The sequence below is a fragment of the Paramisgurnus dabryanus genome, chromosome 1 (genome assembly GCF_030506205.2).
Source record: "Paramisgurnus dabryanus chromosome 1, PD_genome_1.1, whole genome shotgun sequence".
In the NCBI taxonomy this organism is placed as follows: Eukaryota; Metazoa; Chordata; class Actinopteri; order Cypriniformes; family Cobitidae; genus Paramisgurnus; species Paramisgurnus dabryanus.
Window position 1 is genome coordinate 43,450,887 of NC_133337.1, and position 72,089 is coordinate 43,522,975.

Here is a 72,089-nt window from a genome sequence, read left to right on the forward strand (position 1 = left end):
ATCCACTTTTGCTAATTTAACGACGGGAAAAATGGTTTGTGCTCCGAGCGCATGGTCGAAAAGGGTTGGTCCTTCTTTTTTAATGAGTAATGGGAGTATTTTGGGCGTAATGTGCAATAAACCAATGAGAGGCTCAGCGCTCATCCCCTTTAAAAGCAAGTTGCGCTGGCGCTTTGTATAATCTCTATTTAGATGACGGACTTTGTAAACCGAAAAACTAAGCGGAGGAAGAAGATGCCCAGTTAAGGATTAATGTTAAATAATTGTGTTGTTTTTGACGTGCATTGAAATTGTTATTTTTTATTAAAACCTTTAAAACCCGTTTTCTTTTAGTCATGGAAGTAAAAAAGCAGGCTTTTAATTGCTTTAAATGTATGGCTATCCAATATCATAAAAAAATAATTTACAAGTATGTAAGAAAAGGTTTGTACTCTAAAAATACTTTATTTGTAACAAACAGGAGATAAAGAATTTACAAACGGCTCTCTGCACGTTTCAGCACTTGGACAGCGTCAGTTTTTTTTAAGCATTACTTAAAAATGTTTCTCATCTCACCATATCCACAGGTACAGAGTCTTCCATAAATCCGTGAGGTAGCATTAAAGAAAAAACATTTTTTTAAAGCAAAGCATGTATTTACTTACCAGGCTACAGGTGAAGCAGCTCTTTGCGCCTTCTAACGTCTCATAATTAGTCCTCATTTATGTCCAAGAGACTCAATAATAATCTTTTACATTCAATCTTTTAATCTTTCATATTTAAAAGCGTTTTTGTGCTGCTGCGCATTCATATATGTGATAAGCAAACCCATGTTGTCGTCCCATTTATAGGCGCATATTAATACTGCGCTCTTTAAATAACAAAAAACATATTGCAGCATTGACTTAAGACTTTAGACCAGGTTTTTGTTGGTCAATGGCGTAGTCTATTTTAGCCTCAAAATAGCAACGCGCCAACAATGCGCCTGAACACACCTCGTTTTTAGACCAGAAACAACGTGGCGCAAAACGTGAAAATTATAATTGCGCGGGGTGGAAACTAGCAAAAGACACTTGCGTCACGCATTGCGCTGCATTGCGCTGCATTGCGCCGCATTGCGCCGGGTGTAAGATAGAGTCCCATAAATTTAATTTTCAAAACAAAACTGTGGAAATTGTTTGTCACGGCAAAAGTGTACTGTATGATATTAGGCATATGAGCTGCACATTATAAGAAGACAAAGAGGCGGTGCCTCAGGTTACTGTAACCACACCCCACCTGCACATTCGTGACGATAACAGTTACGGTGGGACATCGTCCTAGCTGATGTGATTCAGAATGGTGTTGAATTATGCCTTCTGAATTGTACATGTCTTGTTCTCAGACGTCTGTATGGTCCGTTTTTTTCATTCGACGCGATACTGAATGAAGATTTATTGACAGATGTCGTGGACTCTTGGTGTGTTACTTTGGTTTCAGAATACAAAGTAGTCTGAGTAATTCTGAATCAATTCAAGATAATCTGAATGATTAAAGCGGGATCTGCTATTGTTTTTTTGTTTTTTTTGCAAAGTTTTATTTTTTACCTTATTTTCAGGTAGGGGACAGTGAGCAGGGACATGCACATGCTGTCTCTTGTTTTGTTGCTTTACTTTTCTATACAATGAATACAGGACACATGGTTTGGTAAAAAAAATCTGTTTTAACGATAAACATATACACGCATGTAAATATAAAATACACACATTGTCTAATTTATATCTAATTTTGAAACCCAACCACATTTGGTCATGAGCTTATTGACATTCAGACACCAGGTTTAAATCCTGATGCAACACATCAAGTCATCCTCATTCACGACATCATTTCTTCCATTAGATTCTGTGTCATATGCTGCTGACAAGTGATTTGTTTGCCAAGGACAAAACGGTACCTGGACAAGCAGAGCATCTCTAGAGATCCTTAAACTCTTGCTTAGTTTTAAAAGTTCTGTACTTCTTATTATGATTTGGCTGGTTTGCCGATTCAATTTATACCTCATCCTCACCAGGGACCTTCAGTTAAGTGTCACCTCAGTCCTGACACGGCAACAATGGAGCTGAGCGGTAAGCCAAATGTTCCCGCTACAACAATGCAAGTCGATGGGGAAAATTACTTTTCGCACAAAGCATTTGGCGGAGAAGGCACACAAAAATATTCTCTCTGGTAACGGCGGGACTCTGCCAATTGCTCACTTTCACAGGGAGCCTGACTCTCGGCCAGTCAATTATGTATTGATGAACTGTTCTCTACCTCTGTACTCAAGAGCCATTTGGCACCATACGGTATAACAACACAAAGAGCGAGTGGCAGTCAGACTCGGCTGGATCCGAAGCCCTTTCTCCGAAAAACTCTCCAATGATTGAGCTGTCAGTCTAAAAGTCGAGTAAGAAACTTTAAATCGGGTCCCAGATTCTTCTCTTTGACATCTCTAAAGACAGATGCCTGACCGCAGCTCAAAGGAGAGGAAATCTGATGTCATCGCTGGCTTGGAGACGGTCTTGGGTAAGCATGACAAACTGATTTCGGAGCAGCTTGGTAACACAAGATTAATCTCCGTAATTATCTCCCAAGGAGAAATTTGCTCACTGCCTGCAGAGAGCATTTGGACAGGGTTCATAATGGTCTGTTCTCATTTGCCAAGACCTTGATATCACGAAGATATTGGCAACAACCTCAGTAGCCTCATCTCAGTCATTATCATTTCAAATAGGCAATTTGGGTGTTAATTTATTTATTTTCCTATCTATTTATTTACCCCTCTCTTAGCGTGACGAGGAAAATCTTGTTTTGACAACCACTTGCGGTTCCGTGTCGGTGGCATTAACGGTAGACTTTAAAGCCCATCAAAAACGCTTTTATTCTTCTGGAAACATATCGGATCTCAAAACAGAGACGTGATTTTGATATCGTGCATCTGTTTGCGCCTTGCCTTTTCAAATAAAAACAATCCGACAGTACAGCCAGAGCCGTGCGCATCCCCGACCATCTGTCTACAATGCCGAGATGCCTTGAATGGAAAATACGGATCATTTATTTCAGACAATCTCCCGCTGGTTCTCTCAGACCAAATTAGTTAGTTAAGATGCAAGACGAGCGAGAAAAAGTGAAGTTTCGGTCTTTGTAAAAGACCACAGGAAGATTTTAAATCGCTTGTCTGAAGATCGGTCAGTTTTTACCATTACTCTGTTAGATTGTTATCGATGAGCCAAAAATCTATACCGAGTTGTTTACAGATATCATTCATTGGTGAAATTTATTCAAGTATTCGCTCAAAGTAACTAATAGCAACCGAGCTAGAAGAGTTGGGCTGGACGTGCACCCGCCGTGCACGCATTCATTAAGACACAGTCTCTGATATGCATCGCTACAGGAAAGTGTGTTTTTTAAAAGACTCACAGTGAGGCTGGGATGCTCGGATCCAATATTACCACCTGAGCTCACTATTAGGTTAAGCCACAGATCTTCTGCACACTGGGAATTTGTGTTGACAGACACAGAAATCTAACCATTATCACACCTTTAAATAAATCACTTCTTTATTCGCTATTCTTTCACAGACGCGAGAGTCTCTCTCAAATAAAACTTGGAAATGCTTTAAAAGCTGCACTTTCTTTATTTGTTTTTCATTGTCTGCAAGGCACATACACGGTACAAACCCCAAATAAAGTATTTGGGCAACTATATTCAAAAAACATTGGCAGTACCTGGCTTAAAATATCATGCTTGTCTTTATGACGTCCCTATTGAAAATATTAAACTTTTTTTTTAAATGTAGGTTTTTTAAAAACTTTTTCATTGTTGTTTAGCATTCTGACTTACATACACAGATGTGTTGCATCCGGAAAGCCTTTAAAAACATTAAATACAAATCAGTTTCATCAGTCGGTTCAAAGCCATTTGTAGAATGGCTCATAAAAGTGGCTACATCATTTGTGTGCAGATACTACTTGCTTCATGTACACAATACAGTCAGAAACAATGGCCAAAATATGTACCCCGGATGTACCCTTTCAAAAAGTACAGCTTTGCAGCTAAATAATTCATATTAGTATCTCATTTGTACATATTGGTAACAAAGGGTGCATATTAGTTCATTAAATATACATATAAGTAGGGTTACACAATGTCAGGAATTTTCAAGGCTAGGAATATGAGAAGTAATGGGAATATATGGGAATAAACTGGGAATTTGAAACAAAAATGTAGAGTTACTTATAACAGGAACTTAAATGTAGTAAATCTTGCAGGATAATTTTGTTTAAAACAACATCGGTTACATGCACACAGCACACTGCTTACTGAAGTGCCAATATGCCCACACCCCCTGCATGTACTTGCATTCTTCCATAACATGCACAGATAATTTCTTGAATCCTGCACACAAAATAATGTAAAATTGTTAATTGTTGAATGTATTCGCTTAAATTACATAATTTTGTTTATAACTTAATTGTGCTGTGTTTAAGCTAGGGTGCAACAACATTATACCATTGTGAAGAAAAATACATTGACTGAGGAAACATTTATGTGAGATCATTTAAAAAATAGTGTCTAAAAATGAAGAAAAAAATACTCCATATTTCACTTAATTGGGGATTTCTCTCAATTTTCAGGCCTTGACTACCACAAAGCGACACTTGCTGCATTTGAGCCAAAGGACTACAACAAATGAAGTAAGTTTTGATGATAAAACTTGGATAAATATATGTTTTTATGGTATAGCTAGCCAGTAAATAAATATGTAAATGTAAGCTATAATAACTATAATAATGTTTATTATGTTTTTGCATACTCATTAAAAGGAACAAATACAGTTTTACTTACAATTAAAATCTGGCAAGACATATATATATTTTATTCATATTACCTTGCATGCATATCTGCTTATGACCAAACAAAATGTTTATTTTTTATTATTATTATTATTATTATGTTTGTATATAATGTAGTTTATATAAATTTCCCTAAATTTCAAAATCATTTTCATTCAAATCTGTTAAGTTTCCAATTTAGAATATTTCCAAAATTCCCCAGATTAAGTTCCCATGGAAAGTTTACTGGAAACTGTCTGCCCCTTTGCAGCCCTAAATATTTGTGTCTCAAAGGCAGTGACGGCCAGTGATTTCTTTTTTCGAGGGCGCTTGATGTGAAGTTCGTCACAACATGTATGTATCCAGTCATGTGGTGGTTCCTTTTTTCAAAATATGTGTTCTGCGCATCGAAAGATCCTATGTGCATCACGTGTCTTGTCAAAATAAGTGCCAGCTGCAGACGCATCTAAAGCGTTTATGATAAAAGAGATGCTCGCATTTGCCAGATACTCACACAATCTCATGCATAATCAGAGTTTACTGTTAAGGGAGTGTCTTGCGTCCCACAGGAATATGTCAATTGCCAGCTTTGGCTCAAACGGCTCTGCTAAGCTAAGCTGCTGTCCAATCACAACACACTAAACAAACTACACAATCAGAACACGTTACGTATTTCTGAAGGAGGGACTTCATAGAACAAGGAAGACATCAGCCCGTTTTTAGGACAGTGAAAACAGCGGAATAGAGATAAGTAAATTGTGTGAAAAATAACGCAACACATGTTATATTGCGCACGGTAAACAACACAATCAAATCTTTAAAAACACAAGCTTTTGTATGATCCACTTAGTTTAAAATCTGTTTGAATCCCCGTAAGATCAGGCTGGGTTTACACATGCTTCTTTTTCTGGTTTAGGGTGCAGATGAATGGCTGCGTCATGCCTCTCCCAGCTCCCCCGTGGAGAGCGAGGGACACGGCTCTTCGGCATCCTGACCCAACAGCTGCTCGGAGTGCAGGGTGAGTCATTATTATTCACGTGACATTATATTTCTACAATATGTGAATGTTAAAGAGTGTAATGAACAAACCACAGGGAATCTGTTCTGCTGAATTCTAATATCTGTCAGTCGTAACATTATACAAATAACTGACGTGATAATCCCGCTAAATATATTTGTCCTGTGGTAATATCTACCACACTTTACCATATTCACACAGACTTGACTGATTTTTCCAGAAAAAGTACTGTAACTGTCTAACAGTAGCATTCAACAGTGTCACACTTGTTTTGTATTAGATGTTTCTCCCTCCATCTCTCTGTCTTTTTGTTTCCTTTCAGACCTCTAGTTAAGCCGGTAAGGGATCAATATCAGGCCGCTGTAAGTTCAGGGAGTATAGTTCAGGTGAGACTCGGATCTCTCGAGACCTTTGTTTACCCTTTAATCTTTGCCTTGATAGAGTTGCTATTTTCTCACCGGTCCAAGGTGCGCTGTATGGCCACGATGCTCAGTTGAAAGCAGCCTTATTTACCAATGCTGTCAGATATGCTTAAAATTCAAACGTTGTCTCGTAATTTTTACGTTAAAGCACCTAAGTGTACAGTCTTAAGTGGATACGTTTCTCTCGCTGATTATGTTGTATGCAAAACAATGTAATCAAAGCATATAGCTAAGCGGGGAATAATTACCGTTTCCCAAGGTCTTTTATCGCGTGTCGTCCTCACGAAATCAAAATGAGCTTTGTTACGATGTGATTCCAAAGCACATATTTCTCATAAATGAATCAGAATGGTTGGGAAGCGGGGAACGTTCTGCCACAGCTATAATGTAAGTGTCAAAAATTGTGATAGTCGAGCGTTGTTTTCCCCTTACAGTTTTGAAAGACTGGCAATTTCATTTGGGGTTAAAAAAGGTGTGGAATAACAACTGGTAAATGAATACAGAAAGTGATCAAAGGGAACAACTCATTATTAAGATGTCAAATCAAAGTATCACTCTGTCAGTGTTCAGTTGTTTACCCTAAAATTCAGAAACACAAAAGTCAAAAATCATTTGAATATTTATGCTGTGATGCATCAACAACAAAAGGGAAAGAAAGTGAGAGAGATTGGTTATTGTTACAAATAGATTTTTTTAACTCTGAGAAAACAATTGTACATTATTTGTTTTTCTAAACAACCCAGGACAGCATTACAAGCATATTTGATGCATTTTGAAAATAAATTATAATCCAAAGCAGCACATTTCAAAACACTTTGATTTGTACTGCTTGATTCACGGTGAAAACAGTAGTGTAGTTTCATCCATTAGTAAGGGGTAAAGACAATTCAACAAAATATTTAGCAAAATAAGAGACTTGTTTTGAGGCGCTTTCCAAGGTTTAAAGCTTAAGGCCCAGACTAAAGCCTAGTCTTAAACTAAATTGCATGTCTTAATTAACTTAATTGAAAACTACCAGCCTGACCTCAGAAATCGTAAATATTTTACAAGTTGGCTAATTCATATCAATTCATACAAAGCGAAACCGAACCCCTAACCCCGCACCTAAACCTAACGTCACAGGGGTCAAGGCAAATCGTACCAAAACTTACGAATGTGGTCGTATGAATTAATACGAATTAGCCAACTCGTAAAATATGTACGAATTCTCGTGACATAGCGTTGGATATATGGTATCTTAAATTAGACTTTAGACTTAAGTGCAATAATTTGGTGCCCAGTGCTTTTATCAACCTAGAAAATGTGAAAAAGAACAACCTAATAACTTCTCTGCAAGCATGTGAAAAATAGGTGATTGAAATTCGGCTCCTCTTGTGATGTCAGAAAGGGATCTTATTATAAAAACACAGCCCCTTAATCTCATTTGCATTTAAAAGGACACACTCAAAGTGGCAATTTTAAAATGCTATAATAAATTATCTATATGGTATTTTGAGCTAGAACTTCACATGCGTACCCTGGGTACACCAAAGATTTATTTTACATCATAAAAAAGTCTTGTGAAATGTCCCCTTTAAAATATATCAGTGCCCTTGTATTGTCTCAACATGCACACAGAGCAAAAAAATATTTTCAAGAAAAAAAATTCTTAGTATTTTTGTCTTGTTTTCTGTAAAATATCTCAAAATGCTTAAATTAAGATGCTTTTTCTTGATGAGCAAACTGACCCAAGAAAATAAGTCTAGTTTTTAGACCAGAAATATCAAATCTAAGTGATTTTGTGCATAAAACAAGCAAAAAAAATCTGCCAATGGGGTAAACAAAAAAATCTTGAAAACTGTTCTTCAACACTAAATTCAAGAAAAATTCAAGATTTTTTTTGCTTGTTTTATGCAAAAATCACTTACATTTGATATTATTTTCTTGGGTTGTTTTGCTCATCAAGAAAAAGCATCTTAATATAAGATTTTTTTGATATTTTTACTGAAAACAAGACAAAAATACTAAGAAAATGTTTTCTTAAAAATCATTTTTCGCAGTACACATTTATAAAAGCTACTTAAATGTCATCATTTAAGTAAGGCCTAACCCATGCTTAATCTGTGAAACCAGGCCCTTAGGAGCGGTTTCCCCCAAAAAGCCGTTGTTTTGTCAAAGATGCACACCAATAATGTTTTTTGTAAGGTATGTTTGTAAAACCTACTTAAAGGTACTTTGGAAAAAATGATTTTCAAGAAAAAAATATTAGTATTTTTGTCTTGTTTTCAGTAAAAATATCTGCATAAAAAAGCAAAAAAAAAAAAAAAAATCTGCCAAAGGGGTAAACAATTTTTTCTTGATTTTTTCTTGAATTTAGTGTTTAAGAAAAATTTTCAAGATTGATTCACAGTGCTTGTGAATTTTTTTGCTTTTTGATTTTTTTTGCTTGTTTTATGCACAAAATCACTTAAAATTGATATTTTTGGTCTAAGAACTAGACTTATTTTCTAGAGCATCTTTATTTAAGAGCATCTTTATTTAAGATTTTTTAGATATTTTTACTGAAAACAAGACATATACTAAGAATTTTTTTTTCTTGAAAATAATTTTTTGCAGTGTAGTATAGATTTTTTAAGGCATCAAGCGGTGAGATTGTCAATTGCAACCAATGGCTCTGTCCACAACTTACCCTTTACTTCGAAATGCATAGAAAAACTACAGGAGGACAAACACATCACTGTTTGAGACATTGTAGGAATGAAACATGCTCTGTACAGCAGTTGGTCCTTTTAGGGCTACTGTAGAAACATAATGGTGGGAAATAGCGACTTCCATTTAAGGGGACAGGCAGTGTATGTAGATAAAAGCAACTCATTTTAAGGTAATAAAAACAATACAGGTCATTATATAAGATCGGATACACCACGGATAATAAAGTTATGTGTGTTATTGCATTTTTGTCAAAAGACCCTTCCAAAAGTTGCACAATAACTAAGTACTAGTCATGGCTTAACCTAAACCCTGTCTGGAAAACCTTTGTGTTTTAAAGTTTGTGACAGCTTGGAATCCCTGATTAATTGAATGCATATATTTTGCTGGCATTTTCAGACTTTGGTCATAGTTCATCCGCTGTTTAAAGTAACTCCTTAATGTGTTTAATAATCTTACATTGGGGTTATCGGTGCATCGGATTCAAGATTAATTATTTTGTGCAGTGATTGTGGGTGCATTGGTTAACCTTTTTTTTTATAAAATGATTTTACAATATTTTTAATTAACCAAGCATTTCATAATGAGTAAGGCTGCCTGATAAAAATTAGTTAGTTTATAAAGAGCTGTTTTTGAGATCCTTTCTAAGGCTTGAAAACTAAAAGCTGTTACATGTGAAGGGCTGGATAAAAGTAATTAAAATACTGTAATTAAAGAAGAAAACAGATTTTATTATTCTCTAAATAAATTGATTTTTTTTTAAACTCATAAGCCGAGAAGAAATCATTTTTACTTTAAAGCACTTATTGTTTAAAGGATCAAACCTCAGGCCAGATGTCAACAGCCGAATATCTATTGCTTTAATTTGCTCTTTTGTTTTCACTTGAGTAAATTTAATAAGCTCGGCTCACATATGCCAAAACACACTCGTTTCTCCTACGGAAATCAATTTCAAGTCCTTCTGTATATCATATAGACAGCCATTCAGTTAAAAGGATAATTCATCCCAAAATGAAAATTCTGTCATCATTTACTCAAACCCAAACCTGCTTGAGTTTCTGTCTTTTGTTAAATCCAAAAGTAAATATGTTGATAAATGATAGTAAGCACACAGTTGACGGCAACTATTGATTTCCGTAGTAGGAAACAAAATACTAGAAGTCAATAAATGTGGTTGAAAGAAACTCACAAGTTTAGATAAACATGAGTGGGAGTAAATGATGACCAAACTTTCTTTTTTGGATGAACTATCCCTCACAATGTGTATTCTTGGTCAGTTTGGATTTGAAAGCAAATCTCGTTTTTAGAAAACAGAAAATTATTCCAATTGCCTTTTGTCCCTTTGCTTTCTTATGCATGAAGTACAAAGTCTATCAAGTGATCAAATTTATACGCCCAGAAGGTTTCCAAGATGAATAAACAAAGCATTTATTTGCATGCATTAATACTAAGTAAGCTGTTTGTTCTCAACCTGCAGCAGACATGATACGTGTTGGTTAAAATATTGATGATGATATAAAGCTCAGTGTTAAAGGTTACTTCCTGATCTTGCCACGCATTTGCACATGATGCATATTCATGAGGGTCCTTTAGTGTTTTAAAGTTTGTCAGTCACAGCTTGGAGTCTCTCATTAATTGAATGCATATATTTTGCTGGCATTTTCAGACTTTGGTCATAGTTCAAACCGTTGTTTAAAGTAACTCCTTAATGCATTCAATAATCTTGCATTGGGGTTATGGTGCATTGGATCCAAAATTAATTATTTTTGTGCAGTGAATTGGTTAACCTTTGTTATTTTTGTGAAAATATTTTTAAATAGTTTTATTAACCAAGCATTTCATATATCTGCTTGATAAAATATCAAACTTTGTAGTTGTGTATTTTTAAAGTGCTGTTTATTGGTGCTATAGCCTCACAGTGAATAAAATCAAGTGAATCTGTTGTTGCGGTTTTGGATATAAAATGATTTAAATCAATTAAAGCTTAAATTATCTTAATGTGCACCACCACAATACAACAGCTATATCACTGCAATCTTTATGCTTTCAAATCCACAGACCATCACACTTCACTGTGGCAAATACTGCAAGTCTGTTAAATAATGTGCAAATCGCTTTATACTTTAAAAATGCTTTTCAATTCAGCCCCTAGAAGTGTGTGAAGCCGCAGGGTGGGATGTCACCCGGCGTGTTCCTTGAATTCTGTAAGCGCCGTCGCTTACAGAATTGCTCGGGATGTTCATGAAGGTGTGAGGTGAGCTGGCACAGGAATAAGGCCAGAGATTGCATCCCATCTCCGTGTAGGAGGCCAGTGCATTACAGCCTGACCTGTACGGGTCATTTAGAGAAAGCAATCAATCAGGCAATCTGGCAATGAATGTGTCTAGTAGGAGTGAGATAGCAAGGTGCGGAGTAAAATAGTGCCCCTATTATTAAAGGCTTTTCCCGACTGGAATTGCGCTGTAATCATGTGGCTGTAGAAGCCATTACAACAAACCATTCTTTTGAAAAAAGCTGTTTGAGTACTGCATGGCAACATTAAAGTTGAAAGTGTCTGACAGTGGTAATTGGCATCCCCGTGATGTTTGTTGATAATGTTGCGGTCCCTGTACAGAGAGAAAGTTGAACACTGCTGTGGTTGTACAGATCAGAAACTCTCACTTTGCCTGATATGAACTTGCCTTTCCCACTTGAACACCGGGGCTCAAATTGTCTGTGTTTCAACTGGTAGGCAACAGCTCCGGCTATTTGTGATGTCTTCGTTCTGTTAAATCTCACAGATAGAGACGGATGGATGGATGTACTTTTGTTTATTTCATACGTGTCTGTATGATCTTAAAATCTTTTTTATGAATGTGATTATCTCATGAATCATACACTGTTAAAAAAAGTCCCTAGCTGTCACTGGGGCAGTACCATTTCAAAAGGTCCTGATATGAACTCTTTAGGTGCAAATGTGTATTTTCTAAAGGGTACTGCCCCAGCTATAGTTAGCGGGCATTTTATAACCATTGTTTTTTTGTTGTCAGTGTAAGCTGTATATTTATAGACAAGATATCTCACAGCTTCCGTTCTATGTAATATTCATTTTTGAAAGGAATCAATTTAAAACACCATCTGTTTTTTTAGGTAATTATTTTATTTATAAAGATATAAGTATCTAACTTAGGTCTTATCCAAAGATATAAGTATCTAACTTAGGTCTCATCCCTCATGGAAAAATTAGAGCTGTGTCCATGCACACACACAGCTTAGAGAAAGCGCTGCTCACATGTAAACATTTACATTCATGCAAGTGAACGGTGCTTTTATTCAAAGCGAGTTACACTTCATTCACATGGGGCATCAGCGTGAACGTTTCTCGTTTACTTTGTGACATCATGCGTCTGCCGAACATAAATTGTGGACCGGTCGTCGTGACAGAAGTTGAAATGTTTTCAACTTTTCAAACGCCAACGCAGGGGTCAACCAATCAGGGCTGGGTTTCCCAATAACTACGAGCTACTTAAAGAGTAACTAAACCCTAAACCAACTTTTTTTAGTTAATGATCTGTAAGAATGAGGCTTTATTAGTGCTGTTCATTGATTTTAGTAAGTTTTTTGACATTTGATTATAAAGTGTTTGAATACTACAATATATGGTGTAAAAACGTCTAAGTGCTGCCCTCTTCAGGTTGAACGGTGGCTACTGCATTTGAATTTTCCTATTGGATGTTGGGTCCAAAAAATGACTCGTGACGTAAGCAGGTTCAAGCTCACCACGCCCTTGTTACGATCTCACCACACACTTAGTTCGTCCCCTCTTTCTCCGTTGGGATCTGCCCACTTTTCTTGCATTTTTCAAATATTGCAGTGGGTGGAGTCAGGCTCTGACCAGGGGTTTAGTTACGCTTTAACGAACATTCATTGTTCTTTTCCCAAAGATGCAAATAAAACGATCGCTCGTAGCTGGGTTTTAAGTGCTGCTTACGAGTCGCTATCCGTTTGTCAAGTGCTGAAATGTCACCTATAGAATTGTAGCAGAAGCTTATTTATGCTATGATCTTCAGCCGATGTGCACTGATATTTTTTAATATTATTGTTCAATGATTTATTAAATGTTTTAATGATTTTCTGCATCATGAAATATTATTTTCCGTATTTAGTTAGGACTTGTCCCACTCCGAAACACCTTCTGCATTTTATATTATAGTTTAGATTTTTATTATTATTTGTTGTTGTTTATTATCTATGTTGATTTATTATTATGGATTATTGCATTGTACCGTAAATATTAATTTGGTTTCTTTAACTCTTTCACCGCCATTGACGAGATATCAATTAAGAGAAAACGCTTCCCCGCCAATGGAACACAGTCTCACCCCATTTCGTCAATATTTGACGACACTTGACCATTCGTCATATGTTGACGTGAAGGGTATACCTTTCGCGTCATTTTTTGACGAACTGGGGACTTCAATACTATTACGTCCGTTGCATTCTCTTTCCTGTTTTTGCAGAAACCTACCCATATTCAAAAGCTGATTACAAAAGAACCACTGAAGGTAGGATGAAATGTTTTTTTTTGTTTGAAAGCAGAGGGTCTGTTCTTTCATTTCGTATATTGTATGTTTATATATTTAAAGAAGAAAATCAAATCAAGAAAAACGCTGGCGTTGGCTGGCAACTTTTTTTAAAAACGCTGGTGGTGAAAGAGTTAATCAGATGCCATTTCCCATTAAAACATTTTTTTTACTGTAGATAAATAAAAGCAGCAATTGGTAGTAACCATTTATCAATTTGCTAGTACCAACTTTTATCAAAATTGTACCAAATAATTCAATTAAATTTTATTTATATAGCGCTTTTCACAAAAGTCAATTGTTTCAAAGCAGCTTTACATAAATAGAAGCAGTGAAAAGCACAGAAAACGACAGATAGCACAACAAAATACATGATAGCATGAGCAGTTAAATTTGCTGCGGCTATGACTCAATATTATAATTGCACGTATTACTAAAGCAACGTATAGAAGAGGAAGCTAGGTAAAGCCCAAAAAGGCTGCCTCCCCGGGGTGAAAAACCCCCTAGGAGAAAAAAATACATTTTCCTTCTTTATTAATTTATGTTTAGTCATTTAAATTTGATTTCTCATTTGAATTTTAAATATATTATATTAAAGTAATTTAAACAAATAAACAAAGAAGAACCCAATAAATAAATATACATTTAAAACAGTACATTATCCTTATTGCCGGAGTGCAGTTTCCTGGTTGTCTTGCAGGTGACCTTGTAACTTTGTTGTCTTACGATGCACGATTGAATGAACAATTACTCCAGAGCACTCGTAGATCTACGGTGATTTTCAAGTGCTACTTAGGTTATGAATCTTTTGGGAAACGGCCTGTATTTCTAAGATGATTCGTACGATCGTTTTTACGATCAACTTAGGCTTACGATGCTTTCGGGAAACGCATCCCAGATCAACTTATGCAAATCACCTAGTGCATACACTAGCCAATTGCGTTTATGCAAGACCGTGGGAAAGATTACTCGTTGCGGTGACTTGGTTCTTTATGACCAATCCTTTTGGAGTACCTGCGTCCATTAGCTGTCAAAACTAAAAGCATATTTTTTGTGTTATGTTGTGATTGGCTGTTATCACTTTATGACGAACGCATCTGGGCTATGCATCAGACACGCCCTCATCAAGAATCAACATGAAGCCCAGGGTGAATCCAGCATTAGGGCAGGTTCACATTTCACATCTTTTGCACGTGCAAATACGCTATTTTGAATGTAGACGTGCAGCAAGTGCGTTCAAATAGAGAACGACACATTATTTTTTCCAGGCACGTCAGCGCCACAGACAGTTGAAAATACTTTTCAGAATGCTGGGTTGGAAAGCATGTTGGAAAGGAGGACAATGTGAACCACCCCAAGCCTTACATTTTATCAGCCTGTGTGTTCCCTGGGATCGAACCCAGGATCTTTTTGCACTGCGCATGACATATTTTCATGGTCTGAGAATTTTGGGACACATTAAACAGAGACATACCTAGGCACCTTTAGAATCCCTGCACACAGGATTTTCTCAAACTGATGAGTTTCGATCATGACTGCTGACTCAATAAAGTTCCTGGTTAATCCATCTCACGCTACAGTATTCCTCATGGTCTTCTTTACACGTGGATGGACAATACCTCATGAGGAGATGTACTGTTGATAGAGGGCATATTCATTCATCAAGGGGGTCTTCACATGATGGATATGCAGCCATCAGTGTTGGACTTAACACATCCATCATCTACACGGGTGGTCAGGCCTAAAGATCAGAGCCCAGTCCCTGTGTAACACTTTAACCATAGACACAACATGGAAATGAAGTCACCTCTAATGCAATATTGAATCATTTAGAGTGTTTTTATGCCTTGTTGAGTGGAGGTGGAAAACTATTTATTTCGATAGTCTATTTAGACATTTTCCTAGCTATAAGTAACTTTGCAACTCCTTGTTAACTACCAGGCATTACAGTATTAGTAGTCGAAAGTGCTTTTTTAATACATTGCATTAATACATTAATACAACATACCCCCCCAACCTACATTTGAACAAACTATCAAAAAGGGAATGGTGGTGATGAAGTTGACTGGAGTTTTTCACACTCATTACTAACATGAGTCGCTAAGACTTTCTGTTCTCTCCTTTGACCACAGCCATTCATACTGACAAATACAGTAAGAACTTATTGAAAGCATTTTAATAATGAGCATATTATTAAGTATTTTCACAAGTTGGCTCAAATATATAGTATCCATCCATAAAGATATGAAGAGTTTGGTTCCAAAACGCAATAAATACATTTTGACTCATTTCGGTAAAAACGTGTTTTCTATACCAAGAAAGTGACTAGATGAAAAACACTATTTTCTGTTAAAAACTTTCACATAACATCTTTAGGTTATAAAAACATACCATAAAAAATTCAAACCATAATTTGATTTTCAAAGATTTATTATTTTATCTATACTTTTTTCCACAAAATGCAATGATAATGGGTTTTTTTTTCAAAATGCTATAAATCTATTGAATCAACACTGCAAAAAAATATTTTCAAGAAAAAAATGTCTTAGAATTTTTGTCTTGTTTTCAGTAAAATATCTAAAAATTCTTAAATTAAGATGCTTTTTGTTGATGAGCAAAAAAATAAGAAAATAAGTCTAGTTTTTAGATCCAAAATATCAAATTTAAGTGACTTTGTGCATTAAACAAGCAAAAAATATGCGAGTAAGCAAAAAATCGTGAACATTTTTCTTAAACACTAAATTAAAGAAATATTCAGATTTTTTGTTTGTTTTATGCACAAAATCACTTAAATTTTATATTTTTGGTCTAAAAACTAGACTTATTTTCTTGGGTCGTTTTGCTCATCAAGAAAACATCTTAATTTCATAATTTTTGATATTTTTACTGAAAACAAGACAAAAATGCTAAGACGTTTTTTTCTTGAAAATCATTTTTTCTTTCTCATTTTAAAACCATAAATTACTTTCTAACTGAGTATTTTTGTCTTGTTTTCAGTAGGAATATTTTTCTTGATGAGCAAAATGACCTAAGAAGATAGGTCTAGTTTTTAGACAATAATATCCAGTTTAAGTGAATTTGTGCCTAAAACAAGCAAAAATATCTACCAATGGGTTGAGAAAATTTTGCTTGAATAAAGTGTTTAAGAAAAAATTAATCTTATTTCAAGATTTTTTTCCTCTATTTTCTACAATTTAGAGCAGGGGTTTTTAAACAGGGGTCCGGGGACCTCCATGAAATTTTAGCAGGTCCCCGGAGTGAATGGAGATCGAAGGAGCTGACGATGAGGAAGGAGATCGCTGGAGATTATCTTGGGAGCCTGGTAAAACAATGTCTGCATAGAAACAGAGACTTATATAATGTGTGGTGATTGGGTAACTGATGGTGCTGATTAATACTCAGGTGATCGTGAACGTTGGTAAGTGAGGGAAGGACCTGGTGTCTCTGTTACAGTCCCTCACAAAAGGTTAATCATATTTGGGGGTCCTTGGCTTAACATTTGAAAATCCTTGGTTTAGAGGATTATTCTGGTTTTAAATTTAGACCCATACAGTAGCTGATTTCTAAAGGTAAACAGTAACACAAATCAGTGACAGCAATCTCTATTAGGTATTATGACACTGTAGATGTGGGCTTTTATGGCCATATTGAAAACTAGTGTGTGTATTTATACTCTTAGTACAAAGGTTGAGGGTTCAATTTCAAGCATACATGATGATAAATATGTAAACCTTGAATGCATTTTATGTCACTTCGGATAAAAGCACCTGCCAGATGCATATATGTACAATGTAAATATGGGTTGATGGGTACCAGAACACTCTAGCTGTGGCCTTGATGATATGTTGATCTGTCAATAGTTAGGTTTTGTAAATGTTGCCTCTGCTAATAACTTAACTTATACTGTATATTCTCAGTAAAAATGCATAACTGTATAACACCCACATACAGTTCGTAAAAAGTATGCTTGCTATTTTAGCTACAGATACATTTGCACAAAAAAGAGCAGCACGGCCTTCAGTCGAATGGCATTAATTTATAATTAATTTCATTTGCAGTTAACAGTGTCGGGAAACTTGGATGCTATCAGCGTAATGCTGAGAATGAATAAAACCCACTGCCTGCACTGCAGTCTTTTTACTGACTTTAAAGCTTTATAGATAAATGTTATATAGTTAAATAAAGAGATACTGTACGCAGCCAGATTGCTCAAACACTTAAATGCAAGGAATGCAATTTTTAAGACTACATTTTGTATTAAAAGAGTATAGATCTAAGAGTACAGAATGCATTAAGAAAAAATGTTTTAGTATTTCGAATTAAATGCAATAGCATTTTAATTGTATCTTAGGTGCCTAATTATGTACAGTGCATATATACTGTCAACCTTTTTCTTATCAGTCTTTCTCGCCTCTGTTGACAGAGAATATAGCAAATCACAAAGACAACATCATTCTCCACCTGACACCACAGAATAGTAGGTGCATTATAATTGTGATTTTGCATGCATCAAACAAGGAGGGGCGTAATGTGCCGTTCTTAAAACGTGGCATGACAGATCATCCAATGCTGAAACAGACAAGAGGCGGCAGATTAGGGCATAAATTTATGCCCATGTCTGACAACGTTATCCGTTTCCTTCAGCGCCACAGTCGCAAAAGGCTTGTTTTATCATTTTCCCACATCAGGCAGTTTGAATGATGACCCTGTATACAAGCATATGCATACGCAGAGAAAACCACGATGCGTGCTACATATAACTAGGGTTAAAACCAATATTCACCTCCTGTTACCACAGTGCCGCAGAGAAGATGACGTTCTGACCTTGCTGTGGTATCTCTCTCTCTCTTTAATGGTTCTTGATTGACAGAGGGCATATTTAAAGTGTCATTGTCAGGGAATGTAGGAATGGGTGGTCTTGGTGCTAACACAAAGCCATCACTCTGGGCATTCAAAATGATTTTTCACCTCTTTTGCACAGCGTGATAATTTACTGCCCTCTCTCTCTCAAAGGCACTAGTTGTACCGTTAAGTGGATTGATGTGAAGTGTGGCGTTGACATCACATTAATGTTCCAGGCCGATGCGTTTGAGACCGAGCGACTTGCGAGAAACGTGCATGTGTTGTATTTACCCCACGTCAATTATCTTCTCATAGATTTAGAGATACACATCGGTTATGACAAAATCTTGGAGCACTAATACATGTATACATGTTGCATTTTTACAACTAGTTGCATTTTTGACTAATCGTCAGGTCATTGTTCACCCCATGTAAATGACTCAGCGTTTGCTTCCCGACAGCCAGATAGAGAGACAGATAGAGCAACATGTGCTACGAAAGTGATGTGGGTGAGACTCACAAATCTCCATTGACAGATTAATGCTGTTTGTATTGTCGTAAACTTACACATCATGCGTTTATAGTGTCCAACATTTTTTAGTTTATTTCAGGGTTTTACTTACCGCCTGCGACTCATGGTTGACACCCCCATTTCTATGAAATCCAACTTTAAAAAACTAGGGAACTAAAAGAAAACAATAATTTACACACACCCCAGATCCAGCGCATGTCTGTGTTTTCAGGCAAGTTGTATACGCCCCCAATCCCTTGATGCCGCCCAGACGACAGTGCCACAAAGTGAAGCGCAAAAAAAATGAAGCGCAAATGGAAAACAGCATTGCAAACACACAGTTGATTGATATGCAGAATTAATGCAGAGTTGCAAATGAATTAATTAGTTTGCGAAATTATTGTTGTCATAGATTTTTGCATTTATAGTTTTTTTTGCATTTATATTTTATTTTTGCTCTGTGTTATTTATATTTGTGAAATTTTATTTTCCTTTGCAATACTGTATTTTTTCTCTCAATGCTTAATTTTTCTTTTGTGAATCTTAATTTTTTTCTTGGAAAATTATAATTTTTTTGCTCAAAACTTTCTTTTTCTTGTATTGTATATATATTTGAATACATATACTGCACTATTTTGACTCTATTTTTTTTAATAATCTTTTTTTTATTATTATACTTTTTTGCCACCTTGTACTATAATACATACAGATTTTCATGAGATCAGGTTAAATAGGTTGAAGCATCATATTAAGTAGTCTTTTAGTAGTTCTGTGTTGTCATTTAAACAAAATTTCTTGTTTAAAAGATTGTTTTGTATTTTATTTAAGCAATATCGCTCGAGTAGGAGTGTGATATAGCTCTATATCATCACGGCTGTGATTAGGCCAGAGGCACGAGGCCGTAGGCCGAGTGCCGGAGGCAATCACAGCCGTGATGATATAGAGCTATATCACACGACTCCGAGAGCGATATTGCTTTTATACAACAGTTCGACGGCACACGTTTGAAAAACGAAAACTAAAAAACAACAACGGAGTTATTTTAAAAGCCTCTTTGTTTGAGAACTACTTCTTCCGCCACGGATTTGAGGGCGGCCAGAATGACAGGTAAAACTTTCGGCTGCTTTGAAGCTCATAACAACTCAATGGACAGAAAAGCCGTTTCTTTATATTACCGTTTCTTGGTCACAAAGTGTAGTTTTAAGATTAGTTTAGTCGAGAATGTATATGTATTATATTTAAATCTGCAGTCGATTAGTAAAGATAGCGCCTGTTTGAACGAGTGCTTACTGAGATTCGGTACGAATGAGAACCAAAGCATGAGCGGACGTGAGTGTTCACTCGCCCCGCTGACCACCACCCTCTCTGGGCTACATCTCTGACAGAGATACCCTGGCTCTCATGTTGGCCTTGTTTGTTTATGATCGTCAAAATGAGATCAAATCAGCAGTATGTGGTGTCATGATCAAACGATTACTTGTTTTTTTATTCATATTTAGTGTCTTTTGTGTTGTTATTGTTTTGGCGCGAGGTAAAAGTTCATAAAACTATACTTGTATAACGTTACTATTGCTTTCTCATTTATTCTTAACGCGATACGAGCACTCGATTATTATTATTAAACTTTGTTCTTGTCAGTACTATACAAAATGGTTTTTTATAAGTGTCAGAGAGATGTTTTTGCATGCTGCTTATAAATATACCAGTGGCGATATCTCATAACATGTTTTAATAGTCACATCACGATAAAGTAAATGATCAATGTCCACATTTAAAAGCTGCGGTGCTTACCTGCAGTTCCACGGTGTTTTCGCGTTCTGATAAAAGATATAGCTCCAGAAAAAAACGAGTGTTTATATTCCTCTTTCCAAGTGTTAATCGTCCACACGATGTGACAAGACATTTCTCCCATTAACTTTAACGTAACATCCAAGAGCGCTGATCTTTGACAGAATAATTACTTCCGATTGGGGATTCACAGACTGATTTATGAGCTAGTAAACTAATGAGACACACGGAGAGTGATTCAAAACAGCGCGTCTGTGTTTTTCCATTCAGAGATGAGCCTGCTTAGGACCTCCATTCACTAGGTGGCGGAATAATACGAAAGGTGATGCGGTTACAGTGCCGTTATCAGCACAATATCGCATAGCTCTTAGCCAATCAGATTCAAGAACCAGAAAGAACTGTTGTATAATAAATATTAATCATTTATTTTCCTTCCTAGGTCTAGGGATGTTTGTATATGTTACAGGAAAACATAAAAACACTTTACCGTTTAAAATGATTTTCAAGAAAAAAATCTTAGTATTTTTGTCTTGTTTTCAGTAAAAATATCTAAAAATTCTTAAATTAAGATGCATTTTCTTGATGATCAAAACGACCCAAGAAAATAAGACCAAAAATATCAAATTTAAGTTTAATTTTGTGCGTAAAACAAGTAAAAAAATCTGCCAATGGGGTAAGTTATTTTTTCTTGAATTTTTCTTGAATTTAGTGTTTAAGAAAAATTTTCAATATTTTTTGCTTACCCCATTGGCAGATTTTTTTTGCTTGTTTTATACACAAAGTCACTTAAATTGGATATTTTTGGTTAGATATTTTTAATGAAAACAAGACAAAAATACTAAGAAGCACTCAAGCACTCACAGCTTGAGTCAATCTCTGTCATTTTACACTAAATTATACACTGAACTGTCCAAACTTAATTATATATGCAGAATCCAATATGAGTTCTTTTAAAAAAAAATTTGTTTATATATATATATATATATATATATATATATATATATATATATATATATATATATATATATATATATATATATATATATATATATATATATATATATATATATATATATATATACACAAAATTTACAGAGGCCAGACCTTGGTCACCTTATAGCCATGACCTCACTATGGTCATGGTTGTGACAAATGTCTGATATTGTGAATTGCTATTTTATGAAAAAAAAAAAAACTTGAATTGTTCTCTTCTCATCACTTATAGACGAGTATGTAATGATTATTAAGTGAGACTGAACTGATCTATCAGTCATTAGCATCACTAAGATCTGACAGAACTGTACACACCTGCCAGTTTCGTCACATCCGTTCTCCAAAGCTTTCTTGCACCATCACACTTTCAAAAAGCCTTCTGGCAAATGTTGTGTCTATGTTTAATGCGAGTCATAACTCTTACAAGCCTTCGTCACTTCTGAGTCGTGGCAGCTTGAATCACTCACGGTGTGGAAGAGCCAAAGCTTCCGGCGCGCGGGGCAGATTGGGGGCTGTCTGGAAATGTATGAGGCTTTTACAAACTCATTCATCAAGCTGTGGCTTCAGCTTTAAGATTTCAAAGAGGAAGGAGAGCAGGAAGATATGAAAATGAAAGAAGGGAGGAAAGCAGAAAAGGACAAAAGAACAAGCCAAAGGGACACAAATCTAATGCAGGGTTTTCCCCTGTCATATTTTAGATTATTCTGTGATAAGCTCAAGGTGAAATGACCTCAGGACCTGCTTAACCTGCAATAAAGAAACCAAGAAGGATTGAAGGAAAGGGGAAAGAAAAATATTGCATTTGATAAAGTAAAACTTCAATGTATCTGGGTTACCCTACCCTGGTTTTTAAAAGGAATCTAATTATAAACTCCACACCAATATTAGACATACTAAATGTGCTTTTGTCTCTCTTAGAGGAACTGTAAAGTGATGTGTTTGAGGACTACGCATAAAATATCCCCTTTACCTGACAGATATCTGTATAATAGGTATCCTGAGAATTCACTCTTGTCTTTTTGACGGCCCCACATTTGTGTATATAGCGGTGAATAAAAATGAATGTAAAGAAGAAATCTGGGACAACTGATCTTTATTTTACCATGCAGATCATTTAGAAATGCTCTTTCTTTGTCGTTTTGCCAACATCAGGTTGGAAAGAGGCGTGGTTGCTGGTCATGGTCTATTTCAGCATTTCCCAACCCTGTTTTCCCACATCGGACCTCATTATTTTCCATCTTGGAATCTCTACTAATAAACTGATAAGAGGATTCAGGTGTTTGAATAGTCAAAGTTGGAAAATGTGTAGTATTGGTGTCAGTGGCGGCCGGTGACTTATTTTTCAAGGGCGCACGATGCGAAGCTCGTCACAACATGTATGTAGCCCGTCATATATGTGGCTTGTCATTTCAAAATGTGTGTTTGACGCGTCATGTAAACTTATGTGCATCACATTTGATGTTAAAAAAAGAGCACGCGTCTAAATGGTTTATGATAAAAGAGACGCTCGCGTTTGCCAGATACTAGCTTAATCTCAATCAGTGTCTTGCTTGTATTTTGTAAACGTTCTTTAATCAATAATCTTTTCGATGCATGTACAGCAGGCTCATATTTTGAATGGAGGCATGATGCACACGGTTTACATGATGCAACAAACTCATATTTTGAAATACTGAGCAAAGACACGACACCCCAAACACATATTTTGAATTTGCGCCCCTTGGAAGAGAAGTCACCGGCCGCCACTGGTCAGTGTGCTTTTTTATATTTTGTAAAATATTCCTATTTAATATAAATTCTGTATAGTCAAACTTAAAGTGCAAAACTTAAAACTTATTTTTCACCTACCGTACATTTTTGTAGCTCCAGATATACTGCTTTCCTCAAACACATTGAAAAGTTCTCTGTCCCTGATTGGCCAGCTAATCTGTACGTTGTGATTGGCCTGAATACCTCTGACCTCAGCCGGAAATGTGACGCTCTTTACCATGTTTGAAAGATTCGGTTGCTGACAGGAGTTAACCATAGACTGTAAAAAAAGATGGAAGACGTGACGTCCCCTCCCTCCATTGTAATGAATTGAAGCCAAAAATGTCCGACCATGGTCGACGCCATATTACGTAAAATGTCAGTTTGGAGCCAAGGTATGCGCAGAAGGAATCGTCCATGGAGCCAGAGGCGGAGCCGCTATATCAAACTTCCGGCCAAACGCTCACACGCCCAATTCAACCACGCCAATCTTAACAACACGCCCCATTTCTATAGCATCAGTTTACTAGCTAAAATAAAACGTATCAAAAAAAAGAACAATTGAACATATATCAGCATATATATCAACTACCTGAAAGTACCAGAACCATTTTTCTGAAACTTTTATTGGAAGTGTAAATGTTTTTTTAATTTAGAGCACAGTTCCATTCGTTTGAATGGAGAGGGCGGGGTTTATGACTTGTACTTCAGCCAGCCACCAGGGGGCAATCAAAGATCCAGCAGCTTCACTTTTCACAATGTATGAGGCAAACCCAGAGTTAACTTACAGGCTGTGAGTCCAATTATGATAATGGCCCTGTCTCAAATGGCACACTCTGGACTTGTGGACCTCCTCAGAGTCCACACTTTGATGATATCATGTAGTGCAGACTTTAGGGACCCTTGATGCGAGTCCACGTGGGTTCACCGGACTCATATTTGGGTACAGACTCGAGCGTCACTCCGGAAATACGAAGAGAAGTTGCCCGTCAGTGTGAACTGCTCCCTTCCATCGTCTGATTGCTCTGATTACTCTTTCGAAAGGACTTCTGGTTTGGTAAAGTGCGCGAAGCCTGCTGCAGTGCGGGCTTTACTGAAGACCACATCAAGGGTTCAAAGGGGGCGCTGATGAGCACACTTCGGAGCATAAAATGACAGAGGGGACACCGTACGGACTCGTAGACTCATTTGCGAGCATGCGCAATTTAAGGCTACGAGACCGCAAGTCCACATGAGGTGCGCCATTTGGGACAGGTCCAATGTCGTCTTGTCTACATCACCAATCCCAGGAAGTAAACTGTTGCCTACAATCTGTGTGTTTGTTGTAGTCTAAGAAAAAAAAGATTTACATTGGAAACGATAACTCATGTGCACTACCTATCTGTACCTAAATCTTGTACATACTAGGATTGCCCATTTTAAAGGGTACTGCTCCACTGACAGCTGGGAGCATTTTGACCAGCTCAGTTGTATACATATATTAACGCTGTACTTTTGTAATTTTAGTATTCATCTTATAAAGACAGCATTGCGTTCAATGAAAAGCAACAATGGTAAATGTCTTGACCTTTGGGTAGATAACGCATTTAAATTGTAAAGTCAGAGGAAAATAACATACTTGATGAATTCAACTTTACTTTCCTCTGTTCTTCTGTTAGTTAATCACAGAAAAGAGCTGGGTTTCAAACTTTCCTGTTTTTACCCCACACACAGAAACTTCTAGACTTTTTAAACACTGTTACAGCAAAACATCAACAACATTCACACAGACTAACAACCAAGAGCTTTCCCGCTGGAGCGGAGGTTGTCAATACCTCGACTGCCCCTGTGCCATCACGGCAAAAGTGTGTTCATTAACTCATCCCTTCTTATACCACTTGGGAATATGCTAACAACTCCGATAGGACATTCTGACATTCGGAAGCTGGTCTGGATCTTTTTCAATAATGGCTTCATCTGCAACTCTAAACCCACGTTCTCTATACCACAGTTAAGTTAGATGGAGAACATATTGATATTTTACCTCTTGAAACGTAAGGAGAGGAATCCACAGAGCACCTGTTTTTTTTTCCGGCTGTAATTCTCACACCCCTCCATAGCTCTAACAACCTTAGCCTCATTTACCAAGCGGCGCCTTTCCTTATTGATCTGAAACAAAATAAACTGAAAGTTACGTAAAAGCCTTACTTTTGAAGATGAATAATGATAGTGTATTCTAAATATAAACTATGTAAAGAACTTTAATTAAATGTACAGTAATTAATGTCATGTGTGTCACTTGTCATTCCAAAAGGGCGCACCCTCGAAAAAATGTCACTGGCTGCCACTGACTTTAAATATGGTGCATGGAAATGTTTATGATGCTTTTATAATACTTTGTCCGTTTACAGTTTTTCTCAGTCGCTTTGGTACAATTCTCAGATCAGAATTGAAATTCTCAAAACTGCTTGTTCATTTCTCACATCATTGTGTCACTTGTGCACATCAAAAAAGCAGTTTCTCATTTCTTTGAACAAGTTGCAAATGCTTTGGTACATCCATGCAAATGATTATGTACAATTCTCTGCTTTTTCCTACATTATCAGTTGCTTATGTCATGTTGATCAAAATGTATTATAATGGGTCTCTGTTGAATAGTCTCACTACACACAACATTTAGGCATTAGTTCATAGTATAAGTCTTTACATGCAAAATGGTTGAACATGTTGTCAAAATACAGTATATGGTCAAACATATTTCTATACATTTCCATTAGACATTTTTTCTAAATCTGTCTTGAATTGGTAAATTGCTCCCAGGTGATTCTTGACTTTCTCTAACAGACAGAAACATCCCCAACAAGCAAAAACCGAGACATTGAAATGACTGCTAACTATAGACCCAATATAGTCCGGCTATGAGTAATCCACTTCTACCCTAAACAACCTTGAATTTGGTTACATGCCATTTTTGCCAAAATAACTTGAAGATGTATGATATTCCAACATGTAAGCAAAGTGTGTTCAAGGTGTTTGCTTTCATTTCTTTTACATGTTCTAAAAGTATATGCATCATCTATTCTTGGGCTATGGTTAGACATCTTTTAGACATCTATCATGTTCACATTTCTATTTTTTTTCCCTCTTTATGCTATGCAGTGCTTGCAGTGCTGTCTTTATCTTTCTTTATGGCAATGACATGGTCTTTCAATGAATTACAGTACAAACAGTAAAAGCGTAAATGTAAATTTTGTCAAGTCTCTTGCAATCAAACTCCCACATAACTTATACTAAGGTGTAACTTACAATTTACAATACTTGTCGTCAAAACTTTAGCGATAGTTTACATCAGAACATTCCTCCAGAGTAAACTGTTATATTGACAACATGACTAAACAATTTGACTGTCTTATCCGTACACAATGACACAATGACTTGTTATTCTGATGGCACTGACATGTTCATTGACACAGATATTTAATTTTGAGAGATGAACTAAGTTTCCCTTTCAGTCGGTCACTACGACGTCACGTCGTGACCGACGAATTGGGAACCGCTTCGCGGGTGACCTATCTGCTTCGAGAAACCTTTAAAACGCCAATGAACTTGGCATGCAGATAATTGCATCTGCCGGCGCCGCCCCGCCGCGCAGGTATTTAATGAGCGGCAGGTGCAGTTATCAAATCAGCTTTTTTAGCTTCGAAAGCTGGCAGTGACACTGCTCACGAGAAGCTGCTCTCTCTGAAGGAATAGATCTCGGCGTGCTAGTTGGTTGGGCGAAGGCACCACAGCGGGGCTCGCGAGTGTTTCCACCCCTCTATCTTTTTGTGATCTCTTTCACATTTTTTAGTTGAGTGTGTGCGTTCTCCTCCCTGTGTGCTTCATCAACTACACAGCTAAAAGAGTGATTTCCCCTAAAAGAGCTGCAGTTGAACTTGCGTCTTTTTAAAGACAGCCGTTCACTGCTCACGGGCGTTAAGCGTCTTTTTAAAGATGTCTTTTCGTCCGTGTTCGACTCCTGGGTGCGATAAATATATGATTCCTCGTGATGGACACGATCGCTGTCTCTCGTGTTTGGGTCTCCAGCACGCTGAGGCGGCTTTCGTGGGAGGGACATGCTCCGCTTGCGAGAGCTTGACTCTTGCGGATCTGCGGGGTCGTGTGGCGTTTCTCCGGGAACGCCGCCCTCCGTTGCTGATCGCCCCTAAGAAGGCGGCTGTGAAGCTACGGAGAGACGACCTCCGCCTCACGGTGCTGAATCGGCGAGCTGGTCCGTCCAGCAGCCCTCAGCCACCGGATCCGCAACCATCCGAGGTCCCGATGGAGACGGAGAGCGCGCGTTCTGCGTCGCTTTCTACCTCTGCCGGGCCTCCCGAGGATTCGATATCTATCGTAGCATCGGAGGGGGGGCCGTCATTTTCGGACGTTGATCCGGATCCTCTCCCTCCTTCGGGAAGGGTTGCGGTTCCCGATCTCGATCCGGAGATGACTGCCATGCTCGCTCGGGCCGCGGAGACGGTCGGGTTGGAGTGGAGAGCTCCTCCCCCTCCCGTACTGTCCCGCCTAGATGATTGGTACTTTGGGGCTGCACGGGCTTCACAGTCTTCCCCTCCAGTACCTTTCTTTCCCGAGGTGCATGATGAGCTGACTCGGTCGTGGAAAACCCCGTTTTCCTCCCGGAACCGGCCGCATCAGCCATCACCCCTCACCTCCCTCGATGGCGGGGCTGCTAAAGGGTATGCCGGTATCCCGACAGTGGAGCGTTCGGTAGCGATGCAGTTGTGTCCTGCCGGCGTCTCCTACTGGAAGGACCGTCCGACCCTTCCCTCACAGGCCTGCAGACATTCGTCAGCTCTGACGGAGTCTGCATACCGGGCTTGTGGGGAGGCAGCCTCAGCCATACATGCCATGGCTTTGTTGCAGGTTCATCAGGCTAAGGCTCTGAAGGACCTGCACGAGGGAGGTCACGATTCGGCGGTCTTTAAAGACCTACGTGCGGCTACGGATCTGGCGCTACGTGTGACTAAGACCACCGCACAGGCCGTCGGTCGTGCTATGTCCACTTTGGTGGTCCAGGAGCGCCACCTCTGGCTGTGTCTGGCGGACATGAGAGACGCCGATAAAACCCGGCTCTTGAATGCTCCGGTGTCCCAGACCGGCCTGTTCGGCGAGGCAGTAGAAGACTTCGCACAACAAGTCTCAGCCACCCAGAAGCAGACTGAGGCCCTTGCCAACATCATGCCGCGTCGGAAGAGACCAACACCTGCCCCGTCGACGTCGGCACCTCAGTCTGCCCCTCGCCGAGGGCGTCCTGCAGCGGCGGCCGCCTCCGTTCCTCATCGGGGCCCTCCTAGGAAGCGAGGAACCGGCCGTCAGCAGCCCGCCCCGCCCTCTCAGCCCGCTAAGCCTGGTGGAAAGCGTAAATCCAAGCGGCCCTGAGACGGGCGACCTGGAGGTGGAGGGGATCGCTCTTCGGGAGATGGTGAACGCACCACTCCCCCCCCCGGAGGAGGACCGGGTGGGGAATCCTTGGTTTTCTTTAATTTCCGTTCCGCCGGCTTTTCAGCCGGTACCCACAAAACCACAAAAAGAGCGAATTCCTCTTCCTCCTCCAGGTCTTCAGAGGCAGCCGGGGGTGACGGATGGGCTCATAACCCTACGTCCTCCCTCTCCTCTTTCGCCAGCGGATGTGTCGAGCGCACCGAGACATCTTCATCAGGGTCTTCTCCGCGCAGCCATCCATCAGCGGAGTCTGGTGAGTGCTCATTTACACAATATACATATCAACGCAGCCCAAGAGAGCGCGTCATCGAGCACCCCTGTTCCGCTCGCCGCGGGTACTACGATCGTGCCGTTAATTCCCCTCGCTCGGTATCTGGAAGCTTGGCAGCAACTTCCCAGCCCGTCGCGTTGGCTTTTACGCACGATCCGTCTCGGCTATGCAATACAATTCGCCCGGCGACCTCCCAAATTTACGAGCATTCGTTTCACTTTAGTGAAACCCGCCGATGCGCACGTACTACGTGCAGAGATTGCCGTCCTATTGGCGAAGGATGCGATCGAGCCGGTTCCTCCAGCCGAGATGAGGTCAGGGTTTTACAGCCCTTACTTTATTGTACCCAAGAAAAGCGGCGGGTTGCGACCGATCCTGGATCTGCGCGTTCTGAATCGAGCACTTCACAAGATGCCGTTCAAAATGCTTACGCAGAAAAACATATTTCAATGCATTCGCCCACAGGATTGGTTTGCAGCCATCGACCTGAAGGACGCGTACTTTCATGTCTCAATACTTCCCCGACACAGGCCGTTTCTTCGCTTTGCGTTCGAGGGTCAGGCATACCAGTACAAAGTCTTACCGTTCGGGCTCTCTCTCTCTCCCCGCGTCTTCACGAAAGTCGCAGAGGGGGCTTTAAAGCCCCTCAGAGAGAGCGGTGTTCGCATCCTGGCATACATCGACGATTGGCTTATTATAGCACAGTCGCGTCAGATGCTTTGCACCCATCTGGATCGGGTGCTCAAACACCTCGCCCGTCTCGGTCTTCAGGTCAACCGAGAAAAGAGCAAACTGTGTCCTACACAGAAGATCTCTTTTCTCGGCATGGAGTTGGATTCGGTCAATCTTACAGCACGTCTCACGGAGGCGCGCGTTCAGTCGATTCTGGCTTGCTTGAATACATTTTCGGGCAGGACTGCGGTCCCTCTGAAACAATTTCAGAAACTCCTGGGGCATATGGCAGCAGCCGCAGCTGTTACACCGCTCGGTTTGCTACATATGAGACCGCTTCAGCATTGGCTTCACGACCGAGTCCCGAGGAGAGCGTGGCTCACCGGCTTTCACCGTGTCACGATCACACCGAAATGCCGTCTCACTTTCACCCCGTGGTCAGACCCAGCCTTTCTCAGGGCGGGGGTGCCACTAAGGCAGGTCTCCAGACATGCAATAGTATGCACAGATGCCTCCAACACGGGGTGGGGAGCCACGTACGGCGAGCTTGCAGCTTCAGGAGTGTGGACATCACCCCAGCTGCATTGGCACATAAATTGCCGAGAACTGTGGGCTGTATATCTTGCGCTCGTCCGCTTCAGCAGCGAGTTGAGAGGCAAAGATGTATTAGTTCGCACAGACAACATTGCGACTGTTGCGTATATCAATCGCCAAGGCGGAGTGCGCTCTCGTCACATGTCGCATCTCGCCCGCCATCTCCTCTTTTGGAGTCAGAAGAATCTGAGGTCTCTTCGTGCCATTCACATCCCGGGGTCGCTCAACGCAGCGGCAGACGCGCTTTCTCGAGCGGCGCGCCCCGGCGAGTGGCGACTCCACCCTCAGTCGGTCCAGCTGATTTGGAGACGTTTCGGCAGAGCGCAGATAGATCTGTTTGCATCTCCAGAAACAGCCCACTGTCGCCTATTCTATTCACTGAACGAGGGAACACTCGGCGTGGATGCATTGGCACACAGCTGGCCGAGAGGTCTTCGCAAATACGCATTTCCCCCAGTGAGCCTCATTGCGCAAACATTGTGCAAAGTCAGGGAGGACGAGGAGAAAATTATTTTAGTTGCTCCATATTGGGCCACCAGGAGTTGGTTTCCAGAGCTCACTCTCCTCGCGACAGCCCCTCCCTGGAGGATTCCCCTGAAGAGGGACCTTCTGTCTCAAGAAGGGGGCACATTATGGCACCCCCGTCCCGATCTGTGGAGCCTCCATGTGTGGTCTCTGGACGGGGCGCGGAGGTTCTAGGTGATTTACCCCAGGCGGTATCTAACACCATAGCTGCAGCGCGAGCGCCGTCTACGAGACAGGCGTATACGCTGAAATGGAACCTGTTTGTTGTGTGGTGTACCTCTCAACGAGAGGACCCCCGAGAATGCTCGATCAGTATTGTGCTTTCATATCTCCAGCACCGCTTGGAGAAGAGGCTGTCACCATCTACTATTAAAGTAGATATCGCGGCAATATCCGCGCATCACGCACCCATAGACGGTAGATCTGTAGGTCAGCACGATCTGGTCATTAGGTTTTTAAGAGGTGCGCGGAGGCTGAATCCTTCACGCCCTCCCTCTATTCCTCCGTGGGACTTGTCCATGGTGCTGAAAGCCCTTCAGCACTGCCCTTTCGAGCCTCTGCTCACGGTGAGCGTCAAGTTTCTCACTATGAAGACTTTGACGCTCCTCGCATTGGCTTCTATTAAAAGGATAGGGGATCTTCATGCATTTTCGGTCAACGATTCGTGCTTTCAGTTCGGGCCGGCTGAATCCAGCGTTACACTGAGACCCCGGCCGGGCTACGTGCCTAAAATTCCCACCACTCCCTTTAGAGATCAGGTGGTGAATTTACAAGCGCTGCCTTTGGAGCAGGCAGACCCAGCCATGGCTTTGTTATGTCCTGTTCGTGCACTACGTGTGTATGTGGATCGTACTCAAAGCTTTCGGACCTCAGAACAGCTCTTTGTCTGCTACGGTGGTCAGCAGAAAGGGAAAGCTGTCACTAAACAGAGGATGTCTCATTGGATTGTAGACACAATCGCCCTGGCGTATGAGAAACAGGGCATTCCTTGCCCCTTTGGTTTGAGAGCCCATTCAACCAGAAGCGTGGCTTCATCTTGGGCTTTGGCTCGTGGTTCCTCACTTGCAGATATTTGTAGAGCTGCTGGCTGGGCGACACCTAATACGTTCACTAGATTTTACAGTGTTCGTGTTGAGCCGGTATCCTCTCGAGTTCTCTCGTCAGATCAGTGAGAGCATCGAGGGACGGCTCCTGTGTCGGCTTGGTGCCTTTCTTTTCGGTGCTGCACGACCGCACCATTATGGAAGGCAGTTAAGGCAAAAACGTTACAAAAAACTGTTTTTTGTCTCCTCCACCGCTTGGTGGCCGATGTTGCGGAGCATCGGCTGCCAGCCTCTCACTGGATGTATCCTTAAGAACCTGGGTGAGGCTAGCGTCCACAATGCGCCCCCTAGTGGTTTCTTTGTGAGTATTCCGTGGAAACTTCTGATTTACCACGTTTCCCTTAGTGGAGTTCATTCTACGCCTCTCTAGTGTACTAAGAGAGAGTATTTTTTATAGACCTCGTGTCTTTTTTATCCATCACCTTAGTGGTAGACCCCTAGAGGGTTTTCTTTCCGCAGCGATCTTAGTCCCGCCTGACGAGTTCGCTTCCCAGTTCGCCTAGTCACTATCGTGGGTTAAGGAACAAGTAGTGACCGGCCTCTGCTTCAACCCCATTTCCGTTCCCTGAATAGGGAGAGTCGGAGGGTTTACGCAGGCACTGGAAGGGTCAGCTTCAGTGGCGCTTTGGTAGGGATTCCCAATTCGTCGGTCACGACGTGACGTCGTAGTGACCGACTGAAAGGGAACGTCTCGGTTACATATGTAACCCTCGTTCCCTGAAGGAAGGGAACGGAGACGTCACGTCCCGTCGCCACAGTTTGCTGTTCCACTGCTGATACCGGCCGGACCCTTTCCTTCTGTCCAGCTTTCTCAGCAAAAAAAATAGCTGATTTGATAACTGCACCTGCCGCTCATTAAATACCTGCGCGGCGGGGCGGCGCCGGCAGATGCAATTATCTGCATGCCAAGTTCATTGGCGTTTTAAAGGTTTCTCGAAGCAGATAGGTCACCCGCGAAGCGGTTCCCAATTCGTCGGTCACGACGTGACGTCTCCGTTCCCTTCCTTCAGGGAACGAGGGTTACATATGTAACCGAGACGATTTTGAGTAAAAGAGTGGCTTTTGCAGGTTATCCATGATGTTTTGCTATTTGTACAAATTGTTTTGAGAAATGCACTTACTGTTTTGCAAATTGTGAGTATGATTCGAGAAATGTACCAAAGCGACTGAGAAAAACTGTAATAGCTTGACAATAACAGTCACTGGTAACGCACAGTATCAGATTTGCAAAAAGGTCTAGGTGCTGATCCCAAGTATCAGATCGCTGCATTTCTATCTAAGAAATCTATTTCTTAAAGTAAAACCCAGCAAAGCTACTTTGTTTTTGACAAATGCACCTCTCTTGAGATCTAGGTGCCAAAATAACACAAAAGACAAATGAGATTTGGCAGATAGATCCTTCTTTTGGTCGCTGTCGAGAAATAAATGTACCTTTCCTGTATTTCATTATTTTATTTTTTTCAGGACGGGAGGATATTTATTCCCACCACAGTGAATTGATCAGAGAACAAACTAGTTTGATGTGTCAAAAATTGCAGGAGATGAAATTGCGTCCAGCGGAGGAATGTCTTAGAGAATCAGTAAAAATGAAATACAGAAGGACGTGATGAGAGCTTTTGAATTGTACTGCGGAAACAAATCGATACTTGGGGCAGATGAATCAAATCCGACCCCATCAATCAGAATCCTAAGGGATTGCTGAACGCTCCCTAACTCTGCCCTCCCATTACTTCCCAATCCCTCTAATATCCTTCTCAAATCCAACACATCCCACCACAAAGCTTCTGACATCCAGCGCTGCCATGTTTCTTCAGATAGGCCATCGGACTGAACCGCAACTGAACAGCAGAGTCTTGTTATGAGACAAAGAACACACAATCGTGGCTTTCCAAGTTTACGTAGTCAAACCTTCAAATAATGGCAAAAGGTCTGGTACGCAATATAAGTTTTTCAAGCCAAGAATTGCTTTCGTAGACAGTTAAAGACTAAAGTGATGTGACACATGGATGGACAGACAGACAGATGGGTGGAGGGACGGACCGATATAGATTTTATGTTTTTTTTTTTTTTTTTGAGGAAAACATTGCAGGATTTTTCTAATTTTAATGGACTTTAATAGAGCCCAACACTTAATACTTAACTCAACACTTAACAGTTTTTTTTCAACGGGGTTTCGAAGGACTATAAACGATCCCAAACGAGGCATAGGGGTCTTATCTAGCGAAAAATTGTCATTTTTGAAAAATTCTGGAGCTGCCTGGCAACTTAAAAAAAAAAACGCTGGAAGGGAAAGAGTTAACATATTAAGAATTTTTTGAACTTCAGGTTTGATTTTCATATGTTATACGCCACAGATCCTCATTTATCATAGCATTGATGTGAGCCAATGTTTTTATATCACAGAGAGATGATTTTTCTATATAATCACCATTTTACAAGAAGAAAAAATCTTAGTGCTTAAAATATTTGTCTTGTTTCTGAAGAGTAATAATCTTTCTTGTTCTCAATTTTTATTTAATTATGCAGCATTTTTGTCAAATCAACATATATTTTTAATGCTATTTAATATTAACAAATTACATTTTCAACTTTTCACAGGTCAAAACTTAAAGGAAAACACAACCATATTTTTTATATTTTACTATGTTCTTACCTTAACTTACATGAATAGACCCATCTTTAATCAATGCGTGCACTTTTAATCTTTGTAGAGCACTTCGTCAATGTGTTAGCATTTAGCCTAGCCCCATTCATTCCTAGGGCTCCAAACAAAAGTTTTATTTTGTGCCACCATACTTATTTGTGTATTTACTCATGAAACGGTCTTTAAATAGGGAAAACGTGAAAGTGTTTGGTGGCTTCTAAATTCATCCCTGTTTGGAGGCTAGGCTAAAGGCTAACACATTCACGACACGCTGTACAAAGATTAAGTGCATGCACTGAATAAAAGATCGGTATGTACTGTATTAATTTGTCTAAATTGAGGTAAGAACATAGTACAATTTTGAAAAATTGTGGTGTTTTACTTTAAAATAGTAGGTTGAATTGACTAACAAAAGCAAGGTGTAAAATTAAATTAAATTAGTATGAAAATATGTTACAGAAGTAAAATGTATAAGTCTTTATGGATAAGACTTTATGAAACAACCGTATGTTTATTAGGGATTATCTATTTTGTGTGTAAAAGCTAAGAACAATACAGATCAATTTCTATATCTGCAGCCCTGTTTAATAATTGTGATTTTATAATTATTTAATAAGTACAATTTTGTTGGCTAAAACAACGGTTTGATTCTTTGAAATGTTGCATAAATGATTGATTGTATACATTTATCTGTAAACCTATGCAATGTTTAATAGGTTACTATTGCTTCATCTTGCACTTATTATTTTTTTACAGAAAGCAAACATATTAAGTCTGTCATCTCCATATTTTACTGTAAAATCAATGGTGAACATGTTTGGTGGCTTTTTGTACCAAGAGTTTCAAAAATAACCCCAGTGCCAACAAAAACAAAAACATTTTGCATAGTTTCACCCTCAGAAATAAAGTAGCATATAAATGTTGTTATGCTTTTATACAGCAGTTAACTAAAAGTATCATTTTATTTGCATTGCGATCACAGTGCAAAAGGTCATACTGTATGTTCAAACACAGGGAGCACACATATGGATACATATGTATACACCTTGTAATCTTTGGATAAAGTCGCTTTGAATAAAAGCATCTGCCGAATGCATAAATGTAAAAGGTTGTTTTGTATACAACATACTGGAAAAAAACTTTCTTGCAAAGCAGAGGAATACATGCACTTAGTCCAAGATAATATTTACTTATACATTCAAGGTTCAGTATTTGAAAGGTCATAAAGTGTATTCATTATTAAGATTTCATTTTAGCCTTCTGTGGTGAGCCGGTTCAGGCGCAGCTTAAACGAGGATATGAAATCCAGAATTCATCTTTTCTTTTTTCTCTTCCAGCACAATTAGAAAATATTTTAATGAAATTATTCACAGAGCGGCCCACACAGCCAATTATCAACATGACATTCTTTAAACATATACCACCCAGTGCAGAAAATACAATAAAGATTTTATAAGCTGAATGTGAAATACTGACAATGACTGGAGTCTCCAAGTAAGCTACAATGTTTTTAAACATGCATGGTTTTGTTTCTTACCCTTTTCATGAATTTGTATCTTTTATTGATTTCGAGCTTCTCCAGGTGCAGAGGTTCCTCAAAGACTGAGAGAGTTTGGGCATGGATTGGATTTTTCTGATGGCTACAGGTGTGGAGAGCTGGTAAAGCCAGAACAGTTTTTATATGGCTGCATTTTTAGTTTATTAGAACCGCTGTGTTTTGCCAGCCACCAAATGGCATAATAAACCTTATTTGTACTCCAAAAAGGAAAATAATGTTGCACATACTCATAGCGACGTTGTTAATGAGGAAAGAGAAGGAGATTTCTCTTCTTCTGATGCCTTGTCTCATTTGCTCTACCACAGCAGGCTCCAGTCATTGTAAATTGTAACAGCTGTAATGTTTTTTTTTTTTTTTGTAGCACAGACCTTTCGGGAACACTTCACATGAGTATTATATCCCATCTGGGGTATTTTACTCGTCCTTTAAAATATGAAATCTGGGATAAATGCGTCTCTCGGGATCTAGATAACTCAAGTTTAGTGAAACTACAATTATGTGTTCAAAGACAAACTTTCCTGTGCCTTTGAAAGTAAATATTCACTCTTAGGTATGTTGGGGAAACTTAAAAGAGTTTCATTCAGGAGTGTTTTGATTACTTTACAAACATTTAAACAACATGTATTATTAAATGTTGAAATAACCACTAACATTATTGAATTTTTAAACTGATTGATTGTTCATAGTTAGTGTTAATTAATTAATGTAGTTGACACTGTACAAATGCATGGTTATTTTTAACACACTATTTGGTCAAAAAAGACAAATCCAGTCGATGGGTTAAATAAACTGGGTAATTGGACAGAAAACAACCTTGGGTAAATTATGCATGTTCACTGAAATTTTTTTATTTAAAACTTAAACATTAGAACTTTTGTTTAAATGTAGCTTAATCAAATAGATTGCAACCACTTACTTAAAAAAATAGTAAATTGAATTAATCATTTTTTTCAGCATATACTTGCTACAAATTTGGGTTAAAATTTGGTTTAAGGTTTATTGCATGTAAGTGTTCATAATTAACAGATATTACACTCCATTATGCATGGCATAAAGCACATGTGCAAGTGTACTTAAGGCGTGTCTGAATCCACTTTTGCTAGTTTGGGAGTAATGGGAAACGATAGGAAAAATACAGCCTACATTCTAAAAGGGTTGTTCCTATTCACATAATGGGTGTGTGTTGGGTGTAACGTGCAATAAACCAATGAGAGTCTCATCCCCATCCCCTTTAAAAGCCAGTTCCCTATTTACATGGCAAGTTTGTAAGTGGAGTAACTGTAAGCAGAGGAACAAGACCACCATTTTAAAATTGATGTTAAAGATTTGCGTTGTGTTTTATTTATTGTAATGGTTATTTTTGTAATTAAAGCTTTGGTTCTCTTTAAAAGTCGTTGTTTCAGTAATGGAGTAATAAGCAAAATAAGAAGTGTATAATTTGCTGATAATATCAAAAAGTTTTTCATGAAAATAATTTAAAAATATGCACAAAAATAAAAGGTTTGCATAAGTAAAAGTACTTTATTTGTAACAAACAGCTCTCGGACAGTGCTGTGAGTAAAAAATATTACTTTGAAATGTTTCTCATCTCACCATATCCAAAGGTATGTGGGGAACCTTAAAAAATTTAATATTAGCAATTCTTAATGTAAAAACATCAGCTTACTTACCAGCTACAGGTGAAGCTGCTCTTCTGCCTGCTGATCTCAGCTTCCCGCTTTCTAAATTCTTGTAAACTGTCCTCATTTATGTCCAAGAGACTAATCTTAATCCTTAAAATTAAGCCTTTATTTTTTCATATTTAAAATCGTTTGTGTGCTGCTGCTCATCCATTGTGTGTAATAAGCAAACACGCGTTGTCGTCTCTTTTACAGGCACATGTTAACGTGCTCTTAAAATAACAAAAACAAAATTGTGCCATTGACTTTAGACAAGGTTAATGTTGGTCAATGGTGTAGTCTCAAAATAGTAGTTGCCTCAAGATAGCAACGCACCAAAAATGTTTTCAATATAACACCCCCATGGGCGCACAGATTTGAGCAAATTGCCGGTGTATGATAGGACACTAAGAAATGTTGGGTTGTTTTAACCCTATTTGGGTCAAATGTGGACAAACCCAACAGTTATGTTAATTTCAACCGAAAGGCTGGGCTGTTTCAACGTATGTAACAACAACCCAGCATTGGGCAATTTATAACACATTTTGGGTTAATCCACATTTGACACAACTATGGGTTAAATCATGTGAGGATTATTTTTAGATTTGTGATATACTGTTTACTAAATAAATGACATGCCAAAGATTGAAACCAATGTGAAATCACGGCTTGAAATCAAACATGGATGTTCCTAATCTCGTCATTGGACTATGAGACTTTAGCTTGCATTTCACTAACATTTTTGGATCTAAAATACTTTTACAAAACCTAAAAAGAAAAGAAACTGTTGGCATTGTCAATTCAGTGTAAGTAATCAAAAGTGGAAAGAACATATTTGAAAAGCATTTGCTCCATGTCACTCTTGACTTCCCATGTTAAGGTGAAATTGCATCACATGCTCCTCTGTGGTGTCAATCACACAACCCCATTCATGCCTTAGGCTTCCTGAAGGCCATAACACCTAATAGGCTATATAAAATAATGTGATTAAAAATTGATGAAAATAATGGAGGAAATCTAAATTAGGTGGTAAACCCAAATGATATAGCATGCATACCCAAAAGGGTTGTGGTAAGGTCTACTGGATATAATGCATGCTGTATAGTGCTACAAAAATCATGACGGTGTGAGTATGACAGCTAATTATTCAAAAAAATGTTAAAAGGTTTCTTGGCCACGGCGACCACAGTTCACTGGAGTTCACCGGGAGTGGAAAAAGCCTGAAAACGACACTGGCCATAGCATACGTAAATGCGATTCAAGAGTGCTCCTCATTGACAGCTCCTTTGACACGTCTGTTCAGGAACAGAAGAGGCGATATATTTTCTGATGTTTTAAACATATAAGTGTAGCCACTTTTTCCAAATTCTGACATTTTTTAAATCTCAGGGAGTCTGTGAGGCTCTCTTGGGAATCTAAGGTGGGATTTAGTTTTCCTTTTCACATACAGCTCGTTTTTTTAATGCTTGCCACACTGCTGCTGGGGGAATCTGTTTTATACCGAGAGTCTTCAGCTGAAACTCCAGTAGACTAAAGACACCATGATTAATTGAGACAATGGTGAGACGAACACTGAAAATCCAGACTGTGGGCCACGTCCTATTAGTGGTAAATGTTTAACGTCAGTCTTTCTACCCATTACACAAATGATCTCTCCTTTATCGTATTACTTTATCATCCTCATGACTAAGTATGCTGAAAAAGCCAAATTGTGAACTTCTCTTAAAGGAACAGTACATTAAAAATAAAAGAGATCAGATACAAAGCCATTTAATTCCACATCTGTCAAAACTGAGATAATGATACAATATGCTCTCCGCATGTGTTATACCTTTGTCAAAACTTTAACTTCAAAATCTGCTTAATCCCACTTTTAAGAATTACACTTAGAAGGCTTTGCCGCAAAAGACTTTATGAGTAAAGTCACATTGGTGAAAATTTTAATTACTGAAAAATATTATTTTCATTGCCATTAAAGAGAAATTACATAACCTAAACAAAGCCTAATAAAAACAATGCTCATTTACAAGACAACATGCCTGACAGGTTTCGCATTAGAGCTTTAATTTATAGGAGTCATGTTCTGATATCTATTTTCTGGAAAAAGTTAATAATTCAATAGCAAAATTCAATGTCTGTACTAAAAAAAGCTCTAAAAGACATTTTAACTGTAGGTTTTGCTAAAGCCAGTGTTCGAATTGAAGGGGGTCTGGGGGGGTCCCGGACCTCCTATAAGCCTTAAGGGACCCCCCATAAAGCACAAAAATATAAATTAGGGGGGTCCCCTGGTTTTTATTAAAATTAAAATACTACATAAATTTAAAATCCTCATTTTGCGTGTCACAAAGCGATACTGTCCATTATTTGTCCCAATTTCACAATTAAATAATTCAAATGACTTCTGTCCGAAATAAAGAAACTCGCAAGTGCGCCTCATGCTGTTTTCTGGAGGAATTGACAGACGAGTTAATGTCTCTATCTGCGTGTGGAGTATTTTTTACCTCAGTTGCAGTAAGAATCTTTAGTAATCTTTAGGTTTAAGGGTTTTTTAAAAAATCTTCTCAAACAATTATTTCATAAGTGTGGCAAAGCTATCCACTCAGACTGACGGCTGGTCAACCCAGTCACACAAAATATTTTATTAGGAAAGCAGAAGAAATCACGCTTAAATGATAATAAATGATAGTCTCTTTAATACTAGCCTATCGCTCAGCTACGCATCTTTCAGAAATAAATAATTATTTGTAGAAAGTATCTTTTGCATGTGTTTTTTTAAACCTTGGAAAAATGTAACATGCAGGGCCGAAGTGGGACTCATTTTCAGCCCTGGAGTTTCATGTCTTAGACCGGCCCACTTTAGTTCACCACTGACTATATTAAAATAATATAATTAAATCCTCAGTGCACTATTCTTTGCAGCCTTGCAATTAATATATTTTCCAAAAATATCATTTCCAATTCAATGCAAATAGTCTAAAAACAGCTATGATTTTGCCATAATCATGCAGCCCTACCATAAGGTATTTTAATATTATTCAATTAAACTTATTCAAAAACTGCTAAAAAGGATCAAATGTTTTCCCCTATATTTTTTCCCCTAGCGTTTTGCATGAAATAGATGAAGAATAACTATTAATAGATTAATCATTGTTACATATATAACTTACCGGTAGATATAAAAAATACGACATTTACCTTTTATCAAGTTATCAACTGCTGAAAAGGAAAAAATGTTTTCCCCTATATTTCTTCCCCTAGCGTTTGCATGAAATAGATGAAGAATAACTATTAATAGATTAATCATTGTTACATATATAACTTACCGGTAGATTTTTTTTACATTTACATTTACCTTTTATCAAGGTATCAAGTTGCGCTCAATTATTTTAAATCTAAACGTGCAGCAAGTGCACTCAAATAGACGCGTCTAAAACAAAACTCGTGTTCACAGCGACCTCTTTGAAAAGCAGAAGGCGGCGGCGCGTCATGCGTTGTCCATGCGTTTTAAATGAATATGGACCCTAATTATAGTTATGAACGCAGGAATTACTTCGTGGTCGGAAGTTGGTCACAATCAACTTGGTCATAAAGCGATGGGGACGTATACCACCCGCAAATTACGCGAATGGGGCTGCTGTGAGTGCTGGGGACAGCAACCTTCAACCTGGTGGCATGATAACTATCTTTAAAATTATGTATCTTTAAAAAGATTAATTATATGTAATTTATACATTGAAGAAGACAGTGTTATTATTCATTTGATTCTATTTATGTACCTAAATACTACTGTTAGATCTTGCTTTATTTGTAACTTTGTTCTTTTTTTCTATTTTTATATGCTCATAATTTCCAGTTTTGCTGATCCGAAAATTATTATATCTATGACTCAAAAAACGCAATGTAATCATCCATTTAACCACTACTATATAGTAAAATTATGTAATTTAAGAATGAGTCCACCCTATTTCACCCCTATTCTGTTTTAAAGTTCTGCCCTTGCCAGTGTTTCACACTAATTTGAGGGGTAAACTTTTTTTAGAGTTTTAGTTAAGGGTAATTTGGGGTTTCTTTGATTAAAACCAGGATCAGATGATTGTTGATCAAGGACGATCACATCTTACGTTGTGAAATCACAGCGACCCTATAATGAGGGGGGTGGAGCTTGGCCGGGGGGTGGGGCTTAGCTAGGGGACCCCCCATAAGCTTTGACATAATTCGAACACTGGCTAAAGCAAATATAAGAAGTAAATAAAAATTAATAAATAAAAACTAAAGTGAAACTATATGTTAGGGTTAATAAGCTTTCAAAAAATGTACAGTATGGTTTGTTTTAATCTATACATTAAAGATTAATCTATAGCAAAATACAGTTTACATACAGTATGTGTGTGAACTGTGTATAATAATTATGTATATATAAATATGCACACATGCATGTATAATTTTAAGAAAACAAATATATATTTATATACTAAGTATTTATATTAATATTAATATATAATATAAATTATACATAAATATACAAATTTAAATACACATGTAAACATTTCTTTAATATATACATGCCTGACGTGTGCTTTATCTATACAAGTTATTATACACAGTTCACACACATATATGTTGTAAACAAAAACTTTTATTCTGCTATAAATGAACCGTGATTAATCGGTATGCATCCATAGTTTGTTTGGATTGGACAATATTTGGCAGAAATACAATACATGGAATCTAGAATCAAATTTTTGTCAATTGTCTTAACAGTTGTCCAAAGCAACACACATTACTGATAATGTTTACGGTAGGAAATTTACCTAATATCTTCATGGAACATGATTTTTACATAATATCCAAATAATTTTTGGTAAAAAAAGATATTTGACACAATGTAGCCTATTTTTTGATATTGCTACAAATATACTTGTGCTACTTATGACTGGTTTTGTGGTCCAGGGTCACATATTATTATAAGACTGGGGAAAGTAAGATGGTGAGTAAATAATAAAATAAGTATTCATTGGATTTTTTTGTGCCGTTTGCCATTGCTCCAAAGTTCAGCCTATAAATGACGAGACAGATGCACCTCCAGCGTTCTGTAAGAGTTCAATTAATACGGGTTACGCCGGTAGATGCAAATTTGCCCATGTGTGTGACAACTTCATTTATGAAGCCTTGAGAGAGCTTTTTCCCTAGACACAAGACCATTATGATTGGATGTCTGTTCTAATTTCTCATTTAGATACCAACATTGGCTCTCAAATAAGCCTCTGATAACATGCTATCTTTATTTTCTCCCTCTGGGACAAACAGAGCCAGAAGAATTATATGGTTGACATTGTCATTTGTGTGTATGATGCAACATATGTTTTTTTTTTTTTTTTTTGCACTGCTCATGTCAGGTGGGGAATGTGTTCATTTAAATGATAGAAAAACATGCAGAATGATAATGAAAAGGGAGTTCAGGGAACAAAATCCTGCAGGATTTAGGTCTAAATCACTGTTATCTCCTTTGGTAAGTCTATAGCACATTATCAATTACTTATCTGATGGGCATTATCAAAAGCAATATCATTGTTTTAGCCCCCATGACAAGGTGGGCCCTAGGTGACCCTGGACATCTTTATTGACACAGAATGTTACTAATACAGTATGTCATGCTTTTTGTTAGTGCTTGATATATAACATCTATCACTTGTCATTCAATTATAAATTTTCCTCAAATATCTTTAACAGCCACACAATATTTTAGTTGTACAAAAGATTCATTATTATTTAAAAAGGTTCAAACCATAAAAATGTGATAGACAAATGGTTATTTGAATAAAAGCTTTTGGGAGAACCAGCAATGGGAGTCTTGACTAGTAAGTTTCTTTAAAAATTGTATATGTTATATTTTTGTTCTGTCGACAATAATAACAGCATATGGCTTTTAAACAGTGAGGGTGAGTAAATAACGACAGATGTTTCATCTTTGAGTGAACTGTTGCTTTGTGGAAGAAAAAATAATTTTCTTTTATCTTGTTAATATTATACTACTCATATTTAAATATACACAAGCTATTGATTTGTTAAACAGTTAATGTTTGTTATATGTGTAAAACACTCTTAAAAATAAAACAAAAACTTCAATATATGCCATAGAACAGGGTTTCCCAAACTGTGGGGGAATCGCAGGGTAAAATTGCAAAATAAAAAACGTAAATAAAACATTTACTAACAAAAATATATATTATTTGTTTAATCTGTCATGTGACCATTACACAATACTACAATATATCAGAAAACTGTGAACTCATGTGAAATGGGCAATGAATACCAATGAATGAAAATTATCCAACAACAGATGATGATAAAAGTAACTATTTGAAATAATAATGAGGTTAAATATGTGAACGTGATATTAAATTATTGAAATATTTACTTAAAATATCAGGGGGTACACTCTCAGAAAAAGGTACAAAAGTTGTCACTGGGATGGTACCTTATAAAAAGTTTCTAATATGTACCGTTTTGGTATAGATATGTAATTTTAAGGGTACCAGTATGCAGTGGCGGCCGGTGACTTCTTTTTTCAAGGGCGCTGAATGCGAAGTTCGTCACAACATGTACAGTATGTATCCCATCATGTGTGTGGTATCTTTTTTTCAAAATATGTGTTCTGCACTTCGAGAGATCCTCTGTGCATCACGTGTCTTGTCAAAATAAGTGCCTGCTGCAGATGCGTCAAAAGGGTTCATAATAAAAGAGACGCTCGCGTTTGCCAGATACTCACATGATCTCATGTGTAATCAGAGTTTACTGTTAAGGGAGTGTCTTGCTTGTATTTTGTGATTCGGATTGTCACGTGTGTGGTTCCCTTTTCCAAAATATGTGTCATGCGTGTGGAGAGATCCTGTGTGCATCATGTGTTTTGTCGAAATAAGTGCCTGCTGGAGACGCGTCAAAAGCGTTTATGATAAAAGAGACGCTCACGTTCACAAAATACACGCAAGACACTCCGCAAGGACTCAGGTAAAAAAAGAAATAAATTACACTTCCAATAAAATTTTCCGAAAGATGGTTTTGGTCATTTAAGTTAGTTGTTATCACGCTGATATATGTTCAATTGTTTATTTTTGTGATAAGTTTCATTTTAGCTAGTAATTTGATGCTATAGAAACTAGGCGTGTTGTTAAGATTGACATTTGTGATTGACAGCTTCTCTGAGCGGACTGTTGGAGCTTCGATGGAAGATATAACTGACCGACAAAATGAAAAGTTGGGTGGAAGTTTGATACCGCGGCTCTGCCTCTGGGCTCCACGGACGATTCCTTCTGTGCATGCCCTGGTTCCAAACTGACGTTTATTCGTAACATGTCAGCCTCTAACATCAAACATATTACGTTCAGTTCATTACAATGGAAGGAAGCAATGTCGCATCATACATCTTTTTTTACAGTCTATGGTCTTCACAGAGGGATCTATCTTACACCCGGCGCAATGCAGCGCAATGCGCGACGCAAGTGTCTTTTGCTAGTTTCCACCCTGCGCAATTATCATTTTCACGTTTAGCGCCGCGTTGTTTAAATAGCAAATGCATTTGCGCCCCCTTTTGCGCCCATGGGCTTTCTGGTCTGAAAACGAGGTGTGTTCAGGCGCATTGTTGGCGCGTTGCTATTTTGAGGCAACTAAAATAACCTACGCCATTGACCAACAAAAACCTGCTCTAAAGTCTAAAGTCAATGGCGCAATGTGTTTTATGTTATTTAAAGAGCACATTAGTAAAATGCGCCTATACACGGGAGGACAACGCGGGTTTGCTTATCACAAGGTACATGAATGCGCAGCAGCACAAAAACGCTTTTAAATATGAAAGATTAAAGGATTGAATGTAAAAGATTATTATTGAGTCTCTTGGACATAAATGAGGACTAATTATGAGACGTTAGAAAGTACAAAGAGCTGCTTCACCTGTAGCCTGGTAAGTAAATAAATGCTTTGCTTTAAATAAATGCATCTATTTTTAAATGTTTTTTTTTTTTAATGCTAACTCACCGATTTATTGTATATGATGACTCTGTACCTGTAGATATGGTGAGATGAGAAACATTTTTAAGTAATGCTTTGCTTAAGAAAAACTGACGCTGTCCAAGTGCTGAACCTTGCGGAGGGCCTTTTGTAAATTCTTTATCTCCTGTTTGTAACAAATAAAGTATTTTTACAGTACAAACCTTTTCTTACATACTTGTAAATTCTTTTTTGATGATATTGGATAGCCGTACATTTAAAGCAATTAAAAGCCTGCTTTTTTACTTCCATGACTAAAAGAAAACGGGTTTTAAAGGTTTTAATGAAGAAATAACAATTTCAATACAAATGAAAAACAACACAATTATTTAACATTAATCTTAAACTGGGGGTCTTCTTCCTCCTTCCTTAGTTTTTCAGTTTACAAAGTCCGTCATCTAAGTAGGGATTAGACATAGTGCCAGCGCAACTTGCTTTTAAAGGCGATGAGAGCTGAGACTTTCATTGGTTTATTGCACGTTACGCCCAAAATACTCCCATTAATCATTAAAAAAAAAATAGGACCTACCCTTTTCGACTATGCGCTTGGCGCACAAACCATTTTTCCCATCGTTAAATTAGCAAAAGTGGATTCGGACACGCCCATTTAGACCTTGCACTGTGCGCTTTAGACAATGTGCTTAGATCGTTTAAATAGGGCCCAGACTCACAGTGGCATCCGCAAAATGATGCTTTTAAAGCCTACACTGTAAAAAACATATTGTGAAATTCACAGTAATTAACTGGCAGCAATTGACAAGTAACTTACTAGAAAAAGCACAGTAAGTTACTTGTCAATTGCTGCCAGTTAACTACTGTGTTTTTTTCCATAGTAAGTAACTTGTCAATTGCTGCCAGTTAAATACTGTGATTTTTCCGTACAGTAAGTTACTTGTCAATTGCTGCCAGTTAACTACTGTGATTTTTGCGTACAGTAAGTTACTTGTCAATTGCTGCCAGTTAACTACTGTGATTTTTGCGTACAGTAAGTTACTTGTCAATTGCTGCCAGTTAACTACTGTGATTTTTCCATACAGTAAGTTACTTGTCAATGGCTGCCAGTTAAATACTGTGATTTCTTTTCCACAGTAAGTTACTTGTCAATGGCTGCCAGTTAACTACTGTGATTTCTTTTCTACAGTAAATTACTATTGTCAATGGCTGCCAGGTAACTACTGTGATTTTTTTCCACAGTAATTTACTGGCAGTCATTGACAAGTAACTAAGCAGAGATTATATGTTTTTAATATATAGTTCATTGTGGTTTTCCCTACAGCATTTGATTGGTTAGTTATTTTCTGTAAACATTCATCAATGTTAAAATAAAGTTGTAACGGCCAGCCTTAAAGGTTGAGTTACAATTATTTAAAAACTCAAGACTGTTAAAAGAAGGAAATACAAAAAAACAAATCTAAAACAATATAAAAGTCCAAGCGTTTTAAAAGTCCAAATGTGCAAAGTTTCCACTGTGTATATAAAATCCAAGAAAGTGATATCCAAAGTCCATAAAATGTAACTGGACAGGTAAGCCCAAATACACAAACTCCACAACCCAGCAACCGCTTGTTTTAGCTATAGCGTCAGCTAACCATGTGCTCCTGCTCCTTCCTTTTATACAAAGTTCCATGTCATGTGACCCCTCACATGACAGGCAGACGAAGCAAAATAAAAGACATACACACATAAAATAGCAAAAGGATAAAATGGCTAAGAAAACACGTAAAACTAATTTAAACTCAAATATACATAAGTCACAATATAATGAGTGGTAAAACATGTATCTTGTGTGATCATGTCACAACGTTAATTATCTAATTTAAATATGCTAAATTACAAAACAATACAATAAGTTTTCTGATTTGAGGGAAAATGCTACTATTTCACAGATATGTACTAAATTAAAAAATTTTTTTTACAGTCAAATACATTCAATAAATGCATGCTAACATTTGTAAAATAACATTTTAATATGGATGAAAAAGTATGAATTCCCAAGAAATGTATCTTAAAACATCTTAAACTTTTGTTACAATCTAAAAATATCTAAATATAATTCAGTACAATCTGTAAATAAAACAAAATCATTAATTATAAATCAAAAGTACACTTCAAGTAAACTGTTAAAGTTTCCTCCAATTTTTATTAAACACAATATTACTGTGAAGTATAATAACTGAAATGCAAAACAAATTTATGTCTACAATATTTTCACTCCAAAATAAATAGTTCTAGTGCACAACACAACCATTGATTCTAAAAATGATTCTAAATTCAGAATCCTAATTTTACAGTGTATAAGTAACATTAAAATATGCCCCAAAAGGTCAGTGAAACCATACCACAACAGACAATGTTAAGAGATTGAAAAGCTGTTTTCATTTAAATTACTAGTAATCTACTGGATCCTACAGTATGAATAAACATATTTACAAGATTTACTAAAAGTTAGAATTTATGTTTAATTCTATTCAACATGCTTAAACACATTATTGTTTAATTTACATTAAACGTGCCTGTATTGACATTTAAGTACGAAATAATATCAGCTTTGAGTGGACTAGTTATCAGATGTTTAAGTGAATCACCAAAACATGACTCCAAACAATGGACCTTTTCCAATAGATTATGTATCATATATGTTAACAAAGTTATTTATTAAGTTATTTATACACACGTCACTTTGATGAAACTGTGCAATTTTATTTCCTGTGTGCAGGTTTAGCCACTGGTAAAACTCTAATGGGCATGACTGCTCTCCATTCAGATGGCTTATGTGTTTTCATGTCTCACCAGCATATGGCCAAGATGATTTCAGTGTAATACTGTTTAAAGTATCTATTAGCCTACCATGTGAATTTTCTCTAAAATTAAATATTTTAGCAGCAAAAGAAGTCACAGAAGAGGAAGCTAAGCAAGTTAACCCACAAACGAAGAAGAAACAGCAACTTGTTGTGTATAATTTGAAAAGACCAGTAATGATGGAAGTAAATAAACATCGACTTTTGATGCAATTTGAGTTAAATCACTCCTCAACTTGGCTCATTTTTGTTTTCACCGTCACAAACGGAAATACCTATGACACAGTTTTTTTTTACCTGACGGGAGGGGCTCTGGTGGACCAATCTGACGCGCTGTAGATAGACGCGCGTCAGTAGATCTGATGCGCTGTTAAAAATTTTGTGAGGTGCGCGTCAGGCTACGCAGAGCTATGCACAGGCTACGGACCTATGCACGACTATAAATCGCCCTTTAAACTGACATACTGGGTGCATCCCAATTCAGGGGCTGTGGCCTTCCAAGGCCGTATCTGAAGGCAAATGACATCACCGGGCTGTGACGAAGGCTGTCACAATTCGAAGGCTCTTTCATATAAAAGCCTCTTACTGTGGCCTTTTCCCCACTGATTCCGAGTTAGGGCTGTAACGCTATCCCATTATAAAGACCTGCCTGATTATGCATCAAAAATCATAATCATTCAAAATAAAACAAAATCATTCAAAATATTCTTTATTATCATGAAAATACCTGAAACTATTTGAAGAACAGCAATATAAATATTCTTGTAGACATTTCCTGGAACAGCGTTTGCAATGCTAGCCTACTTCTTCTGTGGCACAAAGTTAGTTTCTGCACGAGAGCGCCCCCTGGCTTTTGGATGTGGCGGCATTTCACCGTAATTCATGCAAATTCATTAATTGAGAAAACGCGCATTTGCACGATAAATCGTTACAGCCCTACCGAGGATCCATAGATGTATCCTTCACAGCCTTGGCTATCCCAAAATTCAATATGAAGTCTGGGTATTTTGAAATAAACATTCAAAACTGTAGTTAAATAAAATTGTATATTTTGCTAATTAAAGGTCCTTGTGTCTGTTTTACTATTATAAATGATGTTTTAGTGATGTAAATTAATATTATTGCTGCAATGTTGTGTGTTGCATTTTGCTTTTGTATATTTCTAAGGTTGGTGAATTTTACATACTGTTGGATAGTTTAATCTGCATCAATGTGTTATATTTTCTAAAGTATACAAAGAACAATTCCCGCACACTATCTGCTTGCTGAAAAAATTTATTTAATGAAAGTTGCGTTGCAACGTTTCGATCAACTGATCTTCATCAGGCAACTGATGAAGATCATGTTGCTCTTCATGTTGCCTGATGAAGATCAGTTGATCGAAACGTTGCAACGCAACTTTCATTAAATACATTTTTTCAGCAAGCAGATAGTGTGCGGGAATTGTTCTTTGTATATTTTGAGACTTTTTGTCGTCTTATCCTACGCACCCATCTATTGACTTCAGGTGTGCGACGCTAATTTGTTTGAATATTTTCTAAAGTAAAATAAAAAAATCTGCCACCATATTTATTTTTAAAAGTCTGATAGGTCTCAGCTTTTGTGTCCCAGTGACAAGCGTAGTGGGCGGGAAAAGCAAGTGATGCCCCCGTAGGCTAGACCGTCTCATTTCATTTCACTCCGTGGCGTTTAGAGGCTGCTGCCTTCAAATATTGAGCCTTGCCTTCAAAGTCCGTGGCCTTAAAAGGATCCAGACCCTGAATTGGGATGCACCCTTAGTTTGTTCAAACTAAACCAGTGCTCACACAGCAGTCATTGGCCAGTTTACTGAATGACAGTCATATTAACCAATTATACTCAAAGCAACATGACGAGTCAGCCAATACAATTTGGTAACACTTTTTTTTGATAGTCCACTTTAGACATTTTACTAATTATAAGTAACTTTGCAACTATTTATCCTACCAATCTTTACCGTATTAGTAGACTGTCTGCTTAATATCTATTCACACTTTATTGTGATGATATTGTGATAAGTATCTTTGCAGGTGCATGTCAACTTATTCCACTAACCCTAACCTCTTCCCTAACCCTAACAGTCTACTAATACTCTAAGGACAGTTAGACAGTTAGTTGAGATATAGTTGCAAATTAGTGAAAGTGGGTTCACATAGTTGAAAATGTATTTATAGTTGTATAAGTATTAAGTGTAACCTACAATTTATTTCAGTGTGGTAGCATATTTAATGGAATGTTGTGTGTACCATATTGTAGACAAAACAATAATCATAGTGACTTTCTCCTTTAAAGAAATAGAAAATAAATCTAATTTGTCATTACTAGCATAATACTCAAATATAATATAATAAATATACTTTAAAAAGGAATTCCCAACAAAGATTATTGAAGAAATAATTTTCTTCAGTTTATTTTGAGTATCCTGAATAAGATTAGACATCAGCATGTTGCTAACAAAAATTGTTGTTGACTGGACTTAAATACATTTACTGTAAAATGTGCTGTAACACATCATGAAGTTTGATTTCTCAGAGTTTTTAAAAATAAAAGTCAATCGGGTTTAAATGTCAGGAGTTCCTGTCGGGATGAAAGTAACACTTGTTACTCTTCTCCTACTGCCAATACTGTTGCATTATGTTGAAAATGTATATTTTTTTATTTGATTTAATTTTATTGTGTTCAAACTGTTAAAAATGTTTTTTTTTTCAACAATTCAAGTTTGTACTGTCAGGTTGCTTTAGAAACATTTGATGAAACCAAAATTTAACCGAAAATACATATAAACAAGATCATAGTCATGTTTATTTACTAAAAACAAGTGTAACACAAAAATCTATCTTGTTCTGTTCTGCTTTTGAGCCACCTATGTGTTACTTTCGTCCCTGCTGACAGAGTCTAAGGCCATTTTGTTTCCAAAATTTCACCTGGAATTCATAGTCCACACTTGAGTTACTGATCACAGCAAAAATATATCTGTCTAAAACTTTATCTTTTAAAATTAAGTTTTTCTGAAAAATTGTACTTTCGCCCCTGCTCACCCCTACTGTGAGTCTCTACAGTACAATGTTGGTTACTGTGAGTATCTACAGTACATTGCTGGTTACTGTGAATCTTTGCAGGATATTTTATTTACTGTGATTTTCTACAGCACATACCTTTTTACTGTGATTTTTACAGTTTAAAAACACTACTGTGATTTCACACTGAATGCACTGTAATCCACTGTGAACTTTATTACAGTTATTTGCTGTGCATGAACACAGTTAATTACTGTAGATTTCACAAGCATTTTTTACAGTGTATCGTCCAATTAATGTGAATCCTTACTTAATTTAAGTCAGTGGTACAGGTAACATAAGGTACAATATACAAATGTATGCGTGAGAGAATATTTGAAATATCATGAAGGCAAATGCAATGCGTCTATATTGTTTATTTTTTATATATAAGGCACAGTGTTTGGGAGGAATTGAACTGTAAGAAGTGGATGGGCTGTGCTAGCCACACGCACACACACAGATGATATCATCACTGAAAGCTACTCATTACAGCTCCTCTTTCAAACACAACCAGACTGTGGTATCTGTTCAGTCACTGGCACAGCCACGGCCCAGCACCTTACAGTTTTGCATAAACATGAATCTTTCAGTCTGAGCTCCTGTCTGGACTTTTATCTTTTTTCTCCATCCCTTTCTTTCTTCTCTCTACTATACCTACAGTGCCCATATGTGTTGCTGTAGCTTAATTGGTAGAGCATTGCGTTGGGGTTACAAGAACAATACACAATAAAAAAATGCATGTTTGTCCTAAAAAAAAAAAACAATACGTTAAGTGTCTACACCTTTGAACGTTTTATAGAAATATTCACATTTCCATTAAAGGTATTGAAGTCACAAAGATTTATTTCACTCCTGTGTTTTGTTTTCTTTTAACAGCAAATAGTTTTTTAACAAGCTAGCTTAATGAACCTCTGCTCAATATCGTCTTTGCCAAGGCGCCCCACTAACACGGCTTATCGGGTTTTGTGGCGAAGACCTAATATCTTTTTCCTGTAATCGATTAGGCTGAACAGAGTTCTGGTATCACTTAAATCCCTCAATAACATACTGATGTCATGACTCATGCACTGGTTACAGTATATTAACCTGGTAATGAAAGGAATCCTACTTACGCACATCTTCCCAAGCACTTTAACCTCCATTTTCTCTGTGTATTTTAGGAACTTAAACACAGAAACCGAAGAACCATCCCGTCTGACGCTAAGATTTATATGCCACAAACATCTTGTTCCCCGAGTTCGCCCGCAGACCGCCGCTTGTAAATAATACATCCTGCATCGCAGGTAACACCACAACTTAAAAGCCTACTAAATTAATGATTCGGGAAAATGGTGAGGTCAAAAGCAAGAGCGAGGCATTTATCCTAAGGGAATACAAAGTGTTCCTTTAATACGATGGACATAAATTGCTACATCGCAGAAAGGATTTCTGTAATTGAACTCCTGATGTTTCATACAGGTCCAGATGCATTTGAAACAACCTGCCACGATAAAATCTCACCATTTCATGACCCATATTGATTTTGCTATATATTTCCTTTTAGCTTTATATTAAAGCTTTAATGTATGTCAAGTCCGAACAAGGACAGACCGGCTGACCTTGCTCAGAGTCTTCTTTCCCTTTGGTCCGTCTGTGAATCTTTGAGGCGAGCCTCTCTTTGTGCCTGGTCTTTGTGTAGCATTTCCCCGTTGACTTTGAAGCTTGGCTGAACATTCCAGAATCCTCCTTTCCATCTCACCCTCCTTACTGTTTGTTTCTTTATAACAAAATTACCTGCCTGTCCTACTTGGTTTCTCACCCTTGACCGTGAGGGTTTTTTTGAAACCATCTTCTCCACAGCTGGACCGGATAAGGAGGCCTAACCATTTTTCTAGGTCAGCAACAGCTATAACTGTTCAGAACGGCAGAAATGATCCACGCCAGGAATACGTGACAAAGTGGACCCTTTGGGATGCGGTATTTCTGAAAAGAAATCGTTTTGTTTTGGTATGAGACTCAGCTGAGGATTCAGAGAAAACTGGATCGCTTATAAAAAATATATACAACAAAAAATAAACGGAGCAGAACCGAATAAACGGAGTGGTTACGTGTGACTGGAACATTAAACTGTTTTGTTGACTCTGCTTATCTCTAGCAATACCGTTCTGCGATGCAAGGATCTCCTTCAAGTGAGAAAATGGACATTTGATTCCACGCTAATCTTAGATAATCTGACTTTAAGCAGACATTTAACCATTTTAACTTTGAGAAAGGCTTCTAAACGAGGATCCAAAATCCTAACAATTTCAATACTCTCAAAATGTATTAAATGTTGTCTGCAAGAAACACACACCTTTACAGACCTCCCATCTCTCCCAGACTTTCTGTGAGTATCCATAAAAATTATATTTGCTCCCTGATGCCCGCAAATGATATCCCGGGAATAAATTATATGAGAGTGTGCAAGTTAGAGAGGTCTGGTTCAAATACATTTTAAAAGGTCTCAGTCGAAGAGACTGACATAAAGAGCAACAAGATGAAGTGAGAAACTGACAGAGAGCGTATCGCAGTATCCTGATTGGTCTCTCTGATAGCTACACCAATCAGTGTTCACTGTGGGCATGGTTAAATCAATCTCTCTCTCTCTCTCTCTCTCTCTCTCTCTCTCTCTCTCTCTCTCTCTCTCTCTCTCTCTCTCTCTCTCTCTCTCCTCTCTCTCTCTCTCTCTCTCTCTCTCTCTCTCTCTTTCCTAATTTCAGTAAAAATGTGTTTTCTAAACCAATTAATGATGAAAACCACTTAATTTGTCCATATTTGATTTTCAAAGATTTATCATAAAAACTGATTATGTGCATTCCTATTTGCCATGTTATATTCATTTAGTTGACTAGTGGTATACACTGATTAAAAAAATAAACATTTATGGCATTAATCAAAACACTTACTTTGTCATATTAAGAACATTGTCATTGCTGCTGTCATCCTTGGGATTTTTTGATCAGCTGTAAAATGTTTTGGTCCTGCTCAATTTTTGTTGACTTCAATTAAAATAATTGAACTGGGGTCAATGTGTTAGCATGACAGAAGCTTGGTGCTGTCGGGAGAACAAGCAACAGCCGGCATTTTTCCTTCGCCCAGAGCCGGCGCCAGACCATATCTAACAGGGGGGCATTTGGCTTCCAACGGGGGGGGGGGGGGGTCACGCAATAGCAACAATAACTTGCAAAAACAAGACATTAAAACAACAAATACAGTGCAAGCACATACTTATACAACTGGTACAGACTGTCAGCTCATTTCCCGTATAAAGTGCAAAAGACCACAAACTATGCCCTCGCTCGGCACAAGCCTTGAAATGAATGGGTTTCATAGCGCAGCGCACACCGCGTCCTAGCTTGAAAAAAGCCGCTTTACCATAATCACGTCGTAATGCTGTTAAAGGTCTATAGCCACACTTCACATTTAAGCTTACGTATATACGTGTAAATTCCACCTCGACCTCTAATCTCTGAGTTTGAGCCAGTCTGTGTTTGCATGAAGTCAGATGAAGCAGGTGGTGCTGTTTCGTTCTAAATGTTCTAATATCCATATTTTACATGATCCATAAAATGTCGCGAAAAAACACGTTGCTAGTATCAAGTCACAAATATGCTAAAGACGTAAGACGGGTGAGACGCGGCAATACATCCAATCAGAGAAACTGGTCTATTTTAATTAAAGAAAACATATATCAACTATATTTTCCTCATTTGATTGCATTACAAGTCATGAAACATTCAATGTTTAATTTATTTTAATTATTCTTGATATATACTAAATTAATAAAAAACTTTGTAGGGGGGCACAACAACCTGTTTGGGGGGGGGGGCACTGCCCGCGAATGCCCACCCTTGACGCCGGCCCTGCCTTCCGAGTGCCTCTCACATAAATCTTTCGATTTTGATGGCTTACATTTTTTCCCCATCACAGAAAACCACCACAGGTTTATCAATGCCGTCAAAAGTATTATTTTGTGTTTGTTTGTTTGTTGATCACGAAGTACAAAGCAGATGAGGAAAACTAGGATTCAGTGTTTATTTAAAGCACCACCATTGTTGTTTACAATGCGCGGAATGGTGCGCTGTGATTGGTTTAGCGGTTTTATTGCACTTTGCAGAGAAGGAGGACTGGCATTTGTCACGGTTTGGAAAAAATACTGACCAAATACAATACTGATTTTGGCGGTAATTTTTTTTTTAAATGCGTTTATTGCATTTTGGAAGCAAACTCTTCACCAAGTGTATTATTTAACATGTACCATTGCTTAATGTGTCATTCATATATTAGGTGTCACTTATTTCTGACTAGCTGTTAAAAGAGCTACCCTATTGAAGTCATAATAATTAAAAATCATTTTAATGAATAAATTATTGTTTTTGTTTTTTGGAATGGGGAAGTCAGTGAGCTTTTGCTGGGTGAGATGTCTGTCTTTATGAGTTGCCTTTGAACCATTTTTTTATGAAATATTCACGTTTACATTAAAAATAATTCAAGTCACAGAGATTGATTCACAAGGTAGCTAACCGAAGCTCTGCCCAAATTCATCTTTGCCAAGATGTCTGAAATCAACAGTGCATACAATCCATCAAAATTCATATTCATTTAAACAGTCTCATCAGTTACAGCGCAGTATTTCAGTAAAAAAAAAAAAAATCCTGTGTTATTCACATTTCACTCAGTCCAACTGACTTTGGCATTTGTGTTTAAAAGTCATTTTCATTTTATTCTTGAAAAAAGCATTTTACAGCATGCAAACTTGAGTCAAAGCATTGGAATAGTACAGCTGTCTGTAAAGTGATTTGTACAGTATAAAATTATCTGTGAATAATAAAACATAAATCCTCATCTGTTCCTCATATCACATGGCTTTAGAAGATGTAATGTGCAAATCTAACTTTTATGATGTAGTGTGAATTATTGCTGAATGGTAAAAGTTTTGTTTTGTGTCAGAAAAAAAAGGTCACTAGCTGTCACCGGGGTGTTGTCCTTTCAAAAGGGGCACCTTTGCACCAGAAGAGGCCATATTAGTACCTCAGAGGTACATGTTGTTACCGAAGATTGAAAATTAGTATCTGAAAGGTACACATTGCTACCAAATACACACATATCTGTACCTAAATTATACCTATGAGGACCTTTTTAAAGGGTAATGCCCCAGTGACAGCTTGGGAACAACATTTTCTTCTGACAGTGTAAAGTTTGTGATCCACCAAAAATAACATGCAGAATCAGACAGGGTTCTGCATGTTAGATGGTTTCTTCAATTGCCTCTCATTGTAGTTTTGGGAATGAAACACTTTCCCTAACTGGCCTTTCGAGGAACATCACCTTTTCCATGTTGTTTCTTTTTGTGCATGAATCTTTACAAAAGCAACTCCTTAAGTTTGATGTTGTTTGAGAACTTAAGAACTCTTATTGTATTTGTTTCAAACTCTGAATATATCTTCTTTTAAAACAAGATCACAGTCAGGTTACAATTGTTCTGTACGTGCGTGTGTCTGTGTTTGTAACCTACACACGAATTATGTTCTGAAGGAATTCATTAAAAATGCTGCACCCCGTGTGGAGACTGTCACATTTAGATATGCTTAATTTATAAAAGCAATTTTCAAAAAGTTGTCTCAACTGAAGTGGCAGCATTCTAGAGATGAAACACAAGGAGACGCTTCATCTATACATCACATTTCGGACTTTTAAAGCTTGCCTCCCGCAGGCAACCCATTTCAACCTGTCAAAATTTAATGCTTGAGATGTGATTGTGTCAGACCTCGTGTTAGACAAGAATAACATCAAGTCAACACAAGATGAACGAAAGATAAAGCTATCTATATCAAAAATCAATGATCAATAAGCTTCCCATCTGTCCCTGACTTGTAAACACAATTTGACAGGCTTCAGAGATCTATAGAGCTGATTGTTTCAGTTACTATTTTATAATTAAATGACAAAAGCAAGGGATTTAAGTCAAACTCATGTGCTATAGCAATATTTTAAAAGGTTATAGAAGCATGAAAAAAACTACCTGCATGGATTACAAACAATCTTTGGATGCACTCTTAAAAATAAAGGTGATAAAAGGTTCTTCACAGTGATGGCATTAATGAACCATATTTGGTTCCTCAAAGAACCATTCAGTCAAAGGTTCTTAAAAGAACCATTTCTTTCTTACACTTATTTATTTATTTTGATCTAAAAAAAACTTTTGACTACAAAGAGCCTTTATTTTTAAACATAAAGGATCTTCGGATGTTGGAAGGTGGAACCATTATGGAACTATCCAGCCAAATTGCAGGGGTTTTCAAACTTCTCAGTCAGATTAATCCCCTTGACCTAAATTATTTACTTGAAGTACACGCTCAGAAATAAAAAGGTACATGAAGGTACAAAAGTTGTCACTGGGGAGGTATCTTTCCAAAAAGTACACTTTAAAGGTGCATATTGGTACCTCAAGGGTACACATTGGTTCCTTAAAAGCAGAGGTGTGATGTACTTGAGTAATTTTACTTGATTACTGTACTTAAGTATTATTTGGGGGTATTTTGACATTACTTAAGTACAATTTAAAATCAATACTTTTAATTTTACTTGATAACATTTTTTAAAGTACATTTACAAAAAATGTATTTACAGTCAAAAGTCCATCTTTTTTAGACATAATTTTATTTATTTTTCCCTTGATCTTACCAAATGTTATAAAAAAATGTTTTTTATTCTGGAGCCTTTGGAGTTCATCTGATGATGAAGATTTTTTTTCGAAACTTTGAAACTGACAACACGGGTGGCACAGTGGCTCAGTGGGTAGCACTGTTGCCTCACAGCAAGAAGGTTCCTGGTTCGAGCCCTGGCTAGGGCGGGGGGCCTTTCTGTGTGCATGTTCTCCTTGTGTCAGCGTGGGTTTACTCCGGGTACTCCGGTTTCCTCCCACAGGCCAAAAACACGCAAGCAAGGCAAACTGGAGAAACCAAATTGTCCCTCCCCCAACTTGCGAATGAATCAACGTGTCTGAATATAACGTTTGTATGGATTACCTGGTTCTCGCCATGAATATAGCCGTAGATGCTGGAATGGCGTTAAGAAATAAAAGATGAAGAAGAAGAAACTGACAACACATGAAGCCAGCAAAGAGTTGGATAGAAATCTGGCCTGTGTTTCAGACACCAGGGAGTCTCTGCTCGCATTCCCTGCTTTTTGCAGCCTCTCTATCAAGACTAAGACCTTGTTCACACTGTCAGTCCAAATCTGATTTTGGTGCATATCTGACTGGACAGGCTCACTGTCCACATTGTGTATCACAACTGTTTAGATCCGATCTGTGCGTCCTGTAGCATTCAGCCGTTTTCTGGATTATCTGCACTGTTTTTTATGGCAATGACGCCGCGCTGGCATGACAGTCTGCCTCAACATCTGATATGTTTATGTTTTACGTGATGCAACAGCATGACGTAACTGGAAAGCTACACAAATGCGATCAGAACGATCAGACTGAAATGGATTTTCAGGAATGTGATTCGAAAAGCATTTCAAACCACCTCTGGATGTAGCCTGAAACGGATTAGAAAAACAGATGTTATGTGGTTTTTGGCACACATTCTAAATGTGATTCCGGTCAGATATGCACCAAAATCAGATTTGGACTGACAGTGTGAACAAGGTCTATTACACCACTTTCTGCATCGACTGCCTGTAAGAGGCTTGTCAGCACTGCATGATTGCTTTTCAGCCTCAAAATTTTGAAAATCAGCTTCTGCTTAACACTCCTGGAGAACCTTTCTATGTCAATGGGTTGAACTTAAAAAAAAAAACACATGGATGATGCCTAAAACGCATCTGAGAATATCGAAATCTATGCACTTTTTTCCTGCTTACACTTTCGTGGCTTATATTTGATCTGTGCCACAAATGAGACAGAGAAATCGGACTTGAGTCACTTCAAACATGCAGTGTAAATGCAACCTTCACAGTCAGGCAAATAAAGGGTGCTTGGTGGCATAGGCAGTTAAATTTAGTTATTAAAACACATTTACTTTATTTTTCCATTTGCATTTGTCAATATTGTAAATATGGTTCAATTATTTCTGTTTGGTACGTTTACTGTTCAGTAGTTTGATAGACAAGCAGTTTTGCTGCTTTGGGGCAATGCTGCATAAAGCAAAATAATAAATTAGACTAAAAATAATTTGTTGAAGTTGGTAACTGACATACGTGCTTTACTTCTTTGAAAAGCACCAGCCTTGCACACCTAATGCTGGTATCTGCAAGCAGGTCTGTCTAAATCCTGACAGATTACAGGCAGCATCATGCGAATCAGTTGGCCGTCATCCAATTCATTACATTAGCAAACAATTGCTTATCCCCCATTAAGCAGGGCCAAATGTTGACTTCTTGTTGTCTGTTGTAATGTGCGCTCTGTAATTTCAAAGGTACATCACACTTCAGCGTTAACAAGGCAATAAACATTATTTATGTGGTTTTACATGAAGAGATAAGATATTGACATTGCCCCGAACCATCCGAGTATGTGAGTAAGATACCTCAGTACTGTGCTAAAGGTGCGTTCCACCTCTCCTTTCCAAACCTTCAAAAGAAGACTTCTAAAAGTTTTATGAGGGAACAGATCAAAAGGGTTTCAAGCACGATTTCAATTCTGCTTGTGTCTCTGGTTGTCATGTTATTACCTGATCTCTGCTCAGCACTGGAGTGAGCAGACCACATCCTAAACAAACTGGTGTTATGGCGCCATATCTTTCCACTTATCTGGACTGATAGGAATCCGATAAACCTAAATATTTGAGATACTGTATTGAACGATCTCTTTCAATATAAAAAAAAAAACGTAATAAGAGTCTGTCTAAAGCTAGGTTTTCAATGTTATATTTTATTGTAGAGGACACTGATCGTTCTTGAACAATACTTCTTCTTTCTGTTTGTTATATCACAGTTTTCTTTTTTTTACATAAATTGAACTCTTTCCACGCCATTGACAAGTTCAATCTCATCAATTAAAAGAAAACATTTCTTTGCCAATAATGCTTTCCTGGCGAGTTTTTACGGTAATCTGTAATTCCACTACTGTCCATTAGATGGCATTGCCCAATTTTCAGTATAAAAAACAGAAGCAAAAACCGAAATTAATAAATTTTAAACTCTGTGTATATTTTGATAATTGTTCTAAATCTGATTTATATCGAAATTCATTTACAAAAAATGTAATTATTTCAGCTTTTCTTCAAAATTTGGCATATAAAAAAAAAACTATACATATTTAAGAGGTTATAAAAGGAGAATGTATAAAAGATGTATAAATAATCATTTTATTGCTGCTTTGTAATTGTGCTTTTGTTCATTGAGGTTTTATGTATTTTATGTACTCTATATAGTTTTGAAGTATATTATTATTCTTTTCTCTTTCTTTTTTATTTAATATTTAGCCTTAGTTAAGTTTTGTTGTTGTTATTTAGGTGGAGGCTTTAAATAAGCCCTTCAGGGTTTTTGCCACTCCCTGCACAATATATGTATTTTATTTTTGTTTTTTAATTGTATATATTTTTGTATTTGTGCAAGAACAAATAATATTGAATAGGATGATATTATTCCTTTTTTGTTTGTTTGTTTGTTTGAAAGCAGAGGGTCTGTTCTTTTATTTGATATATTTGTATGTTAATATATTTATAGAAAAAAAATCCTGGAAGGCATTTTGTGAAACATTTGGTAAATCAAAAAAATGCTGGGGGGCAACTTTAAAAAAAAGTCTGGCAGGGAATGAGTTAAACATCTCATTTATTTTCAGTCATGTACTTAACAATAGCACACAGGTGTGATGAATCACAAACTGTAGGCCTTGAAACTGATTAATGTTCATTTATTTCTATGCTTGTATAAAAAAAGTCATATCTGTGCTCCAACAATGTGTTTATTAGCCTCCATGGATTAAATTTTAGGATCACTGTGTGTGAAAATCTTTTATGGTTGAAGTTAGTTTGATAAAAGTATGATTGTGCTAACACATTAGTTTATTTTTATTCAACACCCTATAAACCCTATTTTAATTCATATCATTGACTTTGTCTTTAAAATAAAAAAATAAACTGCAGTTTTAACTGCAGAATACTGTGACCTACACTGTAAAAAATAATATGCCCCATCTACTCAATAAAATTGTGGCAACAGATTACAAGCAATATCATTAATTACATTAAACAAATCAAAATTGATTTAGATTTACTCTATAAACTCCTTAATATTTACATATTCAAAAAGCCAAACTGCAATTTGCAATTAAAATTTTTATTAAAATTTAAACAAAAATATTGGGTATACTAGACAAAGATCTAGCACTATACAATAAAAAATATTATGCCATATCTACTCAATTAAAGTGTGGCAACAGATTACAAGCAATATCATTAATTAAATTCAACAAATAAAAATTGTGTTAGAATCACTCCATAAACTCTTTAATAGTAACCCATTCAAAAAGGTTAACTGCAATTTGCAATTAGAAATTAATTTAAATTTAAACAAAATATTGGGTATACAGGACAAAGACCTAGCACTATACAATAAATTCTATTCAATTATACTATTTTAATTTAACATCATCCATTAATATTTTTATTAGTAATGAGTATTATATCTGATTTCAGAATGACAGACAAAGATGAATCAATTCTTATTTTATTGCAGTCAAAAGAACAGGAAAGCATCTCATTTTAATGATGTATTTGTAACAGTGTAAACTTCAAAAAGTATTTTACAGTCTTTAAAGAAAACCGTCCACATTTCCCGACGAAAGGTTCCATGTTTGTGTTCTGTTACATTGATTCACACCCAGAAAATCAGACAGCAGTTTAGACTTACTGTACTGTAATCAGTTCATAAACTTTGAAAAATCCAGCTCCAAGAAAAGTTTCTGAAACACCTGAAAAGATGCCTGGGATACTGGAGATTCAATGCATAGATCCAAGGATAAAGCATGCCCTGTGAACACCTTTAAGGCCTCAATAACAATTCCAGCATCCTTTGGGCTTCCACTCCTAGAAAATCCATTCTTTACAATTACAGCCATCACAAGCTGCTCAAGTCCCGCCTCTTCATCTTTATCCTGCAACATTAAACAGCAAATATGTCTTAAAACCTTTATAAATGTATACAGCTTGAATATTGAAATAATCCACACATTAAACTTGTATATTAAAATGTTTTAAAGAAAACTGGAAGATATGTGCAATGGAGTTCATCTGAGTTTGTGGCTTATTAGGTATGTTTGAAATGTGCAATAATATTGAAAACTGATAAAAAAATTCTCATTGGAATCACAAATAATATCAATTTTTTTTTAAAAGATATATAATCTATATTTATAATTAGGGCAAATCTTTTCCCTACATTTTTTCTGTCACACGATAGGATACAGTCACATATTTATTTGTTAACCAAGTTACTCACATGTGTATATACACACACATACACTATATACACAATATAATTATGTACAATATATTTATTTAATAATATTCCTCACCTTTTGTTGTGAATAAAGTTCTCCCTCAGCAATGTTTCACGTTGCCTGCAGGAAGCTGCAGTACGTTACAGGCCTTCATGAACACACAATTTAGATAATAGGTCGCGAAATTAATAGTGAATGTTCAATTTACATTATGTAGAAAGCTTAAACATTTTAAAAAGACAACTTATACATTTAATATCTTACTCACCTTTTGTGGAATTAAATGAATAATGTTATATTTCCCCTCAGTAATGATACTGTACTCGCGGGAAAATTCAACACAGGGCGTCGCAATTGAGCACACAATTAATTTACAGCGAAGAATAGTTTTACATTACCAATTTATTCGAATACTTTGTGGATATAGTTAACACAAAACTAAATAAACCGAAAAAGACCGCAGTAAAGTCACATTTATTTTTATAACACGAACCAAGCGAGAGAGCGAGCAGAATTTGTCATAATAGATAGATACATGATACATATCTATGAGAGTTAGTGATAAGAGAACCCACCCATTCAGAGAAACAGTATGATTGGTCAGTTTTTCTGTCACTCAAAATGAGTTGCATCTGGACCACCAATCGCAGCATGCGAATCGACGAATGCATCCTAGATATGCGACCTCCTGGGTCCTAAAGCTGAAGTTATGTCCAAAACCAGTTCATATTAATCCTTATTGTAATTAATATTTACAAATTACAAACAAATTATACAAAGAAACCCTGCTTATAGACTTATAAGACTTAAGATTGCCCGTTAAATTTACCCGAAATGAATTTTATCCACAGTTTAAACACTACATTGACGTCACAGCCAGCGGAGATTTTCAGCGACAATGGCCGAGGTGAGGCGACGTTGTCCGGTATATTTACGCGCGGAGCGCCGGATGATTATCTGGAGCTCCCATCGCCACAAAACTCGAAGGAAATGTTTAAATAGGCGATATCTTTATGAACCTACTGCAGATTCTTGTTTAAAAAACATACATTCTCGACTGAAATGCTTTCAAAACTTTGAATTTTGGCACAATAACAGAAATATTTCCTAAATCCGTCTGCTCAGCGCTCACGACCTGCAATACAACCCGGAATGGTTTTTGATTTAAAACAGCTGATTAATATTACGTTGGATTTATTCAGTATTCGCTACATGCGCAGATACACAATAAGAATAGCTAAATCCTTCACAAAAACAATACGTTGTTTTTATTCCAGTCATTTTTAAAGAATTTTAACACAAAAAAAATAACAAACTACATGAAATTAATTTTATTAAATAAAGTTTACATATTCAATTTCATAAAATCTACAAGCCTGCAGAATGACTTTTTACAGTGTAAGTAAATATCAAAATTGTGACATTACTCAATGCAACAGTTTCTGAAAAGTCCAAAAAGTTGACTTAACGTGGTGTTTGACAGTAATGCATCCTTTCAAAGGTTTAGATTTCATTTGAATTCACAGGCCACCTCCAGATAACCAAATCAATTGAAAAGCAACAGATGTAGTACGTGAATAGCCGTGTGTCTATTTTGCAGTAATCCAGTTAGGTGAGTATTAAGCAACTGCCTTCAACAGCTGTTGGCCTTGTGTTCCTCACCATTACTGCTTATGTGAGTCAAACCGAATTACTGAACTACAACACTCAAAGAAAAACAAGTCTTTTCTAAAAATCATTTTGCGTGATATGGATGATACATTTGCAACAGCAAGTGGACTCAGAACAAGACAGGCTGTACGTTGTTTGTAGAGATGCTGTCTGTTTTTTTATTTATGCATCTGTTCTCCATCTGGGCTGGTCGTTCTCACTTCATGGTTCATTTTCTTGAATGTTGATTCGGTTGTGATGATTTTAAGGAGGTATAAATCACAAACTACATTTTTTTGCAAGCCATAATAACTTACATGCCAAGGTAGTCTGTAGTCTCCAAGTAGTCTGAATTTTTTTTCATGTTGAAGTATTTCTAGTGGAAACCAACCACTAGTAAAGAATCATGACAGAAATCTCATCACTCATAGTGGCTGTTGGTTTGAAATCTCACCTTTCATTTAAAAGACACCATCAGCTTAATAGCACATTAGATGACAAGCCGGTAAAGTCCTATTTGTTTATTTTGCTTTATAAAGGAATTTTTTTTTACAATGTGGTTGCAATATTTTATTTCTTATCTGTTATATTTTTGCATAATTTTGACACAGTTTTGAATATCTCTGTTTTTTTTTACTATAGGAGAGATCTTTTCTTGTTATTGTGCTGCGTTTACACCAGCCGCGGTAGAGGCGTCAAGCGCAAATGCTTTCAATGTTAAGTCAATGTGAAGACGCGTTGGCGCGCGTCTGGAGGTCTCGGGCACGGATGAGGCGTTTGGCACGGCGCGGTAGACGCAATTCCGCCTCATTCGCGCGTCTAGTTTGCGCGAATTGAGCGAATGACGTGGTATGCGAATGGTGCTTTTTGTGCATTTTGCGTTCGAAGCGAATTTGCGGCTGACGCCCAAGTTGAAAAATGTGAACTTTGGCGGATTTTCTCGCCGCGTTAACCAATCAGGAGCATGCTTGCTGCTGTGGCCGCAGCCCTGCACGAAGTCACTCATTCAGCATGACAGCTTGATATTGTCTGTGAGCAGTCATCTATGCGACACAAGTTTTTATTTCTATAGAGACAAGAATAAAAAAGACCTTGCTTGAAAGAGTGTCAGTGAGGACATTGGGCAACCTTGTAAGTTGTAAATACACATTTCACTTTTGAGTCACGTGACGTTTATCGACCCACGTAGATTATTTTCCCCCTATAGTAAGGTGACTAAATACAAACCGGTAGCTCTCTCGATAAATGCACAATCAACATCAGCCATCCTGCAAACGAACAACCGCATAGCACTTGCCCCTCCCACAAGAAGCGGATTTTGCCTCTGACGCGCGCCAAATGCTTGCTTTTCCGCGTGTCTACTTCGCTCTAGACGCGATAATGCATTCAAACTGTTCAAGCGGCAAACTAGGCATGGTAGACGCGATTTGTGATGCCTGAAACATGGTTGGTGTAAACGCAGCATTAGAGGATTTCAGCTTGGGGAATTTTCAAGATGCCCACCACTTGAAATTGATTCCAGAAACTGTAAAGAAATATTTATCTTCTGTATAAATTTCTTCTGTAAAAAGATGGACAACGTGTCTTCATAGACTTCAATTGTAAAAAAAAACATGGCCGCTGACAATCCAGAGTCAGTACAGTAGTGATCGTGAGGTAAAGCCATTGTATCAAGGCACTGCCCATTTTCCCTCAACCACAAACACACAAATCAAGTCATCACACCCCTTTTAATAGCATCTAATAACTAACTTAAGTCAAACTTTTTAGAAAACAAACACTTAAACATACATAAACATTAGTGGTGTAACGATACATCGTGTGATTCTGCTTGCTATGCTTCTCAATGAATAATGGTGAAGTGTTGCTACATCCAAAAGCCAGATGGCGCTCTCATGCAGAAACTCAATATGTGCTGCAGAAGAAGCACCATTACACAGGCAGATCCAGGAAATGTGTATATTTTTATCGCTGTTCCTTAGGTATTTTCCATAGACTGTAAAAAAAGATGGACGACGCCTGTTCGCTCTCTTCCATTGGTGAAAAGTGAAGCCGCCAGTGTCCCGATATGGCGCAGACATCTTGGGTCTTGAGTCTGCGCAATAGCGATTTCGGGACCAGTCATGCGCAGTAGTGAGCAGGAAGGGAAGCCGCGAAGTCAAAACCCCGCCCTCGCTCTCGTAGAATGCGCATATCACACGATATCACAGCTGTCAATCATGACGTGACACCACCGTTTTTATATCATTAAATAACTAACTAAACACAAACCTATTTTAAAAACAAACATTTGAATTTACATCAGCGTGATAAAAACTACAGTAAATGACAGAAACCAGCTTCGGAAAAAAGATAATTGAAGTGTAATTATTTTTTTTAGTTGGTCTCAAGTCCCATTTTATAACATGGGGAGGCGGAGTTTATGACCTATACTGGGACCAGTCACTGAGGGGCGATTGAGACGTTTTGGCTTCACTTTTCAGGGCTTGTGTGGCGCGCTTGGTATTTTCTTGATAAAAAAAAATATATTTAATAAGTGTTGCATCTTCAAATGCATGTTATAAACGACTCAAACTGTGATTTTAGATCGAAAAGGACTTATCAACAGCTGTAGTACATGAAATAGTTGTACATAATATCGTCATTGCGATCCCGAATCATTATCGGACAGGTATTATAGTGTGTATCGCAAAATATCGCCGCACGATAACCCATCACTGGGAAAAGTTTATTTAAAGTGTCATTTTATTTTTAAGTTTGGTTCAATCCTATTCATTTACATTGTTAGGGTGGGGTTTATAACCTTTACTGCAGCCAGCCACCAGGGGGTGATAAAAATGTAGTGGTGGGCAGAGCGAGGCTTCGTGAAACACTGAAACAGTTGAATCAATTGTGCCGTATGTTTCGAGGCTTCGAAACATCAATCCGAAACCGCCTCCACAGTGGACACCTAGCGGTCGTTTGCATGTCTTTACATGAAGCAGCCTTGACAAGATTTTAGACGAGCGCTGACAAATTGTATCCCACATGTTGCTTGATTGACACACTAGTGATAGAATGGGAGAGTGGATAGTGCTCTCGACTCTCATGCGTAGATCTTAGGATCGAACCCGGGAAATGCATGCGCTACGTCATCATAATAAAATGCTTTTTGTTGTTGTTTTAACATCTGTTTGACAACTACATGAGCTTTTAGGCTCACAATTGTCGATAACTATAGGCTATTCGGGTCTATTTAAAGAGTAACTAAACCCTAAACCAACTTTTTTTAGTTAATGATCTGTAAGAATGATGCTTTATTAGTGCTGTTCATTGATTTTAGTAAGTTTTTTGACATTTGGATATAAAGTGTTTCAATACTACAATATATGGTGTAAAAACGTCTGAGTGCTGCCCTCTTCAGGTTGAACGGTGGCTACTGCAGTTGAATTTTCCTATTGGATGTTGGGTCCAAGAAATAACTCCTGACGTAAGCAGGTTCAAGCTCACCACGCCTTGTTACGATCTCACCACACACTTAGTTCGTCCCCTCTTTCTCCGTTGGGATCTGCCCACTTTTCTTGCATTTTTCAAATATTGCAGTGGGTGGAGTCAGGCTCTGACCAGGGGTTTAGTTACTCTTTAATAAAAAAATGGAATATAGATATACAAAATAAATAATAAGAGATTCATAAAATATATCAAGCCATAATATGCCACATTGTTTACATATAAAGATCTTTATTCAAATATATAAATTGTTCTGTGTTGATAAACTCAACCAGCTTCTTTTTTACATATCATTTCCCTTTCAGTCGGTCACTACGACGTCACGTCGTGACCGACGAATTGGGAACCGCTCCGCGGGTGACCTATCTACTTCGAGAAACTATAAAAACGCCAATGAACTTGGCATGCAGGTATTTGCATAATGCCGGCGCCGCCCCGCCAGGTGCGTATATAAGCCGCAGGTGCACAATACCAAATTAGCTTTTATTGCTTCGAAGCCGGCAGACATCTGCTCTCGAGAAGCTTTCTATCTGATCTTCGTAGATCCTGTTCTGGAAGGGAAGAAAATAAGATCTCAGCTTGCTGAAGTTGGTTGGGCAAAGACACCTCAGCGGAGGCTCGCAGTGTTTTTTCTCCACCCTTTCTCTCTCTCTCTCTGTCTCTTTAATTTAGGACTTGAGTTCGAGTGAGTGCGTTGCCTCTCCCTGTGTGTTTCACCAGCTCGCACAAAAGAGTGATTTCCCTAAAAGAGCAGCACGTTTGAGCTTTGTGTCTTTTTAAAGACAGCCACTCATTCGTGTCACGGTCGGGGTCGTCTTTTTAAAGATGGATTTCCGTCCGTGTTCGGTTTCTGGATGCGGTGTGTTCATCGCCCCCCGGGATGGCCACCAGCGTTGTCTTTCGTGTCTGGGGCTCCAGCACGCAGAGGCAGCGTTGCGTGATAGTTCATGCTCCATCTGTGAGGGCATGACTATGGCGGATTTGCGGAGACGGGTGTCGTTTCTCCGGGAACGGCGCCCGCCTTCCAAGTCTGGTGCTGCTAAGAGCGCAGCTACCAGACTTGCGAAGGATGATCTCCGTATAACGGTGCTGGGTCGGTCTGCTGGTTCGTCCAGCAGCTCCCAGCGCCCTGATCCGTTGCCAGCGGAGGTCCCGATGGAGACGAGCGGCCCGTGTTCTACGGTGTCCTCGCGCTCTGTCGAGCCTCCACCCGACGCGATGTCCACCGTAACATCGGAAGGGGGGTTGTCAGCCTCGGACGTCGATCCGGATCCGCTCCCGCCTTCGGGCCAGGTTGCGGCTTCTGCGTTCGACCCCGAGATGGCAGCCATGCTCGCCCGGGCGGCGGAGGCGGTCGGCTTGGAGTGGACTAAACCTCCCCCACCTGAACCGTCCCGCCTCGATGATTGGTTCTTCGGGGGTGCCAGGGCTTCTCAGTCCTCGCCCCCGGTGCCTTTCTTCCCCGAGGTGCATGAAGAGCTGACGCGGTCGTGGAAAACCCCGTTTTCCGCCCGGAACCGACCGTTTCAGCCTTCACCCCTCACCTCTCTCGAGGGTGGAGATGCCAAGGGGTACACTGGTATCCCGTCAGTGGAGCGGCCGGTCGCGATGCAGTTGTGTCCGGCCGGTGTCGCTTCCTCCTGGCGGGACCAGCCTACTCTCCCCTCACGGGCCTGTAAGCAGTCTTCGGCGCTGTCCGGTGCTGCTTACAAGGCTTGTGGGGAGGCAGCCTCTGCCCTGCATGCCATGGCATTGCTGCAGGTCCACCAGGCTAAGGCTCTGAGGGACCTGCACGCGGGAGGTCACGACTCGGCGGAGTTCTCTGAACTGCGTGCGGCTACGGATCTGGCGCTCCGTGCGACCAAGGTCACCGCACGCGCCGTCGGGCGTGCGATGTCTACCCTGGTAGTCCAGGAACGCCATCTCTGGCTGTGTCTGGCGGACATGAAGGATGCTGATAAGACCCGGCTCCTGAATGCTCCGGTTTCCCAGACCGGCCTGTTCGGCGAGACGGTCGAGGAGTTTGCCCAGCAATTCTCCGCGGCCAAGAAGCAGACTGAGGCCATCGCTCAGATCATGCCACGTCGGAAGCGTCCTGCGCCTGCCCCGTCCACGTCGGCACCTCAGCCTGCTCCTCGCCGAGGGCGTCCTGCGGCGGCCGCCTCCGTTCCTCCCCGGGGCTCTTCTAAGAAGCGAGGAACCGGTCGTCAGCAGCCCGCCCCGCCCGCTCAGCCCGCTTCAAAGGGTGGAAAAAGAAAATCGAAGCGGCCCTGAGACGGGCGACCTAGAGATGGAGGGGATCGCTCTTCGGGAGATGGTGAAAGCACCACTCCCCCCACCGGAGGAGGGCCGGTTGGGGAATCCTTTGTTTCAATTTTCTGTTCCGCCGACTTTTCAGTCGGCACCCACAATTCCACAAAAAGAGCGAATTCCACTTCCATCTCTAGGTCTTCAGATGAGCGCCGGAGACACGAGCGGGCTCATAACCCCCCCTCGTTCTCCGACTCGTCAGAGGAGTACGAGAGCAACGCACGGGCTCATAACCCCATCGCGCTCTCTGACTTCTCAGGGGAAAGAAGACAATCACGGGCTCATAACCCATCGTCTTCCTCCCCCTTCGCCAGAGGGTGCATCGAGTGGCGTGAGGTGTCTTCAGCAGAGCCTCCCTTACTCACCCACCCAGCAGCGGACTCAGGTGAGTGTTATCATGCACAACACTGCTGTCGGTGCGGCCAATACGCACACACCGGCGATCACCTCCGTTGCGCCCGCCGCGGGTACACCGATCGTGCCTTTAGTCCCTCTCGCACGGTGTCTGGGGGCGTGGGAACAGCTTCCCAGCCCGTCGCGTTGGCTTTTACGCACGATTCGTCTCGGCTACGCGATCCAATTTGCCCGGCGTCCCCCCAAATTCTCCGGCGTTCGTTTCACTGCGGTGAGAGCTGCCGATGCGCACGTCCTCCGTGCGGAGATCGCTGTCCTACTGGCGAAGGACGCGATCGAGCCGGTCCCTCCAGCCGAGATGAGGTCGGGGTTTTACAGCCCTTACTTTATTGTACCCAAGAAAAGCGGCGGCTTGCGACCGATCCTGGACCTGCGTTCGCTGAACCGTGCACTTCACAGAATGCCGTTCAAGATGCTGACGCCCAAGCGCATATTTCCATGCATTCGTCCAAACGATTGGTTCGCATCCATCGATCTGAAGGACGCGTACTTCCACGTATCGATTCTCCCCCGGCACAGGCCGTTTCTCCGCTTTGCGTTCGAGGGGCGAGCATACCAGTACAAAGTCCTCCCATTCGGGCTCTCTCTGTCTCCCCGTGTATTCACCAAAGTAGTGGAGGGGGCTTTAAAACCCCTGAGAGAGAAAGGTGTGCGCATTCTCGCGTATTTAGACGATTGGCTCATAATGGCTCAAACACGTCAGACGCTGTGCGATCACAGAGATTTAACTCTGAAACACCTCGCTCGTTTGGGTCTTCGGGTCAACTGGGAAAAGAGCAAGCTTTGCCCCGTGCAGAGAATCTCTTTTCTCGGTATGGAACTGGACTCGATCGATTTGACAGCTCGTCTAACAGAAGCGCGTGTACAGTCGATTCTGACTTGCCTGAATACATTCAAGAGCAAGAGCGCGGTCCCGCTGAAACAATTTCAGAA